The sequence below is a fragment of the Gossypium arboreum genome, chromosome 10 (genome assembly GCF_025698485.1).
Source record: "Gossypium arboreum isolate Shixiya-1 chromosome 10, ASM2569848v2, whole genome shotgun sequence".
NCBI classification, from domain to species: Eukaryota; Viridiplantae; Streptophyta; class Magnoliopsida; order Malvales; family Malvaceae; genus Gossypium; species Gossypium arboreum.
The window spans coordinates 64,891,647-64,959,366 of NC_069079.1; the positions used below are offsets into that span (position 1 = coordinate 64,891,647).

General features: G+C 34.1%; 1 long non-coding RNA gene across 4 annotated transcripts; it reads right to left on the minus strand.

Moving 5' to 3' along the window:
* Positions 1 to 56,671: 56,671 nt before the first annotated feature.
* Positions 56,672 to 59,905, minus strand: LOC108454695 (uncharacterized). 4 transcript variants are annotated; one of them, XR_008271819.1, is made up of 3 exons: positions 58,879 to 59,905; positions 58,118 to 58,303; positions 56,672 to 57,453 (listed from the first exon to the last, which is right to left on the minus strand). It is a non-coding gene; the product is annotated as an uncharacterized LOC108454695 (long non-coding RNA). The 4 variants fall into 4 exon arrangements; XR_008271817.1 differs by having other exon boundaries at positions 57,555 to 58,303; XR_001866759.2 differs by having other exon boundaries at positions 56,672 to 58,303.
* Between the last annotated feature and the right edge of the window lie 7,815 nt (positions 59,906 to 67,720).

Consider the following 67,720-nt stretch of genomic DNA (forward strand, 5'->3'; position numbering starts at 1 on the left):
CGTGGACAAGCCACTTTCAGTACTTCCTCCATCAATATCCCGGTCCCATGCATCGATAATAACAACATGACATGCGATAAATAACAACGATCAAACATGCATTTAGGTCAATTTAACCCTAGGGGTATTTGGTAATTTAACTCCTAGGGGTAAAGCGTAAATTTTTCGCTTTTAAAGGTATTTCAGTAATTTATCTATTTTAGGGTTTTTCATGCATATTCCTACATTTCACGTACTAATGTAATCACTACTGAGGGTTCTTCGAATTGGGCCGATTGGCCCATGATTCCAATTTTGGCCCATTAAGCCCAAAAATATCGAGGGCACGAAATCATGCACTTTGCGGTCCAAACATTACAGACTTACCAAAAACATTAATCGATTTATCTCACGAGCATTCGCACTTTTCGCAAATCTACAAAATACCGATTTTCGGCATTTTGGCTTTTCGACTTTTGCCGATCTAGACTAAGAAAGAGGGTGTTAGTTACACACATTTATGACGATATCTTGATTGAGATCCACACATGAATCGCCTACAATTGGATTACTAACACGTTAATCTAACTATTCAAATACAAAATACGTATTAACCCCTTACAATATTCGGCCAACCACACCTACAGATCATAGTAAGCTTATAAGAAATCAATAAGCAACTCATTAACAAATTTTTGTCAATGTTTACCACATAATCATAATTTCACTGCAAGTTGTCTTCCTGAGCAACAGTCACTAAATCATTTATAACTGGGGCTACGAAACTCCAAATCAAGTGCCGTTAATTTTCCCTAAAAATAGACTCATATATCTTCTATCCATAAAATTTTCAGAATCTTTGTATGGCCAATCAATACCATATTTTTCTTAAAGTTTCCCATGTTTCACTGTTTGACTAATCTGACCACTCTTCATTACAAATCAAATTTCTCATTGTACAGAATTCAAAATATGTTCTCGTTTATTTCATTTGAAACTTGACTCATTAAGCTTTAATTACATAATTTATTCAGCTTCTAATTCATCTCTCACAATTTATGGTGATTTTACAAAGTCACGTTACTGCTGCTGTCTCAAGCAGATTTATTACAAATCACTCTTTCACACCTAACTTGCATGCTTGTTATTTAAACATGTATATCACCAATCAATCATCACATATCTATGATTTTACTTAAGTATAATCTCCATTTCATCATTTTAAAGCACAACATGTTAGCCGATTTTTCCCCTTAGCATCTAAGGCACATGCATGCTCATTTGTTTGGCTCAACTTCACCTATCTTCCATTTTTCATCAAAAGAACATGAAACAACAACCAAAAACCAAAATATGCTTCATGAGTTAAGGTAGAATCAAGAAGAACTCATGAACATCAAGATAGAACCAAAGTACCAAGAACTTACCTTCAATTTTTCCCCCTCCTAGTGATCGAATATTCAAGGGTTTCCTCCCCTATTTGCTCTCTCTCAAATTCAGCTATGAAGAACAAAGAATGAACAAAAACTTTCCTTTACTTCCTTTTGTTATTCTTATCACTCAACATTTTATGACACATAAATGATATACTAATATTTGTGCCATACTCATGCCATAATTCCAATAAAAATATGCCCATAATGCTTACCATGCCCATCATCCATTAACTATTAAAATGCTAATGCCCATCATCCATTAACTATTAAAATGCTAAAATGGATACATTATCAACTATCCATCACCTTGGCCGGCCACTACATTAAAAGTGGGGAATTTGACATGCAAATTCTCCTATTTTGCACTACTATTTATTTGGCCACTACAAATTAGCCTATAGCATTTTCAAACATTTTCACATAGGTCCTATTTTATAATTTCACTCCCTTTTTCTTATGGAACAAAAATTAACTAAAATTACAGGGTTCTAACTTAAGCTTGGGCCTTCTAGAGGCCCATTAACATAATTAAACCTATGCCAACATTCACAGAATTCGCGAAAATTGGGGCGTTACATGTTAAGTAGTTTCAACTCCACCAGTGCATCACGGACAAAGGCTTGTATTTGAGATTTTTTTTAATTTGTAGGTTGCAAAAGGTAGGAATGCAATTATTTGTAAACCACTAGAATGTAATTTTTTGTTTGGAAGGAAGCTCCGAGCCTTATAATTTCCTGTAAACTCTTTTTTAATCAATTTGATTTTGTAAAAGATTAGCCATAGGAGATTTTTGAAGAACAATTCTATAAGCACTTCGAACCCAAGCTTGATAATGATCATGCAAAAAGCTGGACAGAGGAATGTCAAAAATCATTCAAGCGTCAACATCACTAAAGGTATCTCAAATGATATCCTCTTTCTAGATTCTATTTGTACTATCAATTAAATTGCAAACTTTTAATGATTTATTACACCTTTCACTATCTTGTATTCTGCCATTTTCAGCTCTTGGAACCTACGAGGAATTAACAACAGAGATCTTAGTACCAGTTCCTACCCGCTAGTATAATCCATCCTTAAGCACCCCTTTTGAAGCTCATATACTCCTCCAGGTAAACGAAGGTATATGTCCCAACTTTGCTCTTAAAAAGTCATTTTTTGTGTAACACCTCTAACCCGTATCCTTCATCAGAATAGGGTTACGAGGCATTATCGATCAAAGCACAACATATAATATACATTGCTCATACATGATTCAATTTCACATAAATATCAATCTAACATAATCATATTGTCCCCTATAAGGCTCCACGAGACCTTAAAACATGCTTGTACGAGGTTTGGTACTAAACCGATAACATTTGAAAACTTGGGGAACCTTAGAAAATTTTCAAACATACAGGGGTCATGTGCCCGTGCGAACAGGCCGTGTGCTTCACATGGCCACCTGACGTGCCTGTGTTTCAGGCCGTGTGAAAACAGGGTATACATACTGACTTGCACCACACGGCCAAGGACACGCCTGTGTGCCAGCCCTTGTGAAATCTAGAGGGGTTACTGACTTGGGTCACATAGACGACCACACGCCCATGTGCCAGCCCGTGTGCCATACATGGCCAGTAGACACGCCCGTGTGTCTAGGCCGTGCCAAACATATAACTTATACTGACCTAATTTGAAGGACTACCCTAGGGACACACAGTCATGTACCAAGGCTATGTGTCACACACGATCAAGCCACACGCCCATGTGCTCAGTCGTGTGGAGTGAAAATTGGCTTGGTTGAAGCCACATTTCTCACCCTTTCTCAAGCATACCTAAACCACAACATTTGTACCAATTCAAAACATTAATAGGCAACCGAAACAGGCTATTTCATATACATTTCATGCCATTCAACTACCTAATTCATAACCAAAAACATGCCAAATCAAATTGTTACTATAACTAATATCCATATTTAAATATAACCCAAATCATCAAGCGTTTACTACACCAAAATAGCACCCAAACATCTTCATAAATTATTCCAAAGCGTACCATTTCTCAAACCATAACACATCATTAACAATTTACTAAATACTTATTCATCAACCCATCAAAATGACCATATCATGCCTACCAAAACATAAGGCTTTATAAATACATCACATATCATATATTAACTTATAACATAAGCTAAATTCAACTCCATCAACAACTCTATTTACAAACCAACTCACATGGCTAAATTCAAAGCTCAAAACATACCAAGATGACACTAGCCTATACATGCTATATACCATATATACAAAGCTTCCAAAAATACCAACAAGTTGATCGTGACGATGTTCCTGATGATCCCTGATGTCCGAGCTAGCTTCAATAATTTATAAAACAGAGAAAGAACATACAAAGTAAGCTTTAAAAACTTAGTAAGCCATACACAAATAAATTACCACATGAATCAACATCATTTCAAACAATAGGCAAAATATGAGTAAGCACATATAGATACACAAACCTTTCTCAATGTTTACATATTCAATATCACAAGTGAATTCATCAAATACTTCCCTTTTTAATACTTGCATAAATCTCGTACGTACCTGGGTCACTTAACTCATTCACACATTCTTTCTTGACTTGACTTTTCCCTTTGAACCTTTCAGAATCAATAAGGATACTCGGAGATCACATATAGCTTGTACAATGCCATATCCCAGATATGGTCTTACATGTTATCACATATCGATGCCACTATCCCAGACAGGGTTTTATACGAAATCATATAACGATGCAAATTTCCTAGACATGGTCTTACATGTAATCATATCTCGATAATCTTAATGTTATGACATTTGTATCCTATACTATTCCTAAGGTTCGTATGGGACTTTTGGATATCGTAACTTTGTCGATTCTTGCTCGTATTTGCTCGTTCAACATTCATAAAAATTCAATGACAAATAAACATTTATAAATCAACTCAAAGTTATATATTTGCATATGAACTTACCTCGTATTTGGTATTGACGTATCGGGTCGACTATTCAATAACCTTCGATTTCCCCCGATCTAAATCTGGTTTCTTTCTTTCAGGATCTATATGAATTCAAAATTAATTCATTTATTCGTTGATTCATTCAATTCAGTCCAAAGACACATATTTAAGAAAATTTTCACTTTGGCCCTAAACTTTTACATTTCTTACAATTTAGTTCTTATTTCATAAAAACACAAATTACATAATTTCTTTCTAATTTCATGCTAGCTGAATGCTTCATAGACTCCTAGTAGCCCATTATTTTCATTTATTTCACAATTCAACCTGTAATAGCCCGGTTTAGACCCTAGTCAGAATAGTGGTTTCAGGAACACAAATCCGGTTTGAAAAATATTTTAATATTATTTTCCGTGCTTATAATATGTGAATTGACAAGTTTGAAGGTTTCGTATGAAAATTTAATTGTTTGTGTGCTTAATTTGATAAAAGGACCTAATCGCGTAAAGCGTAAAAGTTGCATGGTATATGTTAAGGGTGCCTAATTGTTATGGATTATTAAAATAAAGGTCCTTATGTTGATATTTGACCATGGAATGTATTAAATGACATTGATGGACATTAGTTAATGGAATTTTAAATGATAATAATAAGGTTATTTTGGTAAATTATGTATTAATGTTAATATAATTAAAATAAAACCAAAATGTGGCCATTAGTTCATCTTTTCTAACCAAAATTAAGAAAATAAATAGGGTTTGGAAAGCTTTTTTATTCGGCCATGGTTCAAGCTTAATTAAGGTATGGTTTTGACTTGATTTTTGATAATTTCTACGTTTTTTGTGATCGTTGCTCCGTATACTATATGCCCATGTATGAATTTTGGAAATTTTTGATGATTTTGAGTTGATCCATTGTTGATAATGTGAGTTTTATGAATTTTGATGATAGTAAATGGAAGATATGTGTTAGATTACTATGTTCTGTATTGGGATTTTTGATGAATTTGAGTATTTTGGACTCAATTATGAAAATGAGAAATTGAGGGACTAAAATGTGAAAAAAATGATAAATATGGGCTGATAGGGACCATAGGAAAACTCGGCTAAGGCATGGTTTTGATGAATTTTATATATTTGGTGTTTTGTGTAATAAGGACTAAAATGTCAAAATGTGTAATTTTAGGGGCTAAAGTGCAAAAATACCCAAAGATGTGTTTGTGTATTAAATTGAATGTGTTTTGATTAAAATGGTTAATTTTGAATACATATAGATCAAGAAAAGAGGAATTCAGATTTAGATCGAGGAAAATCGAAGATTATCGAGTAAACGTTCCGAATCGTCAATTCTGAGTACAAGATAAGTTCGTACGTGATAAATGATGTTATAATTATGTTTTAATGCTTTGATAATGCATAAATTGTATAGATATTTGATTACGGTTTGAGCATGATGATAATCGACTATGTTCAGCACTAAGTGTGCAGTTCGAAATAGCTTCGGCTACAAATGGCATTAAGTGTGACAGTTGGAATAGCTTTGGCTATATGAGGCACTAAGTGTGTGATATTGAGATATCTTGGTTTATTGAAATGGCACTAAGTGTGCGAGATTGTTATGGCTTCGGCAAATCACTGATGCACTAAGTGTGTGAATTCTTAAAGCATGGAAATACTTCCGAATGAATTAATGTATTTGAACGAGATGTGAGAATGAAATGAATAAATAAGGGAAAGTTCAGGTATGTTTGATACCTATGTGGTAGATGATACTATGTGTATGAAACTTGATGAATTTGTATGAACATATTAAATGAGATAGAATAGAATTGACGGATGAATTGTGAATTACAAAGTGTTTATTAGTTGATGTTTTGTATATTATAAACTATTGATTATTTATGGTACGAACTTACTAAGCTTTAAAGCTTACAGTGTGAAATGTTCTCTGTTTTATAGTGTTATAAAGCTAGCTCGGATTTGGGGATCGTCAGTGACATCAATCACACTATCGGACAACTATTTTGGTACCATTTTGAGAGTTGTATATATGGTATATGGCATGTATAGGCTGGAAGTATATTAGTATGTTTTGTGATGTGAATATCTAGCTATGAGATTTGGCTTATAAATGTTGGTATGTATAGCCTTTTAAGTTGGCCTAAATGATGTGTTTGATAGGTGAATCATATGATGTATATAATGTTCATGTGATGGTTTGAATATGGAATATTGAATTGGCAAGTTTGAGGTATGAAGCATGTTATAAAATGATGAATTTATGTATTTGAAACTTATGTAAGTTGTGATGATTTTGGTACATTGATTAGGTATGTTTTGGTTGTGAAATTGAGTAGTGAATTGGATGCTATTTGAATGGCATGAAATATATACAAAATGGTTGAATTGGTTGCCTATGAATATATGCAATAATGCTAAAATATTGTGGATTTTGAGTGCTTGAGATAGGTTGGAAATGTAGCTTAAACCAAGCCTAATTTCACCCCACACGGTTGAGCACACAGGCGTGTGTCTCGACTGTGTATCTATTGTAATTTAGTTAATCAAGTCAGTATCGAGCACGGCCTAGACACACGGGCGTGTCTGGTGGCCGTGTGAGGTACACAGCCTTGATACATGGGCGTGTGTGGCCATTTCGAAGGGTACACGGGCTAGACACACGGGCGTGTGGTCAGCCGTGTGATCCAAGTCAGTTTCGACCACAGCCAAGGAACACGCGTGTGTCTTGTAGCCGTGTGGACAAGTCAGTATGTATGTCCTATTTTGCCACAGCTTGACACACGGGCGTGTCTAATGCTGTGTGAGACACAAGGCATGCTCACACGGGCGTGTGACCTTTATGACTTTGAATGATGTTTAAGTTTTGAAAAATTTTGTATGAGCTTGGTTTAGTTCCGACCCTTTTCTAAAGCATGATTAAGGTCTCATTGACCTTTGTAGGGGACTCTATAATGATGTGTGACTTTGATGTTATGATGTTTGGGAAATGAATGTAAGATGTTTAAATATGTTCGGTAATGCTCCTTTACCCTAGTCCAGCAACGGATATGGGTTAGGGGTGTTACACAACCCCTAAATTTACACATTTCTCAATTTAATCCCTAATATGCATTTTTACCAAAAATCACTTTACAAAACATGATAATCTATTATTGATCTTTCATTTTTCATCATCATCTATCACAAAGCTCAAACATTCATCAATGGCATTTTACAAAATCACCAACAAACTCAAAAATTAGGGCACGGGCTAACTAGTACTTAAAGCAACGATCACAAAAATATAGAAATCATCAAAAACTGAGCTCAAAACATACCTCAATCAAGAATGCAAAGGATTGAACCTTAAAAATCTTCAAATGGCTTCTTCAATTTGTAATTTTCGGTGATGGAAGATGATTATGAACCTATTTTCTTTTGTTTTTAATTAATATTAACTTAATAACCTAATTTCCATTTTAACCTTTATAATAAACATATAAAATCACCTAATATATGCCCATTTATGACCATTCCCACTATCAATGGTCTAATATCATCATAAGGACCTTTCATTTAATAATTTATAACAATTAAACACATTTAACATATAGAATGCAACTTTTGTATTTTACGCGATTTAGTCCTTTCGTCAAATTAAGCACTCAAATGCTAAAATTATTTCACGGAATTTTCAAACATATATAATCTGTAATGCCCCCTTACTCGAGACCGTCACCGGAGTCGAGCATGAGACATTACTAAACTTATTTTAGCATTTAAACAAGTTTAAACAATTCTCGTAGTAAACTGTCCATCTGCGTCACAATCGCTAAAAAATCATATCTCGAGTTACGAAACTCGAAATCAAATTCCAAAAATTTTCCCCAAAACTAGACTCATATATATACTTACAAATTTTTTTCTAGAATTTTTGTAGGGCCAATTAGTAAATTTTATTAGTTAAAGTCTCCCCTATTTCAGGGTTTGGCTACTCTGACCCCTGTGAACTACGAATCAAATTTCTTCCTGTACAGAGATCCAATGACCATGTAGTTTGTTTCTATTAAAAATAGACTCAATAAAGAATCCAGAAATATAAATTTTTAGTCCTAATTATATTTACACAATTTATGATGAATTTCTAAAGTGAGAACATTGAATATAGAAATTGCTCTGACCCTATTTCACCAAAACGTAAATATCTCATAGAATACAACTCTTTTACCTATTTTGTTTCTTCCAAATGAAAATAGATTCATTAAGCTTCAATTTAATATTTTATTCATCATCTAATTCTATCTATACTATTTTTAGTTATTTTTCAAACTCACGTCACTGCTGCTATGTGATTCTGTTTTATAGCCAATTTCACCATTTTATGGATTTCCATAGATTAGTTAGCACATAAAGCATACGTGTCATAAAATATAATCTTGATTAGCCACTCCAATAGCTAATCATTCTCAAACATTTCCATGCCATCCATGAGCCATATCATAGGATTATATACACAAAATGATTGTAATGTTATACATGCCATATTCCCAAAATATACAAGTCATTATACCGAAATAGTTTGTTGATAGTGTGAGCGCGCCTTCGACCGTTCCCGATCTCCTAGCTGGCTTGACAAAACTATAAAGAATAGAGAGGAGGGAGTAAGCATAATTACTTAGTAAGTTCACATTTAAATAGCAAGTAACATAACCATGCAATAATACGAAATCCACATTTGCATAATATCACCAAAGCATTCATATCATATTTCTCATTCATGATCCTACCATATTATTGTTATATTGAAGTCTCAACCCGAGGGTTAAGTACATACCTGTACAAATTTTCTCATTCACCACACTTACCAACATGTCACCTTCATTTTAGGTACTCACCTTATCCACTTAAGATTTACTCGTTGAACACATCGGAATATGATTCGAATACACGGATTTCATGCACATAACTCAATAGCCTGCTGAAATTATGTAGCCAAGCTACCATGTAACCCGCCCATAAGTGAACTCGGACTCAACTCAACGAGTTCGGATGCCTAGTTACATCTCACGAACTTGGACTCAACTAACGAGCTCGGAACTCAAATATCTTAGTGGCATGTCACTTGTATTCTAATCTATTCCCAAGGTTCAAACCGGCTTTTTCCTCGATCACACATCTTTGCCGTCTTCCACGGAATATCAAAACCGATACTCGGTAGCAATTCATATTTAACAAGTAGCACACATAATTTACATATTACTCAATAATAACCGCAAAGCATAATATTTCATGATAATAATCATCATATCATATAAATAACATTAAATTACTTAAAATGACAATTATGTTACTACATTTACACCTGAACTTTCCTCGGTACAAAATAAAGAAATTTTGCAATTTAGTCCACAATCTTTTCCTTTCCTCGATCAACGTTGATTCCACGTCTTTCTTGGTCTAAAATAACACATTTAGCTGATTTAATACTCATATTTATCAAAATATTCCTTAACTCTAACTTTGGAAAAATTATGATTTCGCCCCTAAACTTTTGCATATTTACACTTTTTCCCCAAAGCTCGAAAATTAAATTTTTTTTCAAAAATTCTTATGTTTTATGACATGTTGATCATTTTTCCCTTCTATGACAACATTAAATTCTCACTCTAACATGTAGTTATAAACATTAGGTATTTTTACCGATTATGTCATTTTACTCATTTTCACGTAAAATCATTTAGCAAAAGTTGTTTAACACAATTTCAAGCTTCATATTCTACCATAAAACATCAAAATAAACACATTTCACCTATGGGTATTTTTCCAAATATAAACCCTAGGTTAAATTATTGCTAGAATAAGCTAAATCAAGTTACCGGGACTCCAAAAACGTAAAGAACATTAAAAACGGGGCTTGGAATCACTTACTATGGAGCTTGGAAGCTTGAAACAAACCCTAGCTATGGTGAACTCTTGAAATTTCTTCCTAGTGAAGAATATGGACATATTTTTCCATCTTTTTCCCTTTTTTTAATCTTTTAATTACCAAATGACTAAAATACCCTTCATTAAAAACTTTGGTTATTTCTACCTATGTATGTCCATTTTGTCCATGAAAACCTAATGGTATAATTACCATTTAAGGACTTATACTTCAATTATGCTCTTCAATTAAATCCTTTAACATTAACATTTAAAACTCATATTTATCAACTTTTGCAATTAAGTCCTAATAGGCAAATTAGACATGCAATTCATGAAATTTTCTATCGATATTCTAACACATGCATCTAATCACTCAATAAATTATAAAAATTAATCGGAATAAATTTTTCTACTTCAGAATTGTGGTTTCGAAACCACTACTCCATTTTGGCCCTAATTTGGGATATCACATAACCACATGCTATAAAAATAATATATGTGTGAAAATTACACCAAAAATAATATTAAAATAAATTTTCAAGCTCAGATTTTTGGTCCCGAAACCACTGTTCTGATTTAAACTAAAATCGGACTGTTACATTTCGGATAATATTTCACCTTCAATGTAACATCCCACACTCGCGGCCTATGCCGGGACGGAATATGAGGCATTACCTAACTTGAACTCGTGCATACAAACGTTTTCATATCACCAAAACATGGTCAAATTAAAAAAATTTTCAATTTTTATTATAAACTCCTTAATAAGAGCCTACAAGGCTCAAAACATCCATTGGAACCCATTCAGAATCAATCCGGGTCCTTCAAAGAATTTTGAAAATAACACCTAACACAGGGGCACATGCCCGTATGAGAGGGGCAACACGCCCGTGTAACCATTTAGGCATGGCCATGCTGATGGGCCGTGTGGCTCACACAGCCTAAGCACATTGGGACACGCCTGTGTCCCTTACCCATGTGGATTTATTTTCTAATTCGAACCTACACGCCCATGTCCATGAACTGTGTCTTTCACACGGCCATGACACGCCCGTATCTTAGCCCGTGTGTAAAAACTTGGACATTCTGTTTCTAATGTCAGCAATCCTTAAGGGCCACATGGCCAAGGCACACGCCCGTATGCTAGGTCGTGCCCTTCACACAACTGAGACACACGATTGTGTCACTACCCGTGTGTTTACTACCATGCATACTGACTTGAAACTTTTACGTGCAAGGGACACGTGGCTGAACAACACGCCCATGGGATTGACCATGTGTCACACACGGCCTAGAGACACGCCCGTGTGTCTACCTGTGTGGAAAAAATAAGGCTATTTACCAAGCCTCTTTTCCACCCTTACATACCTCTATCTACATAAGATCAACCAATATCAATACGAACATAACATGCATAACCAAAACAGCCACAACCATTAGAAATTTGCAACATTTCATTGAATAATAATTGGTGTTAGCCAACATTCATGGTCTATACAAAATGAGTATCATTTTTATCATATGAGCCAACACATTATGGCTAACTAACAAAATAATAAACAAAAGACTCGAGTCCTTATACATGCCTGAAAACAAAACAACTTAAACTAGCTATACCAGGTCTTAAGTGATAGTGTGATCGAAGCTTGAAGATGTCACTGGATCCCCGATGCTAGCTTGGCAGCACTATAAGGAAAGAAAAGAAAGGAGGGTAAGCGTGGGAGCTTAATAAGTACATATATACAAATAAAGTGTAATTAAAAGAAAATCATATTCGTCAAACGGTAACTTATCATGCTTAAAAGATATAAATCCTTTAACATCTCTATCTTACTCTTCCTTTCATTCATGTATACTTAATGCATCTCATCCCTTACTCAGGTACTATCCATAAGTTCAGTATACATACCTCATCAAGTTTTCACCAATTAAATCTTCAATGTGGTTGAACTTTCGGAATACATATGGATACGCGGGGAATTTGCATCTAATTACCATATAAGAAATCAGGGCTACCTCGTTCTGTGAAACGCTCACATTTGAGCTACTCACGGGCATTTTTTATTAGGTCAGGACCCGGACCCCATAACTATCATGTAACTTTCGCTTATTGAGCCACTCATAGGTCTGGTCACAAAGCCAGTACCAAGACCCACGTTACCTATAACATTCATCTCATGAACTCAGACTCAACTCATGAGTTCAGACCACATAATTTTTATAACATACTCCTTTGTATCCTACGCTATGTCTAAGGTCCAACGGGATTTCATAACTTGCCGAATAGCATTGTACTTGCTCACAATGTACTTTACTCACATAACATGCCATTTATACATTCATGGCAACAAATAGAATTTAGATACATAACAACAATGAGCCAATTACACATGTATATTATTAAAATATTCCAAAGTAAGCTTTAATAACACATTATTCACATATGTACTTACCTCGATACAAAATGATGAAGACGAGCTTAATCCTTGTAAATTTTGTTCTTACCCCGATCAAGACCCGAATCACGCTTCTCTTAATCTAAATTAATAAAATTCATTTATTTCATCAGCACATCAATTTAGACACTCAAAATTTCATAATTGGTCAAAATGACTATTTTGCCCCTAGGCTTTCACAAAATGACCATTTTACCCCTATGCTCGAAATTTATTTTTTTTATCAAATTTCTCCCTATTATAAGCCTAGCTGAACCCTTTTTACTCTTATAGCAATCCAAAATTTCCTCTGTTTCACACATTTATCATCTATTTTACAACTTATGCAAAATAGTTCCTATTAGTGTTTTCATGAGAAATCCCTTCACAAAAGTTGTTTATTACTCATCTAAGACTCATATTCTTCCACAAAAATTTAGAAAACAACCTAAATTATCTCATGAAAAACCCTATACTTTCAATCATTTTGTAAAATAGTCCCCTCATTAGAAAGCTCATGACACAAGGGTCTCAAAAATGTAAAAATCATTAAAAAAAACTCATTAAAATCACTTACTTGTAGAGAGACTAAGTGACTAAAAATTTTAAAGCTCAAAAACCCTCTAATGGCTTCATTTTTCAGTGATGAAGAAGAAGAGGAAAAGATGATACCTTTTTCTCTTTATTTTATTCTTATTCTAGTCAAAATTGGTCACCAACCCACCTAATTTTGACCATTTCTCTTTGTTTTGTCTCCTATGGCTGGCTAGCCTAAGCATTGGGGGTCTAATTGCTCTTTAAAGGCCCTCAATTTAGGTTCTTTAGCTAATTGACACCCTTATCTAACAAAATTAGACTTTTACACTTTATGCGATTTAGTTCTTTTTCGTAATTAAGCAAGCAATCGCTAAAATTAATTCACCAAAATTTTCATGCACTTATCTAATCTTGCTACAATACATAAAATGATATTTAAAATAATTTCCTCGACCTCTGGTTAGTGGTTTCGAAACCACTTTTTCAACTAGCCCCAAAATCGGCCTATTACATTCAAATTACGCGCAAGTAATGAATTTGGATAATTTAACAAATGTCAAAACTGTTTGGAAAGTAAAGCTAAATTAGAATGGTCCAAACTACGAAAACCCAATCCCTCGCTTTCCTTTGGAACACACAAATTTTTCCATTCAGACCAATGTATTCTTTTCTTCCCCGAACCCTTCCCTCACCAACACTTCGCGCAAATTCCTTTCAATTCAGAACAAAGAGATTTTGGCAATAGGAAATAGGCCATTAAATAGGTCAGAATGGCTTGAAAAACTGACTTAATAAACACTTCATTCCCACATTGCAATAAATAATGAGAACTCCAACTGTAAATTTTCTGGCGCATATGATCCTTTGACGTTTGAAAAGCCCACTTTTTTCTTTTACAAACCAAGTTGGGCAATCCAAGGTATTTCTCTACATTCAAAGAAATTCTAACTTTCAAGATTTGTGACACAACATTTATAATCTAATTAGATGTTTTTGAACTATAAAAGACTATATAATATTCAGAGTTCACACACTGACTAGATACTATTTCATAATCCTTCAAAACCCCCTTAATACTTGAGCTCCTCATTCAATTGCTTCCCTAAATAGAATATTATCATCAGTGTAACGGCCCGTTTTTAGCCAAATCGAAATAGTAGTTTCGAGACCACAAATTCAAAGTCAAAATATTTATTTTACTATTATTTTAATGTTTACAACATTAAATTATGATGGTGTGAAAATTTTGTTAAGAAATTTTATCGTTTGATTGGTCAATTTGATAAAAAAGGACTAAATCGCGTAAAACGTAAAACTTGAGTTCTAATAGCTATAGGTGTTTAATAACTATAGAACCTTAAATTTAAGGTCCTTAAGTGGTAATTAGACCATTTCAATTGTAAGTGGACAATTATGGGCTTATATTAAGTGATATTTAATGTTTTAAGCCAAGGTTAATATGGTAATTTGTAAAATAACTTAAGTTAAAACAAAAGAAATCATAATTCATCATCGTCTTTCTTCATTACACCTAAAATTCAAGAAAATAAAGAGCCAAGGGAGATTTATAGGGTTTGGTCATTTTAATGCTCAATTGTAAGTCCATTTTTGTCCCGTTTTTAATGATTTCCATGTTTTTGAGATCATTGCAACTAGGTCTAGCTACCCAGGGACTATTTTTCCAAACTGTTAAAGATTTTGAATGATTCCATTGATGAATACATGAGCATTTTGATGTTTAATGATAGATTATGAATGTTTGTTGTGAAATATGCAAGTTTTGTTAAGTTATTTTTAGTGAAAATGTAAAATAGGGATTAAATTGAGAAATGTAGAAACTTTGTGGTTAAAATGTGAAATAAATGAAAAATATGGGCTACTAGAGGCATAATAGTAATTCGGCTAACATGGGTTTATTTTGAATTTCATTAATTTGTGATTTTATGAAATAAGGACTAAATTGTAAAAGTGGTAAAATATTAGGGGCAAATGTGTAAATGTGCTTAAATGTGTGTTTTGGAATAAATTGATTAAAGAGATTATTAAATAAGTTATTTTGAATATATTTAGATCAAGAAAAGTGAATTTTGGATCTTGATCGGGCGAAAACTAAAGTTATCGACTAATTGACCTATTTCGTCATTTTAATATTCGAGGTAAGTTCGTATGTGATAAATTTCATTATAAGTGTATTTAAATGCTTTGATATTGTATAAGTTGTGAATACGAGACTTCGGATAAGTTCAACAATAACTCGATGGTAATTCGGCATTCGAAATCCCAGTTGAACCTTAGGAATAGTTTAGGATACTAGTAATATGTCATTAGGACAAACATTGAGTTGGCTTCGAGCCATGATTATCGACTGGTTTGGCTTCGGGCCATGATATCAGTACTTTCGATATAAGTTACCTTGATTTGGCTTCGGGTCATGGTATAGGTACTTAGTGTATAAGACTCCTGAGTATCCGACTTCTATTCTGAATGATTCAACAGGTAAATGAATGATGTGGTTGAGAATGAGATTGGTACGAAATAGTACAGGTATGTGCATAAACTATATTAGCTTTGAATTCATGAAATGGTGAAGAAAGTATATAGTTTTGTGAATGAGTAATTGAAAGGTTTGTTAGTTTATGTGAATTCATGTATCTATAATTAATTATTGAATTATATGGTTATGATTATATTAAGTTTATTTCATACCAGCTTACTAAGCTTTATAGCTTACATCGTTTATTTTTTTATGTTTTATAGTTATTTCAAAGCTAGCTTGGATTCGGGGACTGTCAGAGATTTCATCACACTATCCTACAAACGATTTGGTACCTTTAAGCTTTTGTTTTGAGTATATGGCATGTATAGAGACTTTGGTCATTTTGGAATATGTGTTGTTATGAATTTGGCCATTTGTGTTGGCTTATAAGTGTTATGTATTTAATGTTATATATGTCCATGTAAGTTGATCTATTTAGCTTAGTCGGTGATATATATATGTGTGTGAGCTAATGCCATTTTGTGATGTGGTTTATATTACTTGGTGAAGGGTTGATTGTGGATTATTAGTTTGAGTGGTTAATGGTTGAAATTGAGATTGGTATGCTTGTGGTTCTAGGCAAAGGAATGTTTAGATGGAATAGTGCATGTAGATATGTTGTGCAATTGAGTTTTGGTGTGAAATTGAATGGTATATTAAGGTATTGATGTGTTTGTATTGGTTGGTGTTGAAATGGTATGAATTATGCTTGAAAAATGTGAATAGAATGCTTATTTATACCTTTTATTGTGTCAATTGGTTTGATGTAGGTGTGTACCAAATTAGGTGGCAAAATGACTTGGTAAAAGCCTATTTTTGTCCACACGGCTAGAGACACGGGCGTGTGTCTCAACCGTGTGTGACACAGGTCATGTTACACGGCAGTGTGTCCCCTGGTGTTGAATTAAAAATCAATTCAGTATACCCCACACGGGCGTATGACTTGGGCTTGTGGCATAAGTCAGTATACCTTAAAAGTTTGGCACGGCGTGGCACACAGTCGTGTATGGCCATTATTAGGGCACAGGGGCTTGCCACACGGGAGTATGTGTTGGCCGTGTGACCCAAGTCAGAGAGTTACACGGGGTTGGACACGGGTTGAGACACAGCCATGTGCTCCCATTTTGACTGTCCATATAGCTTGTGACACGGGCGTGTCTAGTGGCCGTGTGAGACACACGGGCAGGCCACACAACCATGTGTCCCCTATTTTGAGAAAAAATTTCTAAGTTTCTTAAAAATTTCTTAAGTTATCGGTTTAGTCCCGAACTACTCCCAAAGCATGTTTTGGGCCTCTAGGCTCGTTATAGGGACATTATGCTTGAGTTTGAATAATGTTTGCATGAAATGTGAAATTATAAGTGAATTGAATGTTTAAATGTTTATTAAGTTAGGTAATACTCTATAACCCTATTCTGACATTGAATACGGGTGAGGGGTGTTACATTTATTGGTATCAAAGCTACGGCTTAGTCAATTCTAGGACTAAGGTAGCATATGTGAAAATCTAGCTATGGATGGCATATATAAATTGTGATAGTGTGATGACTCTTCAAATTGTAAAATGTGTTTTAATATAGTAAATGGATCCCAATCGAGTTGTAGCTGATGATGTTGAAAGTAATACGCCAGCTCCTGCTCAAGGGACGATGCCTTTTGAATCTAGACCAGTATTGGGTAGCCAGAGAGGAGAGGCTAGAGAAGCCTTCTTCCAATGATGAACGAATGGTTCATGCAATATGTCTGGATGAATCCAGCTGCTCAACAACCTCCACCCCCACCTAATCCTCAATCGACCCTTGTAGCCCCTCAAGTTATGGAATTCCAATGACTAAATAAGCCTCCAGTTGATAAAATTCGTAAGTACGAGACCGAGGAATTCAGAGCTATCATTGATGATGATTTCGAGAGAGATGAATTTTGGCTTGAAAACACTATTCAGGTATGTGATGAATTGTCGTGTACTCCAACTAAGAGTTTAAAGTGTGCCATTTCATTATTGAGAGACACCATATACCAGTGGTGGAATACTCTAGTATCTGTGGTACCTAGAGAAAGGGTCAGACCGAGTTCAGGAAGAAATATATAAGTCAACGGTTTTTGGATCAAAAGCACAAAGGGTATTTAGAATTGAAACAGGGCCGTATGACCGTAACCGAGTAGGAGAGAGAATTCATGTGGTTGACCAAATATGCTCGAGAGTATGTTTCTACTGAAGAGATTATGAGCAAGCGGTTTGTTAAAAGTTTTAATGAAGACATTAAACTTCTGGTCGAGATTTTAGATTTGAAAGAATTTATTGTATTATTTGACCGGGCTTGTAAAGCTGAAGATTTGATCCGAGAAAATAAGAAAGCTAATTCAGAGGCTAGAGATTTGTGAAAAAGACTGATGAATAAACCTTATCATTCTTCATCAAAAAAATCCCAAGATTCGTGTAGTTAATCAAATGCATCAGTGGGATACCAGAATAGATATTGTGGAAATCAACATATAAGTCCTAAAGCTTAAGCAACTTCCTTCTCAAGCGTTGGCAATGTGAGAAACAATAAACCCGAGTGTCAATAGTGTAGGAGACAACATTTTGGAGTTGGAATAAGAGTAATAAAGCTTGTTTCAAATGTGGTTTGCCAGATCACTTTATGCGAGATTGCCTAGAGTTGTCTGAGAAAGATAAATTTTAGAATGCAAGACCAAGCAACATGACTGCGAAAGGGAGACCACTGAGGAATGTGGGAAATGTGTCTAGTGGAAAAGGAGCGACAAAGGACTCAGCTGTGAAATCCGAGGCCAGAGTACCTGCTAGAGCCTATGCTATTCGCGCTCGCGAAGAAGCGTCACCACTTGATGTTATCACCGGTACATTTTCTCTTTATGACACTAATGTGATTGCATTGATTGATCCTGGATTGACTCATTCGTATATTTGTGTGAATTTAGTGTCTAGTAAAAATTTTCCTGTCGAGTCTACAGAATTTGTAATTAAAGTATCGAACCCCTTAGGCAAGTATGTTCTAGTTGATAAAGTTTTCAAAGATTGCCCTTTGATGATTTGGGGTTACTGTTTTCCGAATGACTTGATGCTTTTACCATTTGATGAGTTCCATGTGATTCTAGGTATGGATTGGTTGACTCTGTGCGATGCCGTTGTAAATTGTATATGAAAGAGTATTGAACTAAAATGTCAAAATCAAATTGAATCAGATGAATCGAGTGGATTACCTGCAGTAATTTCGTCTATGTCAGCTCAGAGATACGTGAGAAAAGGGTACGAAGCTTATCTCGCTTACTTTTAGATACAAAAGTGTCTAAATCGAAGACTGAATCAGTGCCAATAGTATGTGAATTTTCGGATGTGTTTCTAGAAGAGTTGCCTAAGTTGCCACCAGTCAAAGAGGTTAAGTTTGCTATTGAATTAGTACCGGGAACTACGCTGATATCTATAGCTCCGTACAGAATGGCTCTGACCAAATTGAAAGAGTTGAAAGCTCAGCTACAAGAATTAACAGATAAAGGTTTTGTACGACCTAGTTTTTCACCCTGGGCTGCGCCAGTATTGTTTGTAAAGAAGAAAGACGAGTCAATAAGAATGTGTATTGACTATCGATAGCTCAATAAAGTTATGATAAAGAACAAGTATCTGTTGCCAAGAATAGATAATTTATTTGATCAGTTGAAAGGTGAAACAGTGTTTTCGAAAATTGATTTGAGATCTAGTTATTATTAGTTGCGAGTTAAAGATTAGATGTGCCAAAAACTGCATTTAGAACAAGGTACGAACATTATGAATTTCTTGTTATGCCTTTTGGTTTAACTAGTGCTCCTGCAATCTTTATGAATTTGATGAACCAGATATTTAGACCGTATTTAGACAGGTTTGTTGTTGTGTTCATTGACGACATTCTGATCTATTCCTGAGACGAGTCTTAGCATGCCGAGCATTTGAGAGTTGTGCTACAAACCTTGAGAGATAAGCAACTGTTCGTTAAATTCAGCAAATGTGATTTTTGGCTTCGAGAGATTGGACTTCTGGGACACATTGTTTTAGTGGAAGGTATAAGAGTTGATCCGAGTAAAATTTCAGCAGTTGTTGATTGGAAACCACCGAGAAATGTATCCGAAGTCAGAAGCTTTTTGGGGTTAGCTTGCTACTATCGACGTTTTGTAAAAGGGTTCTCGATGATTGCTACACCGATGATCCAAGAACCAATTTTGGTTCAACCTGAGTCGGGTAAAGAATTCATGGTTTACAACGACATGTCATTGAATGGTTTGGATTTCGTTTTGATGCAAGAGGAAAAGTTAGAGCTTGTGCCTCGAGACAGTTGAAGCCGCATGAAAATAACTATCCTATGCACGATTTAGAGTTAGTTGCTATAGTTTTTGCATTGAAAGTTTGGTTTCATCATTTGTACGATAAAAAATGTCACATCTTTACAGATCATAAGAGTTTGAAGTATTTAATGATTCAGAACAATTTAAATTTGCGAAAATGGAGATGACTCGAACTATTGAAAGATTACGAGTTAGTGATAGATTATCATCTAGGAAAAGCTAATGTAGTCGTAGATGCTTTGAGTAGAAAATCTCTTTTTGTTTTGAGAGTGATGAATACTCAATTGACTTTGTCCAATGATGGTTTGATATTAGCCGATTTGAAAGCTAAACCGGTTTTTTCAGTAAATTTGTGAAGCTCAAAAGTGTGATACTGGGTTGCAAGCCAAAAGAAAGCAATGTGAGTCGAATAGTGATTTGGATTATCAAATCGGAGCTAATGATTGTTTAATGTTCCGAAATAGAATTTATGTACCAAAGAATTTTGAACTCATTCAAAAAATTTTGCACAAGGCACATAGTGGTTGTTTATACGTTTATCGTGGAAGTACTAAGATGTACAATGATTTGAAATAGTTATATTGGTGGTCGGGTATGAAATGAGACATATCTAAATTTGTATCGAGGTGTTTGATTTTTCAGCAAGTGAAAGTCGAGCATCAAGTGCCTTCGGGTTTGCTTCAACCTGTGATGATACTAGAGTGGAAATAGGACAAAGTTACGATGGATTTTGTATCGGGATTACCCTTGACTCCAAAAAAGAAAAATGCTATTTGGGTTGTCGTTGATCGACTGACAAAATCGACACATTTCATTTCGGTACATACAGACTTTTAGCTTGATCGACTAACTGAGTTGTACATTGCTGAGATTGTTAGATTGCACGAAGTGCCAATTTCGATTATTTCAGATAGGGATTCGAGGTTTACATCGTGATTTTGGAAGGAATTGCAAGAAGCTCTGGGTATGAGATTAAATTTTAGTACAGCTTTTCATCTACAAACTGATGGACAGTCTGAGAGAGTAATTCAGGTTCTCGAAGATATGCTTCGATGTTGTATTTTAGAGTTCGAAGGCAACTAGGAGAGATATTCTTTATTGGTTGAATTTGCGAATAACAATAGATTTCAATCGAGTATAAAGATAGCACCGTATGAATCTTTCTATGATCACAAATGCTGAACTCCGTTGTATTGGATAGAGTTGAGTGAGAAAAATATTCACGGGGTTGATTTGATCAGAGAAACTGAAGAAAAAGTGAAAGTAATTCACTATTGTTTGAAAGCAACTTCTGATTGACAGAAATCTTATGTAGATTTGAAACGGAAAGACATTGAATTTCAGATCAGTGATAAAGTATTTTTGAAAGTGTCTCCGTGGAAGAAAATCCTTCTATTTGGTCAAAAAGGTAAATTGAGTCCGCGTTTTATCAGCTCGTTGAGATCATCGAAAGAATGAGTCCAATGTTATATCGACTAGCTTTACCGACTGAGTTAGAAAAGATCCACAATGTATTTCATGTGTCAATGTTGCATCGATATCGATTGGATCCTCTCATATAATTTCTTCGGCAGAGATTGAAATTCAACCTGATATGACGTACAATGAAGAACCGATCAGAATTCTAGCACGTGAGGTTAAACAATTGAGAAATAAAAGCATAGTTCTCGTGAAAGTACTTTGGCAATGACACGGTGTCAAAGAGACTACGTGGGAACCCGAGGAAGCTATGAGAAAACAGTACCCTAACCTATTTATTGGTAAGATTTTTGGGGACGAAAATACCTAAGGGAAGAGAGTTGTAACAGCCCGTTTTTTAGTCAAACTAGAACAGTGGTTTCGAGACCACAAATCTAAAGTAAAAATATTTATTTTATTATTAGTTTAATGTTTACAACATGAAAATATGATGGTGTGAAAATTTCGTTAAGAAATTTTATCGTTTGATTGGTCAATTTAATAAAAAGGACTAAATCGCGTAAAGCGTAAAACTTGAGTTCTAATAGCTATAGGTGTTTAATAGCTATATAACCTTAAAGTTAAGGTCCTTAAGTGGTAATTAGAACATTTCAATTGTGAGTGGGCAATTATGGGCTTATATTAAGTGATTTTAATGTTTTAAGCCAAGGTTAATATGGTAATTTGTAAGATAACTTAAGTTAAAATAAAAGAAATCATAATTCATCATCATATTTTCTTCATTCCACCTAAAATTCAAGAAAATAAAGAACCAAGGGAGCTTTCTAGGGTTCGGTCCTTTTAATGCTCAATTGTAAGTCCATTTTTGTCCTGTTTTTAATGATTTCTATGTTTTTAAGATCGTTGCAACTAGGTCTAGCTAGCCCAGGGATTATTTTGCAAAACTGTTAAAGATTTTGAATGATGCCATTGATGAATACATGAGTGTTTTGATGTTTAATGATAGATTATGAATATTTGTTGTGAATTATGCAAGTTTTGGTAAGTGATTTTTAGTGAAAATACAAAATAGGGATTAAATTGAGAAATGTAGAAACTTTGTGGTTAAAATACAAAATAAATAAAAAATATGGGCTGCTAGGGGCATAATAATAATTCAGCTAGCATGGGTTTATTTTGAATTTCATTAATTTCTAATTTTATGAAATAATGACTAAATTGTAAAAGTGGTGAAACATTAGCAGTAAATGTGTAAATATGCTTAAATGTGTGTTTTGGGATAAATTGATTAGAGAGATTATTAAATAACTTAATTTTGAATATATTTAGTCAAGAAAAGCGAATTTCGGATCGAGGTCGTGGGAAAACTAAAGTTATCGACTAATTGACCTATTTCGTCATTTTCACATTCGAGGTAAGTTTGTATGTGATAAATTTCATTATAAGTGTATTTAAATGCTTTGATATTGTATAAGTTGTGAATACAAGACTTCAGATAAGTTCAACAATAACTCAATGGTAATTCGGCATTCGAAATCCCTGTTGAACCTTAGGAATAGTTTAGGATACTAGTGACATGTCATTAGGAGAGACATTGAGTTGGCTTCGGGCCATGATATCAGTACTTCCGATATAAGTTACCTTGATTTGGCTTCCGGTCATGGTATAGGTACTTAGTGTGTAAAACTCCTAAGTATTCGACTCGTATTCCAAATGGTTCAACAGGTAAATGAATGGTGTGGTTGAGAATGAGATTGGCACGAGATAGTACAGGTATGTGCATAAACCATATTAGCTTTGAAAAGATGAAATGATGAAGAAAGTATATAGTTTTGTGAATGAGTAATTGAAAGGTTTGTTAGTTGATGTGAATTCATGTATCTATAATTAATTGTTGAATTATATGGTTACGATTATATTGAGTTTATTTCATACCAGCTTACTAAACTTTATAGCTTACATCATTTATTTTTCTATGTTTTATAGTTATTTCAAAGCTAGCTTGGATTCGGGGACCGTCAGAGATTTCGTCACACTATCCTACAAACGATTTGGTACCTTTAAGCTTTTGTTTTGAGTATATGGCATGTATAGGGACTTTGGTCATTTTGAAATATGTGTTTTTATGAATTTGGCCATTTGTGTTGGCTTATAAATGTTATGTATTAATGTTGGCCATGTAAGTTGATCTATTTAGCTTAGTTGGTGATATATATATATATATATGTGTGTGTGTGTGTGTTGTAAGCTAATGCCATTTTGTGATGTGGTTTATATTGCTTGGTGAAGGGTTGATTGTGGACTATTAGTTTGAGTGGCTAATGGTTGAAATTAAGATTGATATGCTTGTGGTTCTAGGCAAAGGAATGTTTAGATGGAATAGTGCATGTAGATTTGTTGTGCAATTGAGTTTTGGTATGAAATTGAATGGTATATTGAGGTACTGATGTGTTTGTATTGGTTGGTGTTGAGATGGTATGAATTATGCTTGAAAAATGTTAATAGAATGCTTATTTATACCTAGTATTAGTGTCAATTGGTTTGATGTAGGTGTGTACAAAATTGGGTGGAAAAATGGCTTGGTAAATAGCCTATTTTTGTCCACACAGCCAGAGACACGGGCATGTGTCTCAACCGTGTGCGAGACACAGTCATGTTACACAACCTTGTATCCCCTGGTGTTGAATTAAAAACGAAGTTAGTATACCCCACACGACCTCACACACAGGTGTGTGACTTGGCCGTGTGACATAAACAGTATACCCTACAGGTTTGGCACGGCTTAGCACACGACCTAGCATACGGGCATGTATGGTCATTTTTAGGGCACACGGGCTAGCCATACGAGCGCGTGTGTTGGCCGTGTGACTCAAGTCAAAGAGTTACACAGGGTCAGACATGGACTGGGACATGACCATGTGCTCCCATTTCGAATGTCCACACGACTTGTGACACAGGTGTGTCTGGTGGTCGTGTGAGACACATGGATGGGCCACACGGGAGTGTGTCCCCTGTTTTGAGAAAAAATTTCTAAGTTTCTTAAAAATTTCTTAAGTTATTGATTTAGTCTCAAACCACTCCTAAAGCATGTTTAGGGCCTCGTAGGCTTGTTATAGGGGCATTATGCTTGTGTTTGAATAATGTTTGCATGAAATGTGAAATTATATGTGAATTGAATGTTTAAATGTTTATTAAGTTAGGTAATACTCCATAACCCTATTCTAGCATTGAGTACGGGTGAGGGTGTTACAATTAGCAAATAAAATATAAGAAATTCGTGGGTCCCTTCTACTGACCTTAGCCCCAACTATTAAATCCTCCCTTTCAGTCATACGAATAAGAATGGAAAAGCCCTCACTACATATCAAAAAAAGATAAGGGCTTAACGGCTTCCCCTGTCTCAAACCTCTAAAATATCAAAATTTTGGTCCTCCTTTCCCATTCATTGTAATTGAGTAAGTAACTGTTGACAATAAATGTAGAATGAAATTCACCCATGCTCTATCAAAACCCATTCTCAACATCATCTCCATTAAAAAAGTTTATTCCACCCGATCATAAGCTTTACTCATGTCTAATTTTAGAGTCATACAGCCTCTTCTGCCTGTCCTCTTTCACTTAAATGAATGAAATATTTCATAAGCAAGCAAGATATCATCAGAAATTAATCTTCCAGGGACGAAAACTGTAACACCCATCACTCGTATCCAATGTCGAGATAGGGTTTGAGGCGTTAACGGACTTAAACATTCACAACAACACATAACATATTACCAACCATGCATGGCAAACAAGCATATGCACATCACCAATATCAAACATAACATTTTATAATTCAGAATCATTAGCTCACTAAAGACCAATATATTTGGCCAAATAATAACACATGTTATAAAACTAGGTCCCTATACATGCCACTCACTTGATAATTCTAGCATATGTGTTTATACTGTCAAGATGTTAGCTTGATAGCGTGATGCTGCCTCCGACGATCTCCAACCCTGAGCTAACCTGACAATACTAAAAGAAATGGAAAGGAGGGGGTAAGCTTTACACTTAGTAAGCTCGCATGAAATAATAACAAGCAATTTACTAACATGCTTTCCATAGTAAAACTAACCCAGTTGTACATTTACACATTTTCTGGTTAAGCTGCTTTCTTGAGTCACAGTCACTAAATCATTTATATCTAGAGAGTTTTCAGAATGTTTGGTCCAGCCAATAAGTACAGTTTATTATTCAAAATCTCCCCTGTTTCGCTATTTGACAGCTTCGACCTTTCTTCACTAAAATTTATTTATCTCATAGTACGAGACTCGGATAATGTTCTAGTTTGTTTCTATTAAAAGTAGACTCATCAAATATTCTAAACATATAAATTATAACCCATAATTATATTTTTAAAATTTTTAACAATTTTTCCAAGTCAGAATAGGGAATCTCGAATTCATTCTGACACTGTCTCACAAAAATTAGAATATCACATAATATACAACTCTTTTGCTCCCCCTATTTCCTTTATATGAAAATACACTCATTAATATTTAATTATATAATTTATTTGAAATTTAATTCAACTTACACAATATTTGGTGAATTTTCAAAGTCACACAACTGCTACTGTCCAACATTGTTTTACTGCTAAAATTCACTCTTACATAATTTCACTTAATCCATTTTGTCGTATCGAAGTTTACTCAAATATCGATCATATTGCTCAAAATTTTCTTAAACATATACCTGCACTTATTCATCATATAATCATGTTCACAGGTATTTTTACTTAATCGATTTTCCCGTTGAACTCTTCGGAATAATAACTGATACTCAGTTGCCTGCACATATTTTCACACTTGTAGCCAAAGCTATCTGGTATGCATAGTAGCCTACACTTAGTACTACACACGTGACCTAACCATCTAATACACGTAGTAGCCTGCACTTAGAACTCCACACGTGATCGAAGTTATCGGGTACGTATAGTAGCCTGCACTTAGTACTACACACGCAACCAATTATCCGGTACACGTAGTAGCCTACACTTAGTACTACACACGTGACCTCACAATAGATTATTCGTATCGTTTCTATTCCGAAAGCTCAACCAGGAAATTCCTCACTTTCCAACATGTTACAATTTATTCATAGTCCTTTTTCAATTTGCAATTTACAACAAATAATCATTCTATAGGCAGCCACATTTCATATGATAACAAAATATAATAAAATAAAAAAATCGATAAATTATTTACGTACAATCTTACCTCGAATCCAGAAATGACCATTTACCATTCTAGTCCATAACCTTGTATTTTCCTGATTTAAGCCCAAATCTCGATTTCCTTGATCTATAATATCACATTTAGCCTACTAATTAGTCACACTATTCATATGGGTCTAAAAATCATATTTTTACAAATTTTCATTTTGACCCCTAAACTTTTGCATATTTACACTTTTGCCCCAAGGTTCATAAATTAAAATTCTTCCTATTTTCTTATGTTTTATGGCATGCTGATCATTTTTCCCTTATGGCAACATCAAATTCTCACTCTAACATGTACTTATGAATATTAGGTATTTTTACCGATTATACCGTTTTACTCGTTTTCACGTAAAATCGCTTAGGAAAAGTTGTTTAACACTATTTCAAGCTTCATATTATACCATTAAACATCAAAATACATGCATATCATTCATGGGTAAATTTTTAAACATAAATCCTAGCTCAAAATAATGGTAGAAATGAGAAGATCATGTTACCGGGATTTCAAAAATACATAGAACATTAAAAACGGAGCTCAGAATCACTTACTATTAAGCTTGGAAGCTTGGTCAAACCCTAACCATGGCTGATCTTGGTACATTCTACTGTAGCAAGAAGAAAGGGACACATTTGAAGTTTAAAATTTGTCTTTTAATTCATTTTACCCTTAAATGACCAAAATGCCCTTTTTACTATTCTTTCAAATTTTACCCAATCAAGGCCATTTTTGTCCAAAAAGTTATAAAATGGTTTAATTATCATTTAAGGACCTCCCATTTAAAATTTCATAAGAATTTGATACCTCTAACATGTAGAACTCAACTTTTGCACTTTTTACAATTTAGTCATTTTTACTAAATTGAGTGCTCAAACGTCGAAATTTTCGAACGAAATTTTCACGAAATCATTTTGTGAAATCATAGACCATAAAAATATAATAAAAATAAAATTTTCCTCATTGGATTTGTGGTCCCGAAACCACTATTCCTACTAAGCCCAAAATTAGGATGTTACAAAAACACTCTAAGCCTCATCAACAAAACAATCTAAAACGTTTTGGAAACGATCCACTACAGTTTTAGATATGATTTTATAAAGAACCTTACATAGGCTAATTGGTCTGAAATTTGATAGATTTATTGGCTGAGGAATTTTTGGTACAAGAACAATATTTGTAACATTGCAAGATTCTGAAAACATACATTTGTTCAAGACATTCAAACAGGAATTGCTCACATCCTGCCCAATGATATCCCAAAATTATTGGTAAAGAATGGCCGGAGAACCATCACTTCTAGCAACTTTAGTAGGATGCATCCTTTTTAAAGCTTCAAACACCTCTACAGTTGAATATTTTTCCATGAGGCTTTGATTTATCTCCTCTATAATACACTGATTCACCCCTGATAAGATATGACCCATATCACTAACCCTCCAACTGTGAACAATTTGGAAAAATAATTATATAATAATGTTTTCAATAATAAACAAATTTAAACAAGTAATTATCATTTTTTACTTTCTAATATCATGTTTTTATGAAATTACATAATTATTTTTAAAATTTTAAAAATATAAAATTAAAAATTTTAAAATGGTTTAACATGCATATTTTAAAATAATTTGTTTAATTTTTAAAATTTTATAAAAGTTTACATAAATGTTTGAAAAATGGGAAAAATATGTTAAAACACATTATCAATTAATTAAACATGAATACAAATTAAATTTTTAAAAATTATTAAATATATTTTAATTTATAAACACAAAATTAAGCGTGCATCGCATACGAGATAAAAATTAGTTATATATATTTTATGAAAAAAGGTAAAGGAGAATGTATGGAAACATTGAATATTGGGATAATTCTTTTAGTTTCAAAATATTTCTTTAGTTATTAACCTATAATTATGGAATCTACTATTAACTTAATTTAATGTAACATTTTAATGTAATCACATTATATGATAATTAATTAAATTAAATCACCATATTATATACTTCACCATTAATCACATCATATTTTAATTTACTTTAAATTAATTTAGGAATCAAATATAAATATAATATTTATTTTTTATCGAATTCATTGAGCAAGAAATGAGAAAAGAAAAGTAATCTTATTATTATTGTAACGACACGAAAGTCAAGAGTGTCGAAAAACGTATTTTGAGACTCGTTTCCGTGAATAAGGTTTATAAATATCATCATTAAATATAGAGAGAGTTACCTTAGAAGGTAAATGAATAATAGTTAAATATTTTTAAAATATTATGTGTTTAATTAAAGTAAAAGGACTAAATCAAATAAGGAATAAAAGCAGAATTACTACCAAATTTTAAGATGGAACTAGCTTAAGGGACTTATTAACTAAATAAGCCAATAACTATAAGTGAAGGGTGATGGTGGACGGTTTTACTTAAGTTATAGCATTATTATATATATATATATATATATATATATATATATATATATATATTAAGTTAGTATAATAATCATTAAAGGAATTATAAAAGTAAATAAATAATAAAAACAAATTTAATAAAACACCAAAAGAGACCACTAAAAGAAATTTCTATTATTTCCTTCTTGCCGAAAATAAAGAAAAGTAAAGGGAAAGGAAGCCATTGATAAAGCTTAAGTATTTGGTTTGAAGGACTTGCATGTAAGTGTTACTCAAATTGATTTTTCATGTTCATTATATTTTTGTGTTGGAAATGGTTTAATTTAGCTAATTCATGAGCTAAAGTATAAATTGTTTGGAAGTAGCTGACAATGTCATTGTTGATGTTTTAAGGTTTTGGGATCTAGTGGTGAACCTTTATATATGGGTATTTTATAGAATGATTTGTTAAGAAAGTATGATAAGTTATAAATTTCTTTCATTATTCATTTTGGTTAAATTGTGTTAAGGGTCTAGGTGAAATTAATTGTTAGAAATGTAGCTTATTTCGAAACTAAAATGGCATGATATTAAGTGATGAAATTCATGAGTATAAGGACTGTTTTGGAATTATATAGATAATTATACATATACATTCGGTGGGTTGTGGAAATTAGTATAAACATTGGATTAATTGGTTGTGTTTTATGATAAGGACTAAGTTGAGTGAATATCAAATGTTAATGGTTAAATGTGTGAGTTTAGTTATTGAGTGATTGATTAAATTAAATTATTAATTCTAGATCGAGATACGAGAGATCCCGTTGCTAGTCGTGGAAAAGAAAAGAGTAGGGAATAATTGTCTACAAGCGTAGTTTCGGTAAGTTTGTATACTTGAACTTAACTTTTCTATTAATTATTTAATTAATCAATGTTATTTTGATATTTGAAATCCAATGTTACGTGTATTATCGAATAAAGATGTTAAGTGATGAATGAGAAAATCGTGGAAGTAAATAATTACACTATCATCGGTATAATCGGCTAGCGTTGGTCGCAAATCGTTGGGATATCCAACTAGAGCTGGGCTCACTATTGATTTGGTCAATATATCCAACTAGTGCTAGGCACAACTTTTGTCAGCTTGTCTGACTAGTGCTGGGCACACAATCGTCGGTACAATCGACTAGTGCTAGGCACAAATATCTTTAGTTTATCCACCTAGAGTTGGGCTCATATCTAATATCGTTAGTTAATCCGACTAGCGCTGGGCGTAAACTCTTTCGCAGTTTATCCGCTAGGCATAGGGTGCCATGTAGCTAATGGACAATATGACAAGATATTATGATTCATCGAAAAGAGTTGGTTATAGGTATTATAAAAGAAGAATTGTAATTTTTCTTTGGTTGAGGAATAGACTCATATGATTTAGTTATTCTTGTGGTTAATTATATAAATGAAATCTATTAAATATGAATTGATTTCCATGTTTGCATGTTAGATAAATAGTAGAGTCGAACTCAGCATCCTACAAGAATCTCGTACTCAACATTGGTGATGTTTTCTTTTGTAATTTTGGCAAGTACCTAGGGTCTAATTATGTCCTTGAAGTTGAATTTTTGAATATGTGATTATAAGTTTGTATATATAGATATATGTTATGTAGCATGTTTTGGTGATGATTGGATTTGTGTATATATTTATTTCATGTGATAATTTCAATGAAATTAGTTTCTTGAGAAAGATGAGTATAGGTTATGTTTTTACCATATTCAATTATTTGTTTGCTTGAACTTTATTTGAGGTACCTATGAATGGTATATTGGATGTGAATGGATGATTTAAATGTGGTGTCCATGAGGGCACATTGCTTAGGCACTTAAGATGTGTGTTTTGATATGTTTTGAGCATGTTTTAATGTGTTTTGATGTTGTTTTAGGTCCCTTTTACAGTGTACTTAGATAGATTAAATGGTTATGCTTATAATGGTTTTGAAATGGTTTGTTTTTAGGTAAATTTTTGTTCACACAGCCTGAGACACGGGCATGTATCTCAACCGTGTGTGACATACGGTTGTGTGTCCCCTATAGGTTCCTTTGCATGCAAGTCAGGGAGTTACACGGCTTAGTACACGGCTTAGCACACAGGCATGTGGGTCAAGTTCAAGGGTTACACGACCTACAACACAATTGTGCGTCTCGGCCGTGTGAAAACTGTAGTCAAAATTTTATAACTTTTTCTTAAACTTTCCAAATAATTTCAAATTTGTCCCAAATTGTTTCTAAGGTATTTTTAGGGCCTTAAAGGCTCGATTTAGGGATGATATGTATGTAAATTATCGGATTATAATATGTTTATGATTATATATTAAATGTATGTTAAATGTTCCGATTGTACAGTAATACTCTGTAATCCTAGTCTGACAACGGATACGGATTAGGGGTGTTACATTTATTATATGATAGCATACATACACATATCATAACAAAATAGAGTTTTTAAATAATTTTAGTAACAATTAGTTTTAAACCATTTTTAAGACATTTGTCTCCTATTACATGCCGACACATCGGTGTGGTTTCAAAATATTTTTTAACTATTTAAAGTGGGTCTCATTTTTAAATTAAGTTTTAAATATGATAAAGTGAGTCCCATTTTAATATATATAGTTATATTTGAAGTGGGTCATATTTTTAAATTAAGTTTTAAATATAATCAAGTGAGTCTGATTTTTAATATTAATATACACAAAAAAATAAAAATAAAAGAAGGAACAAAAATTATCTAAAACATTAAGTTCTAGATTAGTTCTTTGAATTACCAAGCACTTTTTATTTAGTTATATTTAAAGTGGATCCTATTTTTGAATTTATTTATAATAATAAATTATATTAATTAATAAATAAAATAATATATTTTTGACATGATTTCAATCACGTCAGGAGATTCAGTTAAAAGGACTTGATATTAAGCCAAGCTTGAAAGGCTCAAAATTCAAGATGAAAACATTCAAAGCCCATGAAACATTTTGCATGTGGTAAGGCCAAACCGTCCTTTTTAGTTTTCTAAATTACACAACTTTTTTAAATCTAAGTTTATTTAATAATTGTTTATTTAATTTATGTGATATGTTATTCTTTAGTTGCTGCGTCTTTAACGTGTCTTAAAATATATTATGGTTTCTTAATTTGGTCTAAAAAGTGTGTTACGACATCATTATTATGTGTCTTAGTCCTTTGTGCCTTTAATTCTGGTAGTTTAGTTAAATTAATTTATTTAGTTATGTTTTAAATATTTTCAATTTCATTATAGTTTTATTCCTACATTTAAAGTGTCCTAAATAGTTATTTAGTGTGTCCTAAAGGTACACCAATGGCCGGCCAGCTTACGGGAACAATTGTAGCTTTTCAAATGATGAACAAAGGCCATTCAACTCCTTGAAGGTGCATGAAACTTCGGTCACATTAAAGCTGATTCATGAAGGCATTTCTACGGTCATTTGAGGATGAATGTAGGGACGAATTTGTTCATGAACCAAAAGCTCAATAGACTATTCTCCTCCTTTACCCATGCATGAATTTTCAGCTATTTATTGAGTGCATGAAGAGGGCCTCTTCATTTGGATGTATGTGTATGAACTAACCAACCAATTAATTGTTAAAGATGAACAAGCATTTTCTTAATGGCTAAGGATGCATGGACGGCACCAAGGGGGCATGAATGATGAATCTTTCAAACATTAAATTGGTTGATGTAATTAAAGAGTACTTTGTACTTAGGGGAACATGTATGGCCGGATTTTGAAGGGTCATCTTTTAGAGGTTTATAAATTTCGGCTTAGGACTTTTTTTTTTGAAGCTTAATGATTAAATTTTGAAATTTAAGTTTGAGTTTAAACTCTTTCTTGTTTTTAGAATTTCACCTAACTTATCAAGAACTTGTTTTTTTGTGGTGTTCACAATCGATCTTATCACTTTCCTTCTCAACCCTCTAAAAAGTGTGGTGATCAAACTTATATCGTTGGTTCCTATCTCATATAGATACCGGGTCACGATCTTCTTCAAAAAACCTAAACTTGTTAAGACTTATATTTCTTTGTAGAAATCGGGTCACATTTTTTTTTAGCGTCGGTTCATTTCTAGGACAAGTTACATTTTTATAAGATTTCCTTTTATTTCATTAATCCTTATGCAATTTCAAGTTCTACACTTAATTTTGTCCTTTTTTTCTCGTGAACGTACCTATTTAGACAATGAGGCAATTCAAACCATGAATCAAGTTTCAAACTCGTAATCGGGTTCACATCATATTAGTTTTTCTTTTGAATTATCCATGTATGTTTTACCATCCATGTTTTGTAGTTGTTCCTCCTAATAATGTCGTCTTTAAGGTTTGAAGCTGCATCTACTTTTAGAAGTGCAATGTGCATTACCATTGCTATTTTTAAAACAAACAAATATATTATTTTATCTCATTTTAGCTAAGAAGAAAATAATGGTGTATTTATTGGAAAATAGAATTTGTTGCACCTCTATTTCTTTTTTAATAATTTACAATATCAAAATAATAAAATATTTATTTATTTTATAATTAAATTTAAATAAAAGTATTTAAAATTATTTAATTGAAATTTAGATCAAGCTGAGTCTAGAAAAAATTAATACATATTTAATATCTCTTTTATTTTTTTACATTTCCTTTAATTAAATCAATCAAAATTCATTATTTAATATACATTCAATTTTAGTTACTTTTCATATTTATTTTAATTAAATTAATTCAATCAAATTTATGAACTTATGGAATAAAGATAACATCACCTTTATTTATTTAAATTATAAGTTTTTTTATCTATTTCATGTTGCAATAATACTTTTAAATTTATATTTTATTTTTAAAATAATTTTTATACTATATATCCAAACAAATAAAAAACAATTTATGTTATTGTATTTTTTTATATATAAAATTTTAAGCAAAACATTTCAGTTTTAAAAATATTTTAATTAATTCACAGCATGAGTAAAAAAATTAATTATTTTATATAAAACAATAAATATAATGCTTTTAACTTAATTCTGATGCAGATACAAATGATCAAATCTAATTATACTATTGTAGACTAACTATTATTATCCTATTTGCTCAATCTTTGTCATTTTCTTAATAACTATGATCAATCATTGAATAAAAATTAGATTGAGCAGATCGTGGTTGCAAGTAAGTAACTTATAAATTTCAGATTAATAGTTGGAGATAATATTTTTCTATCCATTATTCAATGAACAACATTTTAAAAAATTGGTCAAAAGAAACGACCCATTCTCTACCTATTTAAATATAAAAATTAATCCATTCAATTTTTTCAATAAATTAAACCAAAAACAAAAGATTAATTAGAACTTCAATTGATTTTTTTTTTTTACATCGTTTTGTTTATTTCCAACCCTTCTTTTCAACTCTGGTAATTTTTGCTTCATGTTGCTTAGTCATGGTTTAACATCCTCAAATAATTTTAAAAGAACGGACTGAAATTTAAATCAATAAAATTTAAGTTATACAGATAGTTACCTAAGTTTAAAGGTGTTTTATTTTAGCCATCCTCAATTTTTTTTTTAATTGCTTCCGTTAAATCAATTTTAAATTCTACTAACCGCACTGTTAAAATACATTTAATCACTAGATATAATATTGATATAATAACAAATTTAGTCTCCAATATTTACGTATTTTGTTAATTTAGTATTTATTTTAAAAATAAATTTAACCCTCAACGTTTATAATTTTATAAATTGATTTTGATTCTAAAAATTCAAATATTTATCAAATATAATTAAAAATTCAAAATATAAATATAAAAATTCAAAATTTATTAAAATTTATAAACAAAAATACAAAACTATTATAAAATATTCAAAATTATAAAATGACTTCAAAAGTATATAATATTATTGATACTTTGGATAACGTACGTGGAAATTCGGGGAGAGAACTCTGGTCTAACAATTGAGAAGAAGAAAAAGATCCATCCCCTTGGGATGTTTGTAGAATTTTATTATATAGGGTCGAACCTTGGATCGGATTCCGAGTCGGGTCATTTTATTTATAATTATATAACAATTTGTCCCCCATCTTGTCGAAGAAGAATTATAAAGTGACTCTTCTAAGACAAGCTTTCATTTATGATGTGTGTAATTTGGGGCTTATTGTATAGGTTTTAATTTGAAACTTTATTAAGCAAATTTTGTTGTCTGATAGTGTGGTACAGGAGTCAAGAATTGTATTGCAGAATACTGTGAATTGTATTTCCCATAAAAAGAAAATTTTAAATCAACGGGATCAAATAAATTTTTTTGATATCATTTGCGATCTTAAATCAACGAGCTGTGTAAGAACCCATTTTCAGTGGTGTCGAAAACAGTGGTTTTGGGACCATAATTTTGACCAGTAAATTATTATTTTAATATTTATTTAATGTCTACAGGATTATATTAAGTTCGTATTAAAGTTTTGTTAAGAAATTTTGATGTTTAAATGGTTAATTAAGTAAAAATGACTAAATCTTAAAAAGTATAAAAGTTGAGTTCTATTAGTTACAGGAGTCCAATGGCTATGAAATCTTAAATTAAAGGACTTTAATGGTAATTATACCATTTAAAGTGTTAGTGGATTTGCATGGACAAGGTTTTAATGAAATTTTGATAGTTTTTAAAGGTTAAAATGGTAAATAAACTTAAAATCAAATAGGCTAAAATCATCATCTTCCTCCTATTATTTTTGTTTCAACTGAATTCTCCATGGAATGAGAAGCTTGAAGTTTGGCTAGGTCAAAATTTCTTGCATGGTATGGTTTTGTGTCCCATTTTTAATGATTTTTTATGTTTTTGAGTTCATTTTAGCTTAATCTAGCTAGCCCGGGGGTTAATTTGCAAAACTGTTAAAGGTTGAGGGACTTTCCATGGATTTTTTTGGATAGGTTTTGAAGTTACTTGATAGATTATTAATCTTTATTACAAAATAAACATGTTTTATTAAGTGATATTTGTTGAATTTTAGAAATAAGGATTAAATTGTTAAAAGTATAAATCCATGGGTTTTTGTGAATTTTTGGTAATTATGAGGTTTTTCAAGGTCCCTTTCATCATCGGTTAAGTTGGATTTCGGCTAAAATGAGTTATATTCAAGCTATGAGCTTAAAGACTAAATTGTGAAAAGTTAAAATGTTAGGGTCAAATTGTAAAATTTGTATAAATATGAACTATGGATTAAATTGAATACTAGAAGTACTTAATTGATTGAAATTATCTATTTAGATCAAGATAAACCAAATTTGGACTTAAATCGAGGAAAAGCTAAAGTTTCGGATTAGTGTTCGATTCTACTTCTATGCCCTAGTTATCGAGGTAAGTTCGTATGAACTATAATCGTTTTAATGTTAGCTAAATTAACTATTTGTTATGTTGTTTTAATATAAATGAATCTATATATAAAGGCATCCATGTTATGATGAATTGACAGATAACGATTCCTAGTTGAACCTTAAGAATTCTTAGGATACGAATGACATGTCATTAGTGATTTCATGTTTCGGGTGTTGGTCTTGAATGTCCTATCGATGGCTAAGGTCCTGCATTTGTTGCAGATTCTCCACAGCTCATGTGAGTAGTATCGTGTAGCTTACATTCTGACCTACAGCTCGTGTAAGCATTGATGCAAAGGAAAGGTTACGATTATATGTAAAGGCACACTATGTGTGAGCTTTCCCCAGTATCCAATGTAATTCTAGATGGTTCAATGGGTAAGAAAAGGAAATGTAATGGTAAGTATGCAAATGGAATGAATCATGATTTATGAAAAGATTTATGAGCTAAATGATGTATTTATATATGGAAATCTACTTATCTTATGGTTGAATTCATTTGTATCATGAATAAGTGTACTAACTTGTGAGTTTGATGATGTTGTATAGACTTATACTAAGGTTATGGTATTGGTAATGATTTATGCCTAATCTATGAATTGTATAGATCAAATGGTAAGTTATGTTTAAAGTTTTTACGAGCTTACTAAGCACTCAATGCTTACGTAGTTACTTTTCTTTGTGTTATAGATTATCAGAAGCTCGATCAGTTGGAAGCTCGTCGGACACCTATCACACTATCCAACAACCATTTTGGTAGATTTTGTGTATTTTGGCCAAGGTTAATAATGACATGTATAAGATCTTTGTAATGTATGTTTTAGTATGTTTAAACTTTTAAGGTTATATAGGTTTAATGCACTTTAATGCCTTACCAAGTTATGACATATTGGTCATTTTTTTTAAGTGCTTGTAAATAAGGTTCTTTTGGTATGTTTTGATGGCTTGCAAATTGTGACAGCCCAAAATTGACCCTAGTCGGAATGTGGTTTCGAGACCACAAAACCGAGGCATAAAAATAATTAAAAATTTATTTTGATGCCTATAATATGTGTGTGCTCATGTATGACATTTTATGATGGTTGATTTAGTGTTATAAGGTGAATTTCACTAGAAAGGACTTGTGTGAGAAAATTTAGAATTGAGATAGGCAAATGTGGAAGTGGCCTATTGATGCACACTAGGAAATGTTGTCCTTGCATGTCAAATTCCCCAAATTTGACTATAGTGGCCGGCCAAGGTGGGCATGATGGGCAAGGAAAACATGTTTCCAACATGTTTGGCTAGTGAGTTATGTAGGAAGTATTATAATAAAATAAGCATAAAAAATGAAAAAAAAAAGAGAAAGATGAGCTTGGATGCCCTTGTTGCCGTGAGTAGAGGAAAAGGGAGGGAAATTTTGTTCATCCATTTTCACTTCTTGGCCGAAAATACTAAGGAAAAGGGGAGGATTTTTGCTTCATGCTTGGTTTAGAAGAGATCTAGAAGGAGATTTGGCTAAATTGCATCAAGATTAAGGTATGTATGAGGTTGTGTTGGGAGTTTCATGCATGTTTTGGTTGCTAACTTGATGTGCATGTTAGCCATGGCTTAAATCTTTGTTATGCCATGGAAATGGTATTTGGCCAAAGTTGTTATGGTGATAAAGCCATTGCATGCTAAGTGTGAAGCTTGATGATGATGCATGCAATGATGGATTGTCTACTCTTGAGTAAGATTTTGAGTTTTCTCTTTGTTTTATCATGATTGAAGTTGAAAAGGAGCATGATTGTCATATTCGGCCATGATGCATTCTTGAGCATGATTCATGCTTCTTGCATGTTAGTTAAAATTTGTGTTTTGGATGGCTATGGACACCTTGAAAATTCGGCCATGCTCATATATGCATATATATGATTGCACATTATGTTTGGTTATGAACTAAGTGATGAATATATTGGTTTAAAGAAGAAAATGTGGAAGAATGCTTGTGAAATTGCAAGCACAATTCGGCCTAGCACACATATAAGTGCTTGATGCTATATTATGAGTTTTGGGCCACAATGTGCAAAGCATTAATTAGTAAATTGCATGCTGTTTTTGTGAGGTATTAAGTGCAAAATTGACCTCAACATGTACATGAATATTCGGTCTTGGGTAGCCTATTGAAGGCCTTAGCATTTCCTTGATGCTCAAATAAATTGTATTGAATTGCTTGATGTAGTATAAAATGTGCATGACCATTGTGTATTTAAGCTAAAGGGTGGCCATATGACCATTTAAACTCCTTGTCATATTCGGCCAAGAGCTAGCACAATGAGGTTTTAATAAATTGAATTTGTTTGAATTAGCTCAAGAGCTTAGAGGGCCACAATTGGACAAGGGGAAGGAGAAAGTGATCGAATAGCCGAAAAAGCCGTTCGACAACATCCGAGGTAAGTCCTCAAGAAGTGACCTTACTTGAATTATGTGGAATGAAATATGGATGTATTGATTATTGATTTATGTGTGTATGAGTATTCGAATGATACCCGGGCTAAGTCCCGAAGGCGATTATGTTAGTGATTATAATTGTGTTTAAGCCTTGGTAACGAAAATAAATATGTATGTCCAATGATTATTGATGTATGTGTGCATGAGAAATTGATTGATATCCGGGCTAAGCCCCGAAGACAATTATGCTGGAAATTATAACCGGGTTAAGACCAAGGCAATTGTGCAAGTGGCTACATCCGGCTAAGACCGAAGGCATTCGTATGAAGTCATTCTATCCGGGCTAAGACCAAGGCATTTGTGCAAATCGTGATATCCGGGTTAAGTCCGTAGGCCTTGGTGCGGATTACCATAACGGGCTATGTCCGAAGGCGATTGATCGAGTAGCGACATCCGGTTAAACTCCAAGGTATGGGATTTGAAAATTATAAGCTTGCTGGAAAATTTCAGCTAATGCACTTGTGAAATTTCCCAATGACAAGGTAAGTGCGTGTGTGCTTTGCTGGCGCTAGGAGTAAGAGCGTGTGAATATCCGCTCCTATGATGGAACGAGTTATCGGCCTTAATGAAGCCGTTATTTGTGTATGAACATAAGAGTTGGGATGGTGAAGTAAGTATGATTATGTGAATGTGCATTAATGAAATGATGCATTTAACTATGTGAATGTATTGCTGTAATTAGAGTTGATTATATTCCTTGAGACTTACTAAGCATAAAATGCTTACCCGTTGCTTTGGCTCTCGGTTTTCTAGATTTCGCTCAAGCAATCGGATTTGGGATCGTTGAAGTCGAAGTCATCCACACTATCAAGCCTCCATTTTGGTATAAATTTTGGTTGAACTTGAGATGGCATGTATAGGACTACCTCTTGTTTGTTAAATATGTTGTCTTTGTAAGTATGTACGGCCATGCGAAAATGGCTCGAAAAGGGAAGCATGAACTTAGACTAATTGTGGTTTGTATGTATATATTTGGTGTCATGATGTGGCTATGGCTTGGAAATGGGAATCTTGGTAATTTGATCAGCCATTGGCATGGTTAAAATGATCATATATGAACCTATGTATGGCAAGACTAGTTGATTCATGGAGACTACCAAATAGGTAAGCCCTACCTTAAAAACAGATGCTGCCAGCTGCAGTGGCGTGAATGTGAAAAATCACCAAAATTCATAGGAATGGAATTAAATAGTGAATAAGCTATGTAAATGAACCTTGATGAGTCTATTTTCATATGGAAGAAACGAAATGGTCATAGGAGTTACAGGTTAAGAGATATTAAAGCTATTGTGATACAGGGCCAGAATGGTTTCTGGGTTCCCTGTCGCAACTTTAAAAATTCACTATAAATTATCCAAAAAGAATTAGGAGACATACCTTATATGTACAGATTCCATTTTGAGTCTAGTTTCATTAGAAACAAACGACACCAGCATTAAAGCCCTGTACAGAGAGATATTCAAGTTATACCGCGTGAAGGTCAGAGCAGTCGATCCCTGTAACATGGGTAACTTTAACTAATAAAATGTACCAATTGGCCCGACCAAAAATCCTAGAAATAAATACATGGATGGATATATGAGTCTAAATTCAGGGAAAATTTACGAAACCAGTTTCCAAGTTTTGAAACTCGAGATATGATTTTTAAGGCGACAGTGACGCAGTTTTCCAGCCTGACTGGAAATGTCAAATTGGTGGGCAAAACATGTGAACTTGGCTTGTTAACCCCTCGGGTCCGACACCGGCGATGGTCTCGGGTTTGGGGTGTTACAATTTTATTGGTATCAGAGCCACGGTTTAGTCGATTCTAGGACTACCGTGATGTGTTTGGGGTCTAGCTATACATGCCATTAAATGATGAATCGATAGTGTGATGATTTCTGACAATTCGACTCTGTGTTTGTTTGTAGCAATGGATCCCGATCCCAACCGAGTGATAGCTGATGATGTGGAGAGTGTGCCGCCTGCTCCCGCGCAAGGGACAGCGCCGGCGGACTCTCAACCTATGGCCAGCAATCCTAATGATGAGGCTAGGCAAGCCTTTTATAGTGTGATGAACGAATGGTTTAATCAATACATTCGAACCAACACGGCTGTTCCACAACCTCCATTCCCGACAAATGCAACCCCGCACCTACAATACCTCCAAAGTGATGACCAAATAAGGTCAAGTAAGCCTCCAATCGATAGGATTCGAAAACATGGGGCCTTGAATTTAAGGCTACGGATGATGATGATGCCGAAGCGAGCTGAATTTTGGTTAGATAACACTATCCGGTGCTTGATGAGCTATCCTGTACACCCGATGAGTGCTTAAAGTGTACCATCTCCTTGCTACGCGAGTCCGCCTACTATTGGTGGAGTACTCTGACTTCTGTGGTGCCTAGAGAGCAAGTGACTTGGGAATTCTTTCAAACCAAGTTCCGAAAAAAGTATATCAGTCAGAGATTCATCGACCAAAAGCGGAGGGAATTTCTTGATCTTAAGCAAGGTTCTATGTCCGTTATCGACTACTGACGAAAGTTTGTGAGGCTTAGCCAGACTGCGAGAATGCATTTCGTCCAAGCTATTATGTGTAAACGCCGAGGATGGGCTGAATGATGATATAAGGATGTTTGTTGGCATTCTCGAGATACGAGAGTTCGTGGTACTTGTTGAGCGAGCTTGTAAAGTCAAGAGCTTAGAAAGGAGAAACAAAAAGCTGATGTGGGAACTAGAGAATTCGAAGAGGTCCTCGGAAAGTCTCTTCAACAAGCATCGAAGAGATTTCGAGATGATACGAGCCGGTCTAGAGGCGTTTGGGCTTTTCTAGACGAGGACGCGATCGACCCCTGTGACCACACGAGTCACTTCGATCGCGATGGTGGAAATGATCGCCGAGAGAGGCGGAGTGTCCACATTGTGGCAAATGGCATTCGGGAGCTGTTGGTTTCGTGATCGCTCTGCTATAAGTGTGGATCGGCCGACCACTTTATGAAGGATTGCCGAGGATGCTTGAGCAGAATGTGAGTCGAGTGGAAACCGGGTGCTACCATTGCCGAGGTAGGCCACCTAGAAATATGGGCAATGTCGATGGCGGTCGAGAGGATCTAGAGATGCTACCATCGATCCGAGGCTCGTGCTCTGCAAGGACTTATGCCATACGCGCGTGAGGATGCCTCTCCGGATGTCATTACGGTACTTTCACTCTTTTCAATACAAATGTGATTGCTTTGATTGACCCCGGTTCTACTCATTCATATATATGTGAAACCTTAGCATCCAAGAAGACTTTGCCTATTGAGTCTCATCGAGTTTGTAATTCGGTGTCAAACCCCTTGGGTCATTACGTGCTTGTTAACAAAGTGTGTAAGAAAAGTCCCCTAGTGTTCCGAGGTTCTTGTTTTCCGGCGGACTTAATGCTTTTGCCGTTCGATGAGTTCGATGTTATTCTTGGTTTGGATTGGTTGACCATGCACGATGCGGTTGTAAATTGCAAGAGCAAGACTATCGATTTGAGGTCGCGAATAATGAAATAATTCGGGTTGAGTCCACGGACTTAAAGGGTTGCCATTGTAATATCGCCGATGTTGGCCCGAAATATGTAAGAAAAGGGTGCGGCGTACCTTGCGTCGTCTTTCGATGACAAGAAATCGAGAAAAAACTGAATCTGTGCCCGTGGTTTGTGAATACCGGATGTTTTCCCGAAAAATTGCGGGTTTACCACTGTTCGGAAATAGAATTTGGCATCGAATTGGTACCGGTACCACTCCAATTTCGATAGCTCCGTATCGTATGGCACCAACGGAATTAAAGGAGTTGAAAGCTCGGTTGCAAGAATTGGTGGATAGAGGTTTTGCTCGCTTGAGTTTTTCGCCTTTGGGTGCGCCTTGTTGTTCGTGAAGAAGAAGGATGGAACCATGCGATTGTAGATCGACTATCGTCGACTTAATAAAGCGACGATAAAGAACAAATATCCGTTGCCACGTATTGACGACTTGTTCGATCAACTGAAGGAGCCTCGGTGTTCTCGAAAATAGATTTGAGATCGGGCTACTATCAATTGCGAATCCGAGATTCGGACGTGCCCAAGACCGCCTTGAGCGAGATATGGTCACTATGAGTTCCTAGTGATGCCGTTTGGGCTCACTAATGCCCTGCGGTATTTATGGATTTAATGAATCAGATCTTTAGACCATATTTGGATCGATTCGTAGTCGTGTTCATTGATGACATCTTGGTCTATTCAAGAAATGAGACCGAACATCTTGAACACCTGCGGTTAGTCTGCAAATTTTATGGGACAAGCAATTATATGCTAAGTTCAAGAAGTGTGAGTTCGGTTAAGAGAGGTTAGCTTCTTGGGTCATGTGGTATCTGCATCGGGTATTCGAGTCGACCGAATAAAATTTCAGCCATACTTAATTGGAAGCCTCAGAAATATTCTTGAGGTTCGAGCTTTTTGGGGCTTGCTTAGGTTATTACCGACGATTTGTAAAAGGCTTCTCAACGATAGCCACGCCGATGACGAAGCTACTCCAAAAGGACGTTAAGTTCGAATGGACGGAGAAATGCCAAAAAAGTTTCGATCAACTGAAAACTTATTTGACTGAAGCCCCAATTCTAGTGCAACCCGAGTCCCAAGAAAGAGTTTGTCATCTATAGCGACGCCTCTCTACTTGGGTTAGGTTGCGTATTAATGCAAGAAGGTCGAGTTGTGGCCTATGCGTCGAGGCAATTAAAGCCACATGAGAAAAATTATCCGACTCATGATCTCGAATTGGCCGCCATCGTATTCGCCTTAAAGATTTGGCGACATTACTTATTTGGTGAAAGGTGCCATGTATACTCGGATCACAAAAGTCTCAAATATTTGATGACCCAAAGAGACTTAAATCTGCGACAAAGACGTTGGCTCGAGTGTTAAAGGATTATGAGTGATCATTGACTATCACCCGGAAAGGCGAATGTGGTTGCGGATGCCTTGAGTCGTAAATCGTTATTCACTTTACGGCGATGAATGTGCACTTGTCCGTCCGATCCGACGGTGTGTTAGTGGCTGAATTGAAAGCCAAACCATTATTGACACACCAAATTCGAGAAGCTCGAGAAAGTCGACGACGAGTTGGTTGCAAAGCGGGCTGCATGTGTTCGAACAAGGACTCGGAGTTTCAAATCGACGATGACGATTGTTTGAGGTTCAAAAGTCGTCTGTGTGTCCCAAAGAATTGAACTCATTTCAATAATTCAATGAAGCCCATCAGTGGCGAATGGCAATCCACCCGGAGTACGAAGATGTACAATGAATTGAAACGTCGATTTTGGTGGCATGGTATGAAGCGAGACATCTCCGACTTTGTTTGAGATGTCTAATATGTCAACAAGTGAAAGCGGAACATCGGTGCCTTGAGGATTACTTGACCAATCACGATACCCGAGTGGAAATGGGATCGAGTCATAATGGACTTTGTATCCGGACCGCCATTGTCGCAAGTAAGAAGGATGCGGTTTGGGTCGTGGTAGATCGATTGACTAAGTCAGCCCACTTTGTCCCCGCGACGCACGGATTTTCAATGGACAAATTAGCGGAATTGTACGTTTCTCGAGTTGTGAGATTACACGGGTGCCTATTTCTATCGTGTCGGATAGAGATCCGAGATTTACCTCGCGATTTTGGAAAAAGTTGCAAGAAGCTTTGGGTACCAAGTTGCATTTCAGACCGCCTTTCACCCCCAAACCGATGGTCAATCCGGCGGATAATTCGGATACTTGAGGATATGTTAAGATGTTGCGTCCTCGAGTTTAGTGGTTCATGGGAACGGTATTTGCCGTTGATTGAATTCGCACAACAACAACTTTCAATCAAGTATTAAGATGGCACCTACGAGGCCTTGTACGGTCGTAAATGCCGACGCCATTGTTTTGGACCGAGCTCGGTGAAAGCAAGATTTTCGGTGGATTTGATTAGGGATGCTGAAGCAGAAAGTGAAAGTAATCCGTGAAAGTCGAAGATAGCCTCCGATCGTCGAGAAGTCGACGCGGATCTGAAGCGTAAGGATGTCGAGTATCGTGGGTGATAAAGTGTTTCTCAAGGTATCGCCTTGGAAAAAGATACTCGAGTTCGCCGTAAGGGCAAGTTGAGCCCGAGGTTCATTGGACCATATGAGATATCGAGCGAAGTCGGTCCGGTGGCATATCGCTGATTTTGCCCCGAACTCAAAAAGGTTCACGATGTCTTTCATGTTTCGATGCTTGACGCTATAGATCCGATCCATCGCACGTGATTAGTCCATCGAAATTGAAATTCAAGCTAATATGAGTTATGAGGAAGAACCGATTCGTATCCTATCACGAGAAGTGAAAGAGTTGCGAAACAAGCGGGTTCCGCTAGTGAAAGTGTTATGGCTCAAGCACGGGATAGAAGAAGCTACTTGGGAGACCGAGAACTCTATGAAAGAACGATATCCAAACCTATTTACGGTAATATTTTCGGGACGAAAATTTCTTAAGTGGGGAGAGTTGTGACACCCAAAATTGACCCTAGTCGGAATGTGGTTTCGGGACCACAAAACCGAGGCATAAAAATAATTAAAATTTATTTTGATGCCTATAATATGTGTGTGCTCATGTATGACATTTTATGATGGTTGATTTAGTGTTATAAGGTGAATTTCACTAGAAAGGACTTGTGTGAGAAAATTTAGAATTGAGATAGGCAAATGTGGAAGTGGCCTATTGATGCACACTAGAAATGTTGTCCTTGCATGTCAAATTCCCCAAATTTGACTATAGTGGCCGCCAAGGTGGGCATGATGGGCAAGGAAAACATGTTTCCAACATGTTTGGCTAGTGAGTTATGTAGGAAGTATTATAATAAAAATAATCATAAAAAATGAAAAAAAAAAAGAAAGATGAGCTTGGATGCCCTTGTTGCCGTGAGTAGAGGAAAAGGAGGAAATTTTGTTCATCCATTTTCACTTCTTGGCCGAAAATACTAAGGAAAAGGGGAGGATTTTTGCTTCATGCTTGGTTTAGAAGAGATCTAGAAGGAGATTTGGCTAAATTGCATCAAGATTAAGGTATGTATGAGGTTGTGTTGGGAGTTTCATGCATGTTTTGGTTGCTAACTTGATGTGCATGTTAGCCATGGCTTAAATCTTTGTTATGCCATGGAAATGGTATTTGGCCAAAGTTGTTATGGTGATAAAGCCATTGCATGCTAAGTGTGAAGCTTGATGATGATGCATGCAATGATGGATTGTCTACTCTTGAGTAAGATTTTGAGTTTTCTTTGTTTTATCATGATTGAAGTTGAAAAGGAGCATGATTGTCATATTCGCCATGATGCATTCTTGAGCATGATTCATGCTTCTTGCATGTTAGTTAAAATTTGTGTTTTGGATGGCTATGGACACCTTGAAAATTCGCCATGCTCATATATGCATATATATGATTGCACATTATGTTTGGTTATGAACTAAGTGATGAATATATTGGTTTAAAGAAGAAAATGTGGAAGAATGCTTGTGAAATTGCAAGCACAATTCGGCCTAGCACACATATAAGTGCTTGATGCTATATTATGAGTTTTGGGCCACAATGTGCAAAGCATTAATTAGTAAATTGCATGCTGTTTTTGTGAGGTATTAAGTGCAAAATTGACCTCAACATGTACATGAATATTCGGCCTTGGGTAGCCTATTGAAGGCCTTAGCATTTCCTTGATGCTCAAATAAATTGTATTGAATTGCTTGATGTAGTATAAAATGTGCATGACCATTGTGTATTTAAGCTAAAGGGTGGCCATATGACCATTTAAACTCCTTGTCATATTCGGCCAAGAGCTAGCACAATGAGGTTTTAATAAATTGAATTTGTTTGAATTAGCTCAAGAGCTTAGAGGGCCACAATTGGACAAGGGGAAGGAGAAAGTGATCGAATAGCCGAAAAAGCCGTTCGACAACATCCGAGGTAAGTCCTCAAGAAGTGACCTTACTTGAATTATGTGGAATGAAATATGGATGTATTGATTATTGATTTATGTGTGTATGAGTATTCGAATGATACCCGGGCTAAGTCCCGAAGGCGATTATGTTAGTGATTATAATTGTGTTTAAGCCTTGGTAACGAAAATAAATATGTATGTCCAATGATTATTGATGTATGTGTGCATGAGAAATTGATTGATATCCGGGCTAAGCCCAAGACAATTATGCTGGAAATTATAACCGGTTAAGACCAAGGCAATTGTGCAAGTGGCTACATCCGGCTAAGACCAAGGCATTCGTGCGAAGTCATTCTATCCGGCTAAGACCAAGGCATTTGTGCAAATCGTGATATCCGGGTTAAGTCCGTGAGGCCTTGGTGCGGATTACCATAACCGGCTATGTCCGAAGGCGATTGATCGAGTAGCGACATCCGGTTAAACTCGAAGGTATGGGATTTGAAAATTATAAGCTTGCTGGAAAATTTCAGCTAATGCACTTGTGAAATTTCCCAATGACAAGGTAAGTGCGGTGTGTGCTTATGCGCTAGGAGTAAGCGTGTGAATATCCGCTCCTATGATGGAACGAGTTATCGGCCTTAATGAAGCCGTTATTTGTGTATGAACATAAGAGTTGGGATGGTGAAGTAAGTATGATTATGTGAATGTGCATTAATGAAATGATGCATTTAACTATGTGAATGTATTGCTGTAATTAGAGTTGATTATATTCCTTGAGACTTACTAAGCATAAAATGCTTACCCCGTTGCTTTGGCTCTCGGTTTTCTAGATTTCGCTCAAGCAATCGGATTTGGGATCGTTGAAGTCAAGTCATCCACACTATCAAGCCTCCATTTTGGTATAAATTTTGGTTGAACTTGAGATGGCATGTATAGGACTACCTCTTGTTTGTTAAATATGTTGTATTTGTAAGTATGTACGGCCATGCGAAAATGGCTCGAAAAGGAAGCATGAACTTAGACTAATTGTGGTTTGTATGTATATATTTGGTGTCATGATGTGGCTATGGCTTGGAAATGGGAATCTTGGTCATATGATCAGCCATTGGCATGGTTAAAATGATCATATATGAACCTATGTATGGCAAGACTAGTTGATTCATGGAGACTACCAAATAGGTAAGCCCTACCTTAAAAACAGATGCTGCCAGCTGCAGTGGCGTGAATGTGAAAAATCACCAAAATTCATAGGAATGGAATTAAATAGTGAATAAGCTATGTAAATGAACCTTGATGAGTATATTTTCATATGGAAGAAACGAAATGGTCATAGGAGTTACAGGTTAAGAGATATTAAAGCTATTGTGAGACAGGGCCAGAATGGTTTCTGGGTTCCCTGTCGCAACTTTAAAAATTCACTATAAATTATACAAAAAGAATTAGGAGACATACCTTATATGTACAGATTCCATTTTGAGTCTAGTTTCATTAGAAACAAACTACACCAGCATTAAAGCCCTGTACAGAGAGATATTCAAGTTATACCGCGCGAAGGTCAGAGCAGTCGATCCCTGTAACATGGGTAACTTTAACTAAGAAACTGTACCAATTGGCCCGACCAAAAATCCTAGAAATAAATCCATGGATGGATATATGAGTCTAAATTCAGGGAAAATTTACGAAACCAGTTTCCGAGTTTTGAAACTCGAGATATGATTTTTAAGGCGACAGTGACGCAGTTTTCCAGCCTGACTGGAAATGTCAAATTGGTGGGCAAAACATGTGAACTTGGCTTGTTAACCCCTCGGGTCCGACACCGGCGATGGTCTCGGGTTTGGGGTGTTACACAAATGGTCATGTGTGGTAGTTTTTGAACTAGGCTATTATGTTTGGGAATATACAATATTGAATTGGTTTGGTAAGTGATGTTTTGATATATTTGTGGCGTTTTTGAATGGCATATTGGTTAGATGAATTAGGGTGTTCAAAATGGCATGTTTATGTGTATTTGAATGGTTTTTAAATCTCTTGAATGTGTGCCCAAATGGTTTGAATGGTTAGTCATGAATTGGACTTGAATTAGCTTGATTTTTAGGTTAAATTTTGCGTTCACACGGCCTAGGACACGGGCTATCACACGACCGTGTCATTTGAATTTTCTTAGTGTTTCAAGTCAATGAGTTACACGGCATAGCACACGACCTGACACAGGGCTGTGTATGGTAACTCAAATAGTTACACAGCCTGGCACATAGCCTGCGACATGGTTGTCCATGACCGTGTGTTCCTTGTTTGAATGTTACACAACCTAGCTATGTCACACAGCCTAGCCATACGGCCATGTGACCATTGTTTTCACATTTTTGCATCTTTTTCTTAAAATCCTTATTTTGTTTCAAATTAGTCCTGAATCACTTCTAAGCTATTTTTAGGGGCCTCGAAGGCTTGATTTAGGGACAAAACGCATATGATTGAATAGTTTATAATATGTTTAATTTATTTAAATGTTATGATGTTAAATGTTTTTCGATTGTACGCTAACACTCTGTAACCCTAATCTGGCAATAGAGACGGGTTAGGGCTGTTACAAGCTGACTGGAGCTGCAATCTTAAATCAGTGAGCCTTAGTAAAATTAGCTATGAACGTAAGTTAGCGAGCTGTTAGGAGTTGCGATCTTAAATCAGCTATCTCAAATAATCGAAGGTTGTGTTCTTAAATCAATGAGCCTTAATAAAATCAGCAGTGAATGTAGGTCAATGAGCCTTAATAACATTAGCTGTGAATGTAGGTCAGCGAGCTGTTAGGAGTTGTGATCTTAAATTAGCTAACTCAAATAATCAGAGGTTGGGATCTTAAATCAGTGAGCCTTAGTAAAATCAGTTGTGAACGTAGGTCAGCGAGCTGTTAGGAGTTGCGATATTAAATCAGCTAACTCAAATAATTGGAGGCTGCGATCTTAAATCAGCAAGCCTTAATAATGGAAAATAACCCCAGTTGCTTTTGTATTTAAGTAGAACTATAGTCTGTGAAGTTTGATACTGCTTTATGAGGACAAATCAAATAGTAGTAGAATAATTAGTTCCTTACAACATAGGATAACAATGTTAAGTAAGATGTGGTTATATATTTTTGCATGAAATGATTTCACCAAATTAATCGATAAATTGAAAGACAAGGTATTTCCAGACATGGAATGTGAAGGATTTATCTTACTATGTCATGCTTTATAGCGATTAAAAAATTCAGAACAATCAAGCATTGTTATATAACTAAAGAAACACAGTAGAATCAATACCTTACTCGATGTTTGGTTGCTCCATTTAATTTTGTTTTACAAGTTGGGTGGGGTAATGATTGCAAATTGGATGTGCTCAATTTCTTCTTGTGGTAAGTAAACAAAGTTTATACTTGTCTAATATTAAAAGGTTTTTACAATTTTCTGCAAGTATTTTGAGGGTCAAATTTAATAGGCACTAGATTAGAGTCATAGGTCATGTCAATATGGGTAACACTATAGAGCAAATAAACTAAACTACATGCACATAAAATCACTTTCAGCATCAAGCATGTATAGCACACTATGAAGTCAAATACCAATTATCCTAAACTGCATGTCGGGGAAAGAATCTAAAGGTGTTTTCCAAATATATACACAATTAATGGAGTATCTTAGGCTCCACTACATCACTATCATAATAAATTCCAATCACAAGTTAAAGAAAATGATATCAATATTTGTGAAAAGCACTTTTGTTTACAACAAGTTTGGATAGAGAAATGTTAGGAGTGTAAAGTAGAAAAAAGAAAAAGGTTTTCCTGAACCTGTTTGGAAGTGAAGATTCCACTTTGATTGTTTCTACTTGTGATCTTATTCTTAGCTTAGATTATGATCACAAGGGTTCCTTGCTACTATGATTGTCTGATTTATCTTTTTTTTTTCAGATGCAACTGATCGGCTACTTAACATCACAGCAAAAATGTGCAAGCGTACACTGTCAATATAAGTATAGTAGACAGATATGAGTCTGTCGGATATCGATCCCACGAGGATGGTTGTCTTTTGTTTATCAATGTCAGTGCAATAATTAGATAGGAGTAAGATAAATTGTGAATGTATTTGTTGAAGAAATAACTTGAAAACAGTAAGATAAAATATGATACTGATAAACTGGGATTCCCAATGTGAATATTCAACAAAATGCTAAGTGCTCACAAGGTATAAAAGGATAAGTGATTGTTGATGTATTAAATTGCAATGAATATCTTACCAAGCTTAACTTCTATATTTAATAAAAAAACTTAAATATACACATTAGCCACACCTTCCGATGATGGCAATGGAACACTATTAAGAACAAGTGGATTAAATTCCTCTAATCCTCAAGCAACTTCTGATGCCATGCTTGTTAGCTTGAACTATCACTGCACCTTCCAATGTCAGTGACCGCAATAAAATTTCCATGCTAAAAACATTCAAATCCAAATATTAAACAATAGAAGTAAGATTGAATAAAATAACATTTAACCCAAAAATCATGTGTACTTCCGTACTAACATGAAATAGGAAGTAATCACCAGCGTTTAGAAAAGAAAAATAAAAGAAATAAGTGGAGATTACTATTCCTAGACAACTCGACTTGAATCTATCTATTCCTCATTGTGTCGTACTCAGGGCTTCTCGTCAAGAGCTGATCTGCATCCTTTACACGTTGGTTCACCCGTCAAAGCTTAATCCGCCATAGCCGAAAGCTTCAAGGGATAACTTGAAAAAGATGATCCAAAAAGGGATCTCTTTTTTCTTTTCATATGAATATTTATATATTTTTCCCAAATAGCTCAGGTGTCCTTTTCATCAGAATCATGCTACCTCTGTACGTACAAGTTAGTTGTACTAGACTAGATAGTTCACACATTTTTGTTCCTATTCGGACAGCTATCAGGTGTGGTGACAATTCTGGGCACAATCTGAAATTGTTCATATAGCATCATCAATACCAAAATATGATAAACTTAAGGGTAAATAAGCCAAGGTCCACTAAGTCATAAAATGTAGATTACTGAACTGAAAATACTAAAATATGTGCTAAAGATAAATAAAAGGGAACAAATTAACCAATAAATAGGGAGAAAACATATGTTCTTTCAAGTACTATAGCACCCCTAAACTTAAGTTTTTACTTGTCCTCAAGTAAAACAGAAACTGACAAGGCTATATAAGAATTCACTAAAGTAAATGATCATTCTAGCAACTTTAATCACCTAAAATTCCAATGAATGATTCACATTCAGATGACAAAATATTGCATCGATAATACATAAGTATGAATGACTAAGATTGCATCTTTATCAAAACCAGCCTCATGCTTCAAATCTTAAATTCTATATACCAATACAACATTTATTGTATATATATATTTTTGTGTGTGTGAATAAGGGATATCGTTAAATTATTGTACCCTTGTTCTTGAGAAGTAACAATGAAATGCAACAAACCCCCAGGAAGTATATAATTGCACTGACACACACTCATGCAGTGGCAGCCTTTGGCTAGATTCATTTTTCTAACGCTTGCATTGGAGTGTTCCTTTTTTAACATTTCACAATACACCCAATTGGGAGTGTCACTTATTCATAACTATATATACATATGAGTAGGTATAAAAGGCAGATTCATTCAAGATTCAAGGAATGCTACTAGTCATCCATTACTAATGCAGTCTAAATTATTATCCAAGAATTGAAGATACAACATTCAGTCAAATTTATCCAACTCATTCATTAATAGTTCACATAATTCAAGAATTAAGCATTGAATGTAACAAAAAAATTTCAACACATTGCATTAACCACAAATAAACCTTGTATGCTTCATTAAAAAAATTAAAATATGGGTGTATTTCTGATCCCCATATGCATTCCCCCAAACTTAAAGTTCACATTGTCCTTAATGCACTAAGATTTAAATGTGATGACAATAACAATGCAACGACAATGTTCACTAACAAAATGAAAATTATAGTTAGATGCAATGCATGAACACTATAGCTAAAACTTAAAATAAACTAAATTATAATTAGATGCAATGTGTGAAGACTATAGCTAAAACTTAAAATAAACTAACTCAATTTTCCTCGGCCATCAATGTGGCTGCATGATATTTCTTCTTCCTCCTCTTTATCTCCTCCTTGCGCTTTTTATCTTTGGAGCGCTTTCTCTTCTTTTCTTTGGCTTTGCACGATCCTCGGATTGCTCCTCAAGTTCCAGCTCTACCTCGATATCATTGGTTGTTTCTTGTGTAGGAGGGGTCACCTTGAGTGGTTCGATATAGACCACTATAGCCAATGAATTGTGGTGCTCCTCACTTGTTACCTCTGTAGCTTCTGCCAGTCTAGCTCCAAATTATCTTTAGTTGCATCCATAAGCTCGGATGCATTGACAATATCCTCAACAGATTCTTTCTCAGCAGCTTCTGTCTTAGTATTTTCTTCCTTGGCCTTTTTATTCACAACTTCAATACAGATATCCTCCTCTTCCATAGCAACTTCCTCCTCAATAGCAGGTGCTTCTTTATTAGCAATGACTTCACCCTCGACCAGGCTACCAATCCTTCACATGCACTCCTCAACGTCCCTTGATTCCTCTTCTTTCTTAACATCAAAGACGTACACAATGGGATGAGATTTCACTGATTTGTCTCGGTCCTCTAGGTCATCTTCCTAGGAGGAGGATTCATACTCTCGGATAATTTGTGGGACCACTGGAAATTCTAGGAGTGGGGTCAGGCTTAACTAACTAATGTGGCTACAATATAATTGTTATAGGCCCTGGTATAAGCGTAGAACAAATTTTGTGATCTGTCCATATCCTTTATTATAGCGACAAGCCTGATCTGCGTATTACTGATGGAATTGGGCAACTTCTCAATATCCTTCATTTTCGCAGCAATGATGTATCTGCAATCAAGTTTGTTCATTGGCTTTCTACTTTGGTTTTGCCCTTCCTTGTCTTGCTGGTCCCTGCCTCCTTCATTACCGGCGTATTTTTGCCATGAGTCATTCTTTCAATAAACGCTTCATTGATCGGACCCTTATTTTCCAAGATCTCTTCATCATCATGGGGAACGATCCGTTTCTACTGGCACAATAGCATCACCAGCGACAGGAAAACCAAAATTCCATTTTGCCTTGCGGCATAGTTAGCAATTTCTTGGTGGAGTATTGCACTGACATCAATCTTTCTGCCCTTAACAATTAAATGTATCAGGTACATTCTATCAAGGTTGATTGCGGTGCTGTGAGTAGAGAGCAGTAGCTTGCATTTGACAAAATGAAACCAGATTTTGCTTTGCAGTGTCAAGAAGCGGTGATGCATTGTATAATTCTTTTGATGTGAACTCGTCTGGAATGCTCATTCGACACATTAATCATTCACCAATAAGTCCTTTTTTTCGTCTACGATATCTTCAATAAACTTGGAGGGTTCATCGTCATCCACCTTAGTGTTGTACAGCTCATTGATTTTTGTAGCATCCCATAGAATTAAACCTTCTCGAACAAAGATAAACTCCAACTCAAAGTCATAAAAGTTAGCGTAAAACTCATGTTCCAATAAAGGAGAATAGGTTCCAGTATGTGTACAGAAAGTTGCCCACTTCAACTTAGAGATGGTTCTGGAGACTTGTTTGCCCAAATTTTGCTGTTGCGAAAGGAGAATGCCCTGTTCTGGGTGGAAGTTTCGCTTTAAGATGTTTTTTTGAAATCGATCTTTGGTCGCTTTCATTTAAAAGATCACCAGCTCCTTTTTCTTCGTTGGCATAGAAGATTCCGACTCACGAACTACAGTTGCAAAGGATGAGTGTTCTTCAACAGGCTTGGTGGCTTTCTTGGCCGATCCTCTCGTTCTTGCCATATTTTGCTTGTTTTATGGAGTGGAGATGGTTTAAAAGTGTAAGTGTACGAACTTGGGGAAAAAAGTGAATAAAAATTGTTGTTTGGGTGTTTCACAGTCGGCATAGTGAAGAGGGTTTTATAGTGAGTGAAAGAAGAAGATGGAAAGACGTGATTTTCTAAAAGGAAATAAAGCTAGCAAGAATAATTATGTCTAATGAGAATTGCGCCTGTTCAGACAGATCAGACCTCTTGGTGACTTTTGATCAAAAGGTGGGATTTGAAATTTCTGATCTGCCCTCATTTGTGCTGAGTCAAAAGTGATAATACACTAGAATGAACTGCGTTGACAATAAAACCTAAGTGCGTCGACAAAAAAAGCCCAAGTGCGTCGACAATGGTACCTAATTATTATGCAAAAATAGAAAAAAATAAAAAGAATTAAAAAAAAACTAGAATAGAAACAAAATAAAAATAAAAATAAAATTACATAATAAATTTCATAAGAATTAAAATTTTTCGACCAATTAAATGGTTTCTGCCTGCTTGTGATCAATATTCCTAAGATAATGTTTCAATCAACGGTCAATCACTTTGAATTGGTGTCCATCATTTAAATCTTGATTATGACTGCACCATGAGGAAATACTTTAACAACTTCGAAAAGTCAAGACCAACGAGAGCTCAATTTACCTAGGTGCAATTTCAGTCTAGAATTGAATAATAAAACTTGTTGACCCGCGATAAATTGTCGCTAGAAAATAATTCTATCATGCTATCGTTTGGTCTTTTCCTTGTAAATTGCAACGTTTTCATAGGCATTTCGCCTAATCTCCTCTAGTTCAGTCATATCCAACAGCCTTTTCTTTCCAACAGCTTCATAGTCCATGTTCACTTGTTTAATTGCCCACATTGCTTTATATTTCATTTCAATTGGCAAGAGACATACCTTCCCAAAAACCAATTGATATGGCGACATCCCTAATGAAGTTTTGTATGCTGTCTATAAAGCCTATAAAGCTTCATCCAGTCTGGAAGACCAATCTTTCCTCGAAGGGTTCACAACCTTCTCAAGAATTTTTTTAAGTTGTCGATTCGACACTTTAGCTTGTCCATTAGTTTATGGATGATAAGTAGTAGCCATTCTATGATTGACTCCATATCTTTTCAATGCAGTTGCCACTTAGTTGCAATGAAAGTGTGTACCCTGACCACTAATCTATGCATTTGGTGTGCCAAAGCAGGTGAGTATATGCTTGTGAAAATAAGCACTTTCTTTGCATCATCCTTTGGGACTGCAACAGCTTCAACCTACTTCGAGACATAGTCAACAACTACTAATATATAAAGATTTCCAAATGAACTTGGAAATGGTCCCATAAAAGATATCGATGTCTTTTATCTATCAATGTCAGTGCAATAATTAAATAGGAGTGAGATAAATTGTGAATGTAGCTGTCAATAACTTGAAAATAGTAAGATAAAATATGATACTAATAAACTAGAATTCCTAACGTAAATATTCAACAATATACTAAGTGCTCACAAGGTGTAAAAGGATATGTGATTGTCGATGTATTAAATTGCAATGAATATCTTATTAAGCTTAACTTCTATATTTAATAAAAAAATTAAACATGCACATTAGTCACACCTTCCAATGATGACAATGTAACACTACTAAGAAAAAGTGGATTAAATTGCTTTAATCCTCAAGCAACTTTCATTGCCATGCTTGTTAGCTTGAACTGTCACTGCACCTTCCAATGTCAGTGACCGCGAAAAAATTTCCATTCTAAAAACATTCAAACCCAAATATTAAACAGTAGAAGTAAGATTGAATAAAATAACATTTAACTCATAAATCGTGTGTATTTCTGTACTAACATGAAATAGGAAGTAATCACCAGCGTTTAGAAAAGAAAAATAAAAGAAATAAGTGGAGATTACTATTCCTAGACAACTCGACTTGAATCTGTCTATTCCTCCTTGTGTCGCACTCAGGGCTTCTCGTCAAGAGCTGGTCTATATCGTTTTCACGTTGGTTCACCCGTCGAAGCTTAATCCGCCATAGCCGAAAGCTTCAAGGGATAAGTTGAAAAAGATGATCCAAAAAAAACTCTCTTTTTTTCTTTTCATGTGAATATTTATATATTTTTCCCAAATAGCCCAGGTGTCCTTTTCATCAAAACCATGCTACCTTTGCACGTACAAGTTAGTTGTACCAAACTAGACAGCTCATGTATTTTCATTCCTATCCGGACAGCTATCAAGTGCGGCGATAGTTCTGGGCGCAATCTAAATTTGCTCATGCAGCGACATTAGTACCAAAATATGATAAAATTAAAGGTAAATAAGCCAAGATCCACTAAGTCATAAAATGTAAATTACTGAACTAAAAATACTAAAATATGTGCTAAAGATAATTAAAAGGGAACAAATTAACCAATAAGTAGGAAGAAAACATATGTTCTTTCTAGTACTATCAGCAACTCAATGCTTGGGTGGAGTTAATACCTGCATTCAATCAAAATACAAATAAAGAAGAAGAAAAATTCAGTGATTCAGATAAAGTCCTACACTGTTTAATATAATGGACTAAGAGTTTATTTCTTTACAAAGACTGGCTTGTTGATAGAGCTCAGTGAGGTTGAGCCTCTAAGGTAGCGCCTTTTTTCTTTCAATTTCTTAATGCAACCAGAGACCTTCATTCGTTACTACATTGATTCCTCAAGTCTCATACAATCTCCATAAATGAGATTTAGATTACAGTAAGAGTTGAGCTTATGAGCTGTAAACATAGAATAGGTGGGCATAACAAATCTGCCTCCCAATTATTTCAAGCACTGTATAAATGTGTCATCTTGCTTAATGTGGGCATAACAAAGATGACATGATTGAAATGATTGATGGTTCAACTACATAACAAAAATAGGCAAATGATATGCACGTCATACATTAAAATATGCCCTATTAAATACATAAACTAAGGAAACCATTTAATGATAGCACATGTAATTATTTTTTATCAGCAATGCTAGTTATATTCTGCACAATAAATACTGACACCTTGGAAGGAAACCAAATGGAGATGCTATGCTATGTTAAGACAACTAGAAATAAACACCTAAATACGTCTAGATTATTTTTAAAAATAAATGAGAATGAAGCATTGGCATACCTTTGTAAGAATCATATCCAAAATATCACTCCCTACTTTCGAATCATAAAGCTCAGTTTAATGGCAGGAAAAAGGTTTGGGGGCACTTCTACGCAACCGGGTAAGACCAGGCTTGATTCTAGATGTATTTTTTTATAGCTTCTCAATATTTTCAAGGAAAATACTAGAGGCTCGCCCTTAAGCATCCTTCCTTGGCATATCATCGAACAATTCATGAGCACAGTAGAAATAGTAGCAATTCATCACTGTTTCAACCAGTAGTAAAATACCAATTTGACGGGATACAAGGAGGATACATACGAATATTGAGTTAAACCACAACCCATTTTATTCTTATAATATGTAATTGATATTACACAATAGAAAAATGGTTATACAAAACCAAAGTAACTCACAAATCTTAACCACAATAGTTAGACGGCATTATAGGGCAAAACCATGAAAACAATATTCATATTAAGACTAGAAGAGCTGTCTCTAAAAGGAATTACCACCTCCTAAATAATTTTATCTGCACAGATCTTTCACTTGACAGAATATAAACGTTTGAAAATAACTAAGAAATCGATCACAAGAAGAAACCCGCATATATAAAAGTGAAATTAAAAATATTCCTTAGTTAAATTATTAAACCAATAATGGGTGATTAGTTAATCGAAGCACATTTAACTTTTAACACTTAAGTTAAAGAAATAAAATTCGAAGGCAACTACAGAATTATTTAGCATAGCACAAATGTTGAATAAGAAGCAGCAACTTACCCCAACAATTGTTTGGGTTGGTTTAACACGCAAAGCTGGAGAGGTCAGCCCAACTCCCTCCAGCATTCCTTCAATACAAGGATGTGAAGTTGCCTTCAAAACCACAGCTCCACCGATAGAGTGACCAAAAAGGAAATAAATATATTAGGGATGTGAGAGCTTCAAAGGGATTAGAAATATAAAATCATAAAACCGTGAAACTGAAATTGGTGCATGTGTCTTCTGTTGGTGCCGCTCACTTCCTCTCAACATCCCCCATCACTATTGAGTACTGCTCCTTTTGGACCAAAATTGGAGAAGCCAAAGAGTTTGCCAGTATTGAAGAAAATGATGACATGAACCTCAGCATCATAGAGAATGGCAAAATCTTTGGCGAGTTCCATCCACGCTCACCAAATCATTGTCGATACTTTAGATCAACGGATGTGTCAGGAGAGAGAACTTGAGTCTAACAGTTAAGAAGAAGAAGATCCATCCCCTTAAGATGACTGTAAAATTTTATTATATAGGATCACACCCGGGTCAGATTCGAGTCGAATCATTTTAATTATAATTATATAACAAATATAATAATATCATTAAAATTTAAAATTATTTTTTACTTTTTTTTCCTCTCTTTCCTTTTTTTCTTTAGGGATTTATTCTTAAACATAAAACTTAATTTTTTTCTCTTTAAAAAAATACCAAACATTGTCATACTCCTTTATTGCCGCTGTCTGACATTATCTCAAATCAATCTCACTGTCAAAATGTTTCTCTCTTCATCCTCTTTCAAACTACCGGGTTTGATTATTCTATAATAAACCTAATTTCCATAAAATAGAACCCAAAGTCATCGCCTTTCCCCAATCTCCACCGCAGGCCATGGGATGGGACAATTATTGAAAATTTTATGTTAAAGTTTTCATATTAGGTAGTACCGCAATAGTTATTTGAGACTTTGGCAATTGAGGATTTTGGACATAAAAAGGGTGAGAATCCCTTAAATTTTTTCAAAAAAATAATTCAGCCCCTATTATTTTTGTACTTCATTACATATTTAAATGGTCAAAATGTATAAAAAGACCCTCAAATTTTTTTAAAAAAATAATTAAATTTTAACTTTTTTTTCACTTAATTGAGTATTTGAATTGTCAAAATACATAAAAAAAAGTCAAGGATAGATCTAAAGGAGCTAGTAGGGGCTCGACCCCCCTAAAATGAAAACTTTTTCATTTAGGCCCTTTATAATTTATATAAAATTTTAAATTAGTAATAGTAAAATTTTACTTTGACCCTTCCTAAAATTGATAAAAATTTGATTTAATCCTCTAAAAACTATAAAGTTATAGGTTATTAAAATGGCGAAATTTTATTTTTATTATCATAAAAATATAAAATTTAATTCGATCCCCAAAATTTTTTTAACTTTGTCCTTGCCTAAATCATAATTTTGGATTTGCCACTAAAAAGGAATTTTGATCGTTAACTTTATGATTAAATATTAAAGTTATAAAAAAATTATAAAATACTTCTTTTGATACCATAATTTTATAATTTTTATGAATTTTATATTTCTTTACATTTTTATAATTTTCTTACGTTTCTATAAAATTTTATAATTTATTTCTATATTTTTATATTTTATATTTTTTACGATTTTTATATATATTTTTCTAATTTTTAATAAATTTTAAATATTTTAATTAAAATTTAATAATTTTTAAAATTTTATTGATTTTTGTTTTTATCATTTTTTTTGCCACAGTCACGCCGTGGTTGTAACATTTGGTGGCTTTAATTGAAAAATTAAGGGCAGTAATGGTCAAAGGGCCTTTTTTAATGGCGGATCCAAAAATATGACTTAAGGGCATGGGCAAAGTCAGAAAATTGTTTTTTTGGGGTGGGCAAAATTCAATTATATATTTTTATGATAATCAAAATGCAATTTCGCCATTTTAATAGCTTATTTCTTTATACTTTTTAAAGGATTAAATTAAATCTTTATCTTTTTTAGGGAGACAAAGTGCAATTTTATCATTACTAATTAAAACTTTTATAAATTATAAAGGGCTTAAATGAGAAGTTTCCATTTTAAGGGGGGTCGGGGCCACTGCCAGCGCCTCTAGATCCGCCCTTAGCCTTTTTGATGCATTTTGACAATTTAAGTACCCAACTAAGTGCTAAAAAAGTAGGGGCTTAATTACTTTTCTTAATTGCTTTTTTTTTTTTAACTTGGAGGACATTTTTTTATGCATTTTGGTAGTTTAAGTGTAACATCCCAAGATAGGGCCTGGTAATTTTGGCATTGCAAGTAAGGGTTCTCCAATGTTTTGGCAAATTGGGGATTCGCCAAGAAAGTTTCAAAAAAGTAATGTACGCTAAAAGAACATTAGTAAGGAGTTTGCCAAGAGATACGGTGAAGTGATGTACGCCAAAAGCTGCGGTAAGGGGTTGCACCAGATTCATTATAAATTAAGTTCGCCAGTTTATTTGGTGAGCACGGGGTTTGTCGGTTGAGTTGCAAATTGGGGTTCGTCAATCAAAGTCGAGTCAAACTCAAATTAGTAAATTAAGATATTGTGTATCTAGGATACTTTTTGTCCAAGTAACTTTCTTCTAAATCGACTAGGGTTTCCTAAGTCAAGTAGGGTATCATAGGATCACTAAGATACTTAGTGCCTATAAATACAACCCTTATTCCATGAAAATCTCTCATCGATATTCTATTGTCAAGTCTCTGTTCTGAATTAAGTTCGTAGCAACCAAGGTAAACCTCTATCCTGTTAAGGTTGATTTTCCAGAAAGATAGGTTCGGTTGTATGTGTGAATTCTGTAAGTTTTGTTTGTTTAAGTAATGTGTGTATGTTTATGTAATACCCCTACCCGTATTCATTGCCGGAATAGGGTACGAGGCATTACCGGAGTTTACGAATTAAATTTTTTTTTTTATAATCAACATAGCCCCTTTATAAATATCTAACCTTTCCTGAAATATTAAATCGAGACCAATCCACATCAACCAAATCAATTCAACATATTTTCAAGATAAATTCATGCATATTTATAAGATAACGTCATCACATATCTAAAACCAGGTTTGTTAACCATACTAATGGCTAACTTTACATTCATTTTATGTTAACATTTACTTTGTTAGCTTATACATGCCATTGATTTCCAAAATAAAGTTTCTTTATATACCGAAATCTTGAGGTTGATAGTGTGATGTGTCTCTGACCAAATCTGACCTCCGAGCTTTTAACACTACAAAACAGGGAAAAAGGAAACGGGGTAAGCACTTTGTGCTTAGTAAGCTCATGTAACAAGAATTATACTTACCTAATATTTTCAATACAATGCAATAAATATTCATATATCCATTCAATGCATTATTACCCTAACATGCACAAACTCAACATTCAAGTTAGTAAAATAATTTCCATGTATCAATAATATATATACCATGATTGATTAGCTCGTCAATACCATGATTTCCATTTCCTTGTTATTTTTCCATATTTATCCCGTTGAATTTATCGGAATTTCGATGGATTTTCAGAGGTACACATTTATTGTACAATTCCGGTTCCGTCAATTCATATTCATGTGCGCACATTTCCATTACAGAGAGCACACTCATGAACCTCAACCTTGCGGTGGGATTACCGGTCGAGCTAAATCCACGCAATATAAATTCATAGAGTATTGTCGGGATTACCGGTCCATGCTAAATCCCGCAGCGACAATTACTCTAATGAGCTTGATCTGAATTACAGTCCGAGCTAAATTGAGACCCTAATTCGGATTACCGTCCGGGCTAAATTCATTTTACACATATTGTAACACCCCTAACCCGTATCCGCTGCCAGAACAGGGTTTCGGAGCATTACTACCATTTACAGATCACTAAAAAAAATTTAAATACTTACCGATTCAATGCATCATATAAATAAATATATTACCATTCAATCAACAGTTTGACAGTTGTATAAGCATCAAACAGCAACATTGTTAGTATACTTGCACATATCTCATATAAATTCAACATCGATATATCTATTTTCTCGACATATCGCACTTGAGTTTAATAATAGTCTCAATTACATAATTTCCTTGTATCAACATATCAAAGATAATCATATATGTACATGTCATGAAACATATCATGCTCTTACCGTTTCTTCATAAGCATATATCATTCATTTCATTATATCAATATTTCATGCTCCATCATTTCCATATATTTTATGTATATTTATTCCGGTAATAGCTTATATCAAACTTAACATAAATTATATTTCATGTACTTATACTTATTTTGTTTATTTATCTTCATAATTATTTCATATAACCATTCGTCATCTGATACATATTACCTGAATATCAATTATTCAACAGATGCTAGAGCGTCTCCCGTCCACGGTCTTATTTATCTTTGGCATGATGCCATAGTGTCTTTCAACTATGGTCTTACTCATTTTCTGTCATGTTGCCATGGTATCTTTCAACCATGGTCTTGTTCATTTCATATCACGTTGCCATGGTATCTTTCAACCATGGTCTTACACATTTCATATCGAGTTGCCATGGTATCTTTCAACCATGGTCTTACACATTTTATATCGAGTTGCCATGGTATCTTTCAACCATGGTCTTACACTCAAAGTTGCCATGGTATCTTTCAACCATGGTCTTACACATTTCATATCGAGAGCACACTCCATGAACCTCATCCTTGCGGCGGGATTACCGGTCGAGCTAAATCCCGCAATATAAACTCATAGAGTATTGTCGGGATTACCGGTCGAGCTAAATCCCCGCAACGATAATTACTCTAATGAGCTTGGATCCGAATTACCAGTCGAGCTAAATTCAGACCCTAATTCGGATTACCCGTCCGGGCTAAATCCATTTTACACATATTCTTCGGAGGGCTATATCAGATAGGGTCACCCGTCCAAGCTAGATCCTTTTACCGTCAATTCCTTTTCGAGATCCATCAATTTTCCTTTCATTCAACCGAGATTTCTTCCCATTTTATCAAATATATCAATGTTTTATAAATTTTCATACAATGAACATTCAAATCATATTCACATCAATAACATACAATCTCAAGCATTTGAGAATATAATTCAAGTTACGAACTTACCTCATTGATTGCTCGTGTTTATTATTTCATTATTCGATATATTTTCTTTCCATGATCAAGTCTCGTATTTGTGTCGTCCGGATCTTTATAAATAAATTTGATCATCATTTTCATTCATTTCATATTCTAATACATTTAATTAATGCTCTAGGTAAAATTACCATTTTGCCCCTAAACTTTTAATTAATGACGATTTCATCCTTAGGGACGGAAAGTAAAATTCTTGCAATTTAATCCTTATTTCCAACTATTATTCTCATATATATTGATAACAGTCCATGAATTCTATAAAATATCAAAATTTTCCATAATTTCAACACTTTTCAATTTAATCCCTAAAACATTTTTCCCCGATCTTGAACTAAATTGATAATTTCGTTAAATTTTTGTAATTTAAATAATAAAATAATCTATTTCATGCAATTTAGTCATTTCGACATTTTTACAAAATTGCCCATAAAATTTTACTTTTATTCAATTTAGTCCCCGAGCCTAAAACATGCAAATTAGCCATGCTAGATGAATATTCATACATATTTTCCTCCTCCTCCTCTCCATTCCACATCCTTAATTTATATAACATACAACAAGTAACATTATCAATAATTTCACTATTTACTTATATGTACATTCAAAACTGTCCATTTGCGTCATAGTCACTAAATTATTTATATATTAAGCTAAAGAACTCGAAATTAAGATCCGTTAATTTTTCATGAAACTAGACTCACTTTTATTCTTATCATAAAATTTTCAGAATTTTGGTTTAGCCAATTAGTACAGTTTATTCATTAAAGTCACCCTGTTCTGCTGTCTGACAGTTCTGACCCTTCTTCACTAAAAATTAGTTATCTCCTTTTACAGAATTCAAATGATGTTCTAGTTTGTTTCTAATAAAACTAGACTCATTCAGGATTCTATAAATATAAATTTAAGCCTCTAATTATTTTTCTTCGTTTTTTATTATTTTTCAAAGTCTGAACAGGGAACCTGAATTCATTCTGACCTTGTCTCACAAAATTCATTATATATCAAAATTTACAAATTCATTGCTTACACTGTTTCTTCTATGAGAAACTAGACTCATTAAGATTTAATTCCATATTTTTTCATCTTCTAATTCAATTTATAAAATTTATGGTGATTTTTCAAAGTTAGACTACTGCTGCTGTCCATAACTATTTTAGTGCAAGATATTAATTACCATGTTATAACACCCTTATTTTCTTTTTCTACACCATTTCTCATCACTTTCTCTTATTTTCTCTTCACTAACATATCAAGAACATAGGACCTTATGTAATAAAACTCTACTATAACATTATTTCCATGATTTATCAACAATAACAAACTTAAAACATATTGAAATCTTGATGTACTTACCTTATTCTCTTGATACCAATCTTTAACTTGATTTTCTCTCCTCCAGCTTCTATTTCTTGAATCCAACTTGATATTCTAACTCCCCATGTTCTCCTTAACATTTTCTCTCTTGGTAGCTATGGAAATTCATTTGATTTTTGGGTGAAAATGGTGAATTTTTGGTAAAGGACCAAATTATAAAGAAAGTAAAACTTTCTTTCTTCCTCTCTTTCTCTCACGTTAGTTTGCATGGAAAGGAAAGATGATGAAAATTCTTCATCTTTCTTTCCTTATATACTAAATAAATAATAATAAAATAATATTAAATATCTCATAAAATATTAATAAAATAATATTTATCAATTAATTAATTTAAAATATCATTAACATAATCATTACATTCTAGAATTCTCTCTCTTACTAATTGACCATTTTGCCCTTCATGATCTTTTAGAATTCCATCCTTGAGTCATCATTTAATTTGGTAAAATTGCAATTTAGTCCCTCATAGTTCTTCACTTATTCAATTTGGTCCTAATTCATCCATTTTCCTTAGTTTCTAGATCATTCTACCCTTAAAATATTTACACTATTGGTCCTTCAACTTTTCATATTTACACTTTAACCCTTTAAGTCTTGAGTATTTACTCTTAGGCAACAAAACTTTTCTAACTTTTACAATTTAGTCCTTTCCTGAATCAAGATATCATAATTTACTTCCCAATGTTGCCATAACTCAAAACTTCCCTTTTTATCACTTTATTTCCTTATTTTATTATATCAAGGATAATATATTACAGTAAAGATTTTCAGGGTATTACACATATTCTTTGGGAGGGCTATATCAGGATAGGATCACCCGTCCGGGCTAGATCCTTTTTACCGTCAATTCCTTTTCAGAGATCCATCGAATTTTCCTTTCATTCAAACGGGATTTCTTCCCATTTTATCAAATATATCAATGCTTCATAAATTTCCATATAATGAACATTCAAATCATATTCATATCAAAAACATGCATTTCAAGCATTTAAGAATATAATTCAAGTTACACGAACTTACCTTGATACTTGTTTGTAAATAATAAAAATCTACTAATCCCGAACTTTTTTCTTTCCTCGATCTAGCTTCGTACTTGAATCTTTCGGATCTAAATAAATAAATTTAATTATCAATTTAATACATTTCATGTTCATATGCAACATTCTCTATAATTCAACTATTATTTATAGTTTATTCAAAGTTATCTACTTGAGTCATAGTCACTAATTTTTTTTTATCTTGAGCTACAGAACTCCAAATTAGGATTTGATAATTTTCCCTGAAACTAGACTCACATATCTTCTTACCATAAAATTTTCAGAATTTTTGGTTTAGCCAATAAGTACAGTTTATTCTTTAAAGTTACCCCTGTTCTGTTGTCGACAGTTCTGACCCTTCTTCACTAAAAATTAATTATCTCTTCATACAGAATTCAAATGATATTCTTGTTTCTTTTTCTTACAAATAGACTCATTAAGGATTCTATAAATATAAATTTAAGCCCATAATTGTTTTTCTTCAATTTTTTATGATTTCTCAAAGTCAGAACAGGGGAACCCGAATTCATTCTGACCTTGTCTAACAAAATTCATTATATCTCAAAAGCAAATCTATTGCTTACAGTATTTCTTCTATGAGAAACTAGACTTAATAAGCTTTAATTCCATATTTTTATCATCTTCTAATTCGATTTCTACAATTTATGGTGATTTTTCAAAATTAGTCTACTGCTGCTGTCCAAACTGTTTTTGTGCAAGCTGTTTATTACCATTTTTCCCCTAAGCTTTTAATAAATGATAATTTCGTCCCTACTCAATTAGCCTCTCAATTGAGCTGATTTTTCTCAATTAACATTTTATTCTATCACCTTAAACTAGTTTACATTCTTTAGGAATCAGAATTTCAGCAATAGACTTTAATTCCAAGCATTTTCACAATTAGGTCCTAAAAATCAATTTCTATTGAAATTACCTAATAAAATCATCTCATAAACAAATTAAAGCTTTAATTTCATTCTATGTCATCATAAACTTACAACACTCAACCATGGTGACTTTCAATTTCATCCATGAAATAAAAAACTAATGAATTTAATAGTAGGACCTAGTTGTAAAAGTCTTAGAAACACAAAAATTACAAGAAAAAGTAAAGGATTAACTCACTTGGTGCAAAAATTATGAAATACCAGCTTATAGAACCCTCCTATGGCGTTTTTAGCTGCTGGAATTGAAGAGAAATGAAGAAAAATCTAGATATTTCCTATTTAGTCCTAGCTTTATTTAGTTAATTTTGCAATATTCCAAT